The following is a 72,089-nucleotide window of genomic DNA, read 5'->3' as shown; positions in this document are numbered from 1 at the left end:
AAGGAAACCAAAATGAAACATTTATTGCTCACTGAGAACAAAAGAAAAAAGGGTGGTGTGTGTTAAATGAGACACTGAACATTATGCTTTTCTTATGCTGAATCCTTTATCCACAAACTTCTTTAACAAACACAATATCTTATTTGAGCGACATACCTTCAGACACAAAGGAAGATACGTATATTGTAGGTATTTCTTTTTATCTTTAAATATACAGTAAGTGATTTGGGGGCAGCGGAAACAAACTGTAAATACGAAATGGACATATTAGCTATCACCTTTGGCGAACAGCTAACAATTGCCTATTTATACATCCATTAGCAACATTAGTAACATTTATGTCACCTGGCAGAATATTCACTCTCCCTTTAGATCTGTTTTGGTCTCCACCACCTCCTGAGGAAAATATCTGGCTCTTTAGCTTCTAAATGCTACACTGTGTTCACTAGCTAGTCGCTAACTTTGTCTGTGTGCCATTTGGTGCTTGGCGGGTAGCGTACAGTTGTTTTTGAGAGCTTTTTCTTTGAGAACAGCTGCCTGCTGTGGCGGGAAAACAAGTGAAACATGCTGAGAGTTAACCAAAACAGTAAAATTGCAGGGCGTAAAACCAAAACAACGAGCTAAAGACGTTTAAAAGGCTCCATAGAAGCAGGAACTACAGTCAGGGGATAATTATTGGTGGGTTTGTCACTATGAACAACAGCTTTCACATTATACATGTCATTTGATCCATTGTTAATATGAAAAATACTCCTTGTTGCAGTTTTAACACAACATTAAGATTTCATTTAAGATGTGACTGAACAGGAAAATACTGGCATCACAAATGGTATTTAGTGCTTTCATGTTCAGAGTGATAGAACAACTTGCTGCAACACATAAGACACTGTGCCAACTACTATTAAATCTTCACAACATTAAGAGCCTAGTTCATTAGAAATCAAACACTAGAACAGTGAGGAATTTTTGTTTTGTTTGTTGTCTTATTTGTCATTATTGTGCTTAGTGTAAGAGCTGCTCCTGCTTATCATAGGCTCTGTACATAATATCCACACTTCACCAGGCCTAACATTCATGCCATTTGTTGATTTGTTGATTATTGTCATGCTATTGTCAATTTTGTGTGTCTTTTTTGTCTCTATGTAGCGCAGGCTCTGTTTGTATCTGCATATTCTCATTGTTTTTATTGTTGTTTGTATTTCCAATGCTTTTATTCATAACATTTGTGCTTTCAACTATTTGCCTGCCCAGGGACAACAGATGAAAATTAGCCTTTTTGGCTAACTCTTTCAGAAATGTTATTAATATGCACTGTCCCTGTCAAATAAAATAATAAAATACCAAACACACTAGATTAAAACACATCTAACTCACAACTGTGAGAGTTATCGCTTCAATCTGACTGTCAGCAGTCCGTGTTTTTTCAGGTGGGTTTTTGGATGAGTCATCCAGAGGTTCTGCAGGTTCTGCTAGTTTTGTGTTTGGATTACAACAGATACACTAAATTGCTACCAGCATGTGCCATTCATCTGATATGACCTGTGGAGGAATCTTATCAGATGTACCGTATGACAATCCTTACTGAGGAAGGACTAAACATAGTTTTGTGCTTTATCATACATCCCAGTCACACTCTCACTTATTCCCTTCTCCGGTTACTGAGATGTTTTCATGTTACCAACCGTCATCTCAGTGGGCATGATACTGCTGATGCTTTCTCTTTATGTAGTGTTATATAAGAGCTACCATTTTGAGAATTTGGGTAATGTCCTCAGAGGCAAACAAGCATATTTATGACATTCGTTAAATTGAATCTTGATTTCCAAAAATTTAGAGTAATTTAGACAAAACAACCCTGCATACTAGATTTTTTAGTATTTGTGAAATATCCCCAATTTGCCTGATTGTGTTAGGATCAGTCAACATTTCTACCATCTGTCCATTATTATAATTTGAATGGGAAAAGGAAGAATTTAGATAATTTGATAAAATATCAGTAGCCATAATATTTACTACATCATGGCATAAAAAAAAGCCAAAATCGCTGCCCCAGATTGATCATTAGATCCTTTTTTCCACCTTTGCTGACCTGAGAATCCATCAGTTATACTCCTTATTAGGTTTTGGAGATCTCTGTGTTAATCATATAGCTTTTCCTCCACTGGGAGTCCATGTTGGGCTCTCCCTTCTGTCTCTCCAACACTGTCATCAAAAGATATAAATTATATTAACCTTCCTCTGGTGTTCTGATGCTGAGGTTAAGCTGTATTCTTCTTCTTCTTCCCGAGGTGACATATTTTTGTTAAATGCCTGCCAGCTACAGCAAGCTCCACACCACCTGCAAAGACCGCTAACAATCTCGGGGTGATTGTGGACAACAATTTGATGTGTCAGGCCGATATCACAGCTGCACAATTCAGCCATCTCTCCAAAGATCTCTTAAAGAAATATTACATTTTTAGTACAACATCCCCCACTCTCATATCTCCTATCTTGAATATTTTCATTCTCTATTTGTGCTGTTTTCAAATGTACCTAACTTATAGCTTCTCTACATATATATAGGAACTGTTCAGTCAGACTATAACAATTCTCTTCGGTTGCTTTAATTGTTATTATTTGCTCCAAAAAATAACGTAAGTTAAAGTGAACAAATGTAAGAGGATGTCATACAATAATTACAGATATGTGTCAAAAATGCATGACACAGTCTGCTTTTTGGTATCTTGTAGTGCCATCTAGTGACAGTTCCTCTGTGTAAACTGTTGTCATTTGTCTGACCTGAAAGGAAAAAAAGTGGGCCACAGCCACAAAAACACACATCCTACTCCTACAATATACAGAGCCAACAGAGTCTTTTACTGTGAGAATGTCCAGGTGGGAAATGTCAGGCCTGTTCCTGGGAACTGTAACCCTAAAACTGGTCAGGCGTAACCATCTGGATCTCAGAATAATTGCATTAGATTTTCACCAGTGAAACCAGAATGTTTCAAACCGCTCCTGTGATTTAAAGACGGATTGTGTAAGAGTTGATCTGTAAAGTATCAACCCACCAGTTAAATTACCTGAGTCATAGTCGGTGAAAATTCATCAAGCCAACCACTACATCCTGAATGACTCACAGTAAATATATAAAGTTTGCTTCACTGACTTCATTTTAAATATCAAGTCAAGACAATTTCACATATATTGCCTTGAATCCCCAAAATGGCTTTACAAACTGGAAAAAAATCCAAAAAAACAGGGGAAAAGGGGTGAATCCTTCTGCATAGATGGACAGATATGCAATATTAGCTTATGTTATGTACTGTATTAAGTATTATTCAAAATACCTCATATAATATTAGGTAAATATTAAGAATAAGATCATGAGTTTCAGGTAGAGTGTAAAAATGTTTGCTGTGAATATCTTAGTAAAGGAGCTTTCAGGCACTATGAATAATTAAACAATGCAAAATGAGGTGTGAAACCATCATTAAATGTAACATAGCGCTATAGCTTTAAACAAATACATCGAGGAAATAGTGTATTAAGTATCAAAACACAGATGAAACCAGTAATCGTACCTTTCAGCGCGATCGCAACAAGACACTCTGTTGTGCATGTAAAGGAAATAATAGAAAATGCACAGAGGCAGTACAGATGATCACCTTTTCACCTCTTGCTGCTGCACCCACATTGTAACATGTACCAACGCCCAAGGAGTGACTAACTAACTAACACCGTCATCATTCCTCTGCGGTCTGCCAAGTGTCTGATGATTCAAAGCATGGACAATGTCCAGGCAAATGCAGTGAGAGTGAGAGTCAGTGAGCCATTATTGGGATGGATGTGTCACCAAAAGAAAAGAGAAAATGCTCCCATTGAGATAGGATTGAAGGAAAAAACCTAAAATATTCCGCCTTAAAACAAACAAATCAGACAGTGACTTATGAGGGAACATGTTATTTAATTTTGACAAATTAAACTAAGTCACAACAGATAAATGTCTGAAGAAGACTCAATTATACATGAAAATGCATGTAGTAGCATGTGTATGTGTTTAAGTGTGTGTGTGTTTGCTTGAGTTTTGAAAGTCTAAATCTGTTGATCCTACTACTAGAATTATCATGTAATGTTATAATGTTTTTCACAGCAGCTCAAAATTTGCATGATGGACACCCATGCTCTAAATTTGAAGCCACAGAAAATATTTTCTGAGCAGCTGTTGATTGTTTTTTTTTTCTTCTTGGCAGTCTAAAAACCTTGGGATTTCATCATGAAAAAGCTCTAAATATTGGAGGGATTCATCACCCTAATATTCCCCCGCTGGTTCATCTACAGAGCAAAATGCTCCCGCAGCCAGAGGAAACAAAGTAATATGATAACAAGCATGTTGACCATATCTTTAGAAATGCTCTGGACCTGTCTGAAATGTACTCTTAAGACTTCCTTTACCAGCATAAATCAGCTTGATAATGTGACTGCTAAGACAATTAAATTGCAGTCAGAGTCACAGCTTTCTGTATCTGAGTAATCAATGCCTTTTATTAACTGTGGCTGTGCTCTTGTCCAGGTCAGTGGGTTCAAACAGCTATAGCACACATCCCACAGTAGGTGGCACTACACCACATGAAATAAATTCACTTTTCAACACACCTGAGCACCTATAAATAACATCCATGCAATAAATTCTGCTTAAATTGAACTGATGATGGTATATTTTGGTGCTACATGCATTAAACTGCGTAATTATTGTCACATATCATTATTAATATTAACAGCAGTAGTGGGAGTGGTGTGGCTATTTTTATCCTAATAAAATAGGTTTTTGTTTTATTTCATTATCAGTATAATTTTCATTTTTCAGTCTCTACTTAGCTTTAGATCTCAGCCAGTCCATCTGTAATGAGGCCAGACTAGAGACATAATCAAAGTTTCACTGTGAAGTTCTGCTCGTATTTCATCTGGTTTGGATCTTCCATGCACACTCCCACACATATACACATACACACACACACACACACACCCGTGCACAAACACACACATGCATGCATGGAAAAAGAAAAAGATGAAGAGACACAGCAATAAGTGTGTGACCGCTGGTGACAGCAGGCCAGAGCTGCACAGTCATACTGAGATTTTGATCTGCCTTTATCCATTTAAGTCTCTTTATTCCTCGCTGGCCACCAGACTGTGTCTTCCTTCTCCTCGTGTACACACTGCAAAATCCTGATAGCGCTGCATTCAGCTCTAACATAAGAAGTAGAGGATTTCAAAACCTAAATCAATACTGCAAACAGTGTAATAGATGCACAAGGGATGGCAAAAGCAAGTCCTGTCAAATAAATCTGGATGTTACGAAAAACATATTGTGAGATTCTTTTTCCTAGCATGACTCATGTTATATAATATGCCTTAATTATGAATCATTGAAGACATTATGCTGCAGAGGGTGGTCATTTAGAAAGAAAAGAAACTGAGAGGAACAAAATAAAAAAAAAATAAAAAAATGTGTCTCTTTCTGTTCTTTATGATCATTTTGTCTTTTGAATAAAACAGAACAATTAATACTTTCAGGTGTTTTTTTTTTAAAGTGAGCACATTGTGACCAGAACTAGCAGCATGTTATTATTGACTGCTCGTTAGTGATTGACAATAGGTGATGAAAGAAACTGTACTTACATGACACACTTCTGTCTAAGCTGTTAAGTGAGGTTGTAATCTACTACTTTTATCTGAAACTCACTATTTTAGACCACTACTTCAGCGATTAACAATAACAAACCAATCATTCTTTATCATTACAATGATTTATGATGTTAGAGCATGTTGGAGAAAATGAGTCCACCGTAACGATCTGTAAGAGTCCAGATGACAGTAGGATAAATTACATTGCTTTACTGGCACTCCTGCCCTTCCTGCCCTAAAATGAAAAAAGAAAACTTGCCATTATCTCTAAGAAAGGCCACTGATTTCTGTAAAAAGTAAAAAAAAAAAAAAAAGCAGCATTTACAGTATATGGGCTGTGGTGAACAGTGCTTTCTTAAATAAGGTGGAACAGGACATCACAGGTTCAGCTGATGAAATTCAAAACAAGAATCTAGCCAAATTTCAGCCAACAGTTGGTTTAATTTAAGATTAGTGAGTATTTTCACTATTTTCTCTACAGAAATTATAAATAGTAACACATCATTTAAGTAAGACCCACCATTTACGGTTAATATCTAACAGTTAATATGCATGTGGGCAGATTGTGGGCAGCAAAAATGCATGAGGTGAGCCCAAAGTTAAGATGTGACTGCCTGGTTGAATAATTTAGTATGGAGATGAGACATCAATGGCAATTTAAATTATATTAATGTGGGGGAACTTTAAAATGTCTGATTTTAAAGCATATATGATCAATATTTTTATAATAACATTCAATCACATGTCTCTGTATGTAAAAGATGTTGCTCGTAGTGACCAACCCAACGATAATTGTCACTTGACTCAACTCAACTTTATAGCATATTTCCGCTCATTGTTTTGGTTTTATGGGCTGCAGCCTTAATATATTGGCTCACTGGCTCTCACTGCTCTCGTAGCGTTATTTTTGGTCGCAGCAGGCAGCTGTTTTCAGCGGAAACACTCTAAACACCCACTGTACGCTACCTCCCCAGCACCAAAAAGCATACAGACATTAGCAACAGAACTTAGAGGTTAGCTTAAAAAGCCAGATATTTCCCTCAGTAATTGGTGGAGACCAAATCAAAGGGAGAGTAACTATTAGACATTCATTAGTGGACAGAAACGAGACTCCACACGAATTTTAATGTTTCTTCGTGTCTGCTGGATGTATAAAGGCAACTGTTTGCCAACAAGTTAGCTATATCAACTGAAAAGGTGATCATATGTAAGTGTTGCGTTCACAGCTTGTTTCTTCTGCCCCCATGTGGCCAAAAAATCTTATTTAAGCCTTCACCTTCTCGTCTCTGCTCCATCATCAACTTACTAATATTATTATCCCAGAGGGGAAATTTGAGTTGCAGCCAGGTGAAACATAGAACAAGCACACAGACAAAGGTATGTAAAACATGCACACACAAAAAAGTAAATGCATGAAACATGTATATCAAGTGACAAAATTTGTGTGTGTGTTCAAATGCAGTCCCACAAGAGTTCATCAATATCAACAATGACAAAAATCATTATTCTCAGTAACAACAATATAAACTCCAATATACTGTATGGAAATTGTCAGTATAAAATGTAAAGCATGTGTGATTTGAACACTCATCCAGACCGAGGGAGGATTACAGGATTTCCACATACATTAGTCTGAAGAAAAGTCGATGTTACGTTGCTATTAGTGTGGAATCCATCAGGTCCTTTAATTGAGCCTGCGGGCTGCTGTGCTGCCGCCGCCTCATATTGAGCCTGGGGCTCACCAGCACAGACAGTAATGAGCCTGGCTTGTCCCCTGTAGCTAGTGATAAATGACATGGGGCCATAATGCTTCTGCTCTCTCGTGTCTGATTGACAGCACGGTGAAGCAGGACTCGACCCGGTGATACTGTGAGCGTTTGAACACATAATATGCATTGAATCTTCATATAAATGAGAAATATTGCTTTGACAGTGACAAGAAATGTGTGTAGTTAAACTGTTTAAACACTAAGATGTTGTGGAACATCCCTCTGATCATGTGCTGTCTTCCATGTAATTAGCAATCTATCTTTTTAATTGATCAATGACTTTCTCCCTGCGAATGATTGAAGTTATTTTTCATCTGAAGCTTCGTGATGTGTAGGTGTTGTGCGGGTAATTCTTTGTCTTTAGCTAGCATTAGCTCAAATGCTTAAACTACAACATATCAGGAACACTGCAATATACCAAGCTACAAATAGAAAATCAATAAATGCTTTGCATACTTATAATAGCTCTACATACGTGGCGCATCATAGGTCATGTGCAGTACATTTATGCTCTAGTGTGTGCTGAAAAATGTTCCATTGTTCAGCTGATAGAGTTAACTATTTAAGCTCACAATACGATGAATATTAATCTTACAGTCTAATCCAAAATAGTTTAAAATTAGTTACCTCTTGTAGTTGTAATGTTAGAACTACATGGACCGACACTGTAACCACTGCTGTCTAATTAGAGTCAGAGTCAGTTTGACTGATGTGTTACAGCTAAACTCAACATGAACTACTACTACTGTGTGTTGTCAACGAATCAATGCAGCAGTGCCTTCACAATTTTAAGTACAGTATGTATAAATCATACTTGTGAGTGTGTAAAATATAATTGTCCATTATAAATTGTTAAACAGATTTGCTGCATCAAGTAAATTGATATGTGTACAGGTCAATACAATATTGTTTATATCTGTAAAGTTAAAAGTCCATAAATGCACGGTCTGCATACTCTGTCAGTTGTTATTCTAACACCCTCATACCACTCTCATTATTATTAATTGCTTCTATTGATAGATGTTTTTGCCCTGCTTTGGATGGAGATGTCAGCCAATCAGTAAAAGGTTTGCGAGATATCTTGGCAACTATATGGCCATATTGCCATAAACTATGCTGTGGATTTTCATGGTACCAAGAGGCTGAATATTACAGTGTTTTTTTTGTGACTGCCTGACCTTTACTCTAGCCATCATTTGGCCAAATTTTTGAAACCGCAAACAGCTAATGGGGAGATTGCAGTACATGGTTGTCTGGAAACCTCACTGTAATGACAAGTTTCTGCTCCATGCCAAGAAATAGACCCACATATAACCCCCAGTAAAACCACAAAATGTCAGTTTTACACTGTGATTACTGTAGAGATTAAACAAACAAAATATAATGTGTCCATTAGTGAGCTTTTGAGGTGCTTTCAGACAGATTTTGTTCCCTTCAGACTGATGGGCTAGCTAAGGTTACTGTCTCCTAGCTGTAGCTTGATATTCATCATACAGATATGAGTGATATTAATCTTCAAGAGAGCAAATCAGCATATTTCCCCAAAATGTCAAACTATATTTTTAATGGCTCATATAACTGTACTCCAAGGGATGTTCGGGGACTTGGAAATTTTCTTGGATCCATCCGCTGACTTGTGCTTTTAAGGTACCTTTTCGTGGAGTGTTTCTTTGTCTTCTTTGTTAGTGTCTAATTAATAAACTCCCCAACAACAACAACAAGATGGGTGCTACTGTTTTACTTGTATGACCATCAACACATCCACCTCATGTACATCACATCATCAAGGACATCTGATTGGTTATTCACTCGAGTCATGGAATACCACATTCATGGCGCAGGTTTTGACTGACTCACCAAAATTGGTGGACCGTCCAGATACAGGTGTATTTACACTGCAATTAACTGAATCCCTCGACTATGCACAGGTGAACTCCATATTACAAATGATGTGACTTCTTAAACTAAATGGCTGCAGCAGAAATGATTACGGTGTAAATCCTTATGCAAACATCTATTTTGTATTTTATAATTAATTCAGATCTGTGACAGCCCCTTCCTAACCTACCTTAAGTATATTGGTAATGAGTTATTGTTATATATTCTTGTGTCCATAAAGGTATCTGGGAGAATATGGGTGTGGCAGGCAGCTGAATTCAGAGCACCTGTGTCTAATACTGCCATAGGATAAAAGGCCAACTCCCAGTATTGTTCGAGCTCTCTTTCTCACCTTGACTCATCCCAGCAAGCAGCTGCAGGCTTTTGTTTTTCATTTGATTCTAGTTTTGTTTTTACTCCACGACACCATACACTTCATTGTTCACACATTCTCACCTACATTACTCATGCTACTGATTGACACACTCCATATTTGCAATTATTTCTTCAGTTGTTTACTTTATTATAATAAATATCTTTGATTTATTGCCATCCGTTGTGTCCGTTCCCATGTTTGTCATGGCCTAGGAACCGGGTTATGACAGATCACTTTGTAGAGATCAGTCTTTTTCTGTTGATAAGTGTAACAAAAAAAAAAAAACACATTACTTTGATTCAGTGTTTTAAAACAATACAACATGAAAACTGCCATGGGCCTCTTTTTATATGTGCTATATCTGTCAAAAATCCATAACAGGTATATTACAATATAATTGCCATAAAAGCAGATTACACTAAACCACCTATTGCCATTTAATAAGTTTAATAATGCCATTAATAAGAACAAATTTGGGGTAAAAAAGAAAAAAAAAAAAAGCCCACTGACAGGTTTTTATCCTTTCTTTATTGGTAATTCTGCAGTTATAAATTGTTGTAAGTTTCTCATTGTCTAATAATCAATCAAGTATGATGTTATAAATGTATGTTAATAAGTCATTAATGGAAAGTGTGCAGTTTTAAGTGTTAATAAATGGATTTTGGTGCAGATTCTCTGCAGCCCTTTTCTATAAACTGTGGTTATTTAAAGGGAGTTTGAAAAACATGGATACCCAAACATTATAAATGCTTTATATCTGATCTGTTAAGCATCAATCATCATCAAGTATCAATAAAACCATTCATTACTAATCTATAAACCCTCTATATAGGTACCATTATTAAAAAGTGGTACCACTGTCATGAATAATCAAAAAGTGTGTTTGTTTAATCAAAAAGTTGATCAACATTAGTGTAAAAAAAACAACCTCAAAGTGAGTTTATTGATTGCTCACAGTTTGATTTATGAGTCGATTCCAACATAGCCTTAAAGGAAAAAAAAACATCTTACTCACAGGTGGGAACACTAAACAGTCCACTAATGTTATCTTGCATAATTACACTGCTACTAATTGGTAGTTCAGCCGCAGATGCATTCAGCCGGCTGATGATTTTAAAGAGCCTGATACACGCTGTGGGCAACCCACGTACAGAAAAAGAGCTACGTAATCTTTGTGTGTGTGTGTGTGTGTGTGTGTGTGTGTGTGTGTGTGTGTGTGTGTGTGTGTGTCACAGACAGACAGAAAGACAGACAGAGGAGCATCTCTTCTCTCGCATCAGCATCACGGGGTTTAAATCGCTCTTTCTCCATCACTGAGGCGGAGGCGTCTCTCTCTCTCTCTTTCTCTTTCTCTCGCTCTCTTTCTCTCTCTCTCTCTCTCTGTCAGTCTGTCTGGAAGACACTACACATCGTCTTTGGAGTAGTAGTTGTAGTTTGGAGACAATAAACCGGTTGCACTGCTCTTTAGGGGAATCTCCGCTGTCATCCCGGAAGACTCACCACATTGTCGCCTCAAAGGAAGTTGAAGCAAACAGGTGCGTGAATCACAGCTGTATCTCTAGTTCTCTTTCTCCTAAAAAATATGTTAAAATCATTCATTTAAGAATACCAGCTTGTGTATTATTTTATCTTCCTTGTCGCTTTGCAATACAACAGCTCAGTTTCACCTTTTTTTATTGAAATTAATAGTAAATCCATTCATGGTTTCTCAGTTGGGCTGTAGCCAGTTCCTACAGGTGGGATTTTTTTCATCAGCCTCAGAGAGCAGGGCTGCTCGTACCATCTGCACAGATATTGTATTTTTTACATGGCGATACTGGCTTTTTCAAACCTGTCAGAGAAGAAAAAGTAGGGCGGTGGCATCGTTTTGTGTCTATAATACCGAGCGCTTCAAATCCGGGAGTGCCTTTTTCCCTCATTGCGCCTGTTTTCTAACATCTCCGCAGCTGCGTGTGCGTGTAATTTGGGAGCCAATCAAGCAGCCATGGACGCCTTAATGAAGGGCTTCTCTAAAGCCAAGGATGGGGTCGTGGCAGCGGCGGAGAAAACCAAGCAGGGAGTGACTGGAGCAGCTGAGATGACGAAAGATGGGGTTATGTTTGTCGGTGGGTGCTGGGAATTCATCTGATTAATGATCTTTTTTTTATAACAGGATGCTGGTAAAAAAAAAAAAAATGGACAAAAAGCTTAAAAACGTTGTTCATTGTTAAAATATATATATTTTAAAATATTATTATCATTATAATTATTATTATTTTACACAACAATCACCTCTGAGCTTGAATGACACATATAACCTTGACAAGCCATCAGTTTTTAATTTTTTATTTATTTATTTATTTTATTTTACATGCTGACTAACTGAGCTTCACTTGGATTTTCTTTCAGGCACCAAAACGAAGGATGGAGTCACAACAGGTAACAGCATACATGAATGAAGGCTTAAACGCATCTGCTCCATTCCCTCCTCTCCTACACATTTTGCATTCAGCCCTTCTTGTTGACACTCGAGCGAGAGTTTTACTCCAAGTACATAAAAGCAAAAGCGGAAAATGATACCGGATCCTCAGGTGGTCAGTAAGAAAGATGTACTGTGTAAATCTGCAGGTGAGTAAGTGTCATATTTCACCGCCTAACTCAGGAAAACCTGTCGAACTCCCCATGGGCCATGCCTCGCCATCCCTCATACATAACAAGCAGGGAATCCAAGGGAGACCGCCTGCTATAGGCATCCAGGGAAATAGCTGTAAAGTATAGCAATTAGCATTTCATAAACTGGGATTATAAGAGAAATTCGTGATGCTTGAATGTCTTATTAAAGCCTCTAAATGAGGGCGGAAGGAAAGGAGTAAAGCACCAGGATATCGTCTCTCCCAGTGGACCCAAGTGGCTGCACTAGACCTATGATCAGATAATCTGCTTTCAGGAGGTCCGCATAAGCAGAGATGATGACCTATAGCAAAGAGCAGCTGGGTCGTGATTAATTATTATGTGTAACACAGTTGGACTCCATCATGATACAGTGTGGAGGGCAAAGGAAGTGGACCGAGTGGCCTTTATGGCTTCAATCAAACACTTGTTTTAAATGCAGAGAATGTCCATGTTGATGACATTTTTAGCCTTAATTATAACAAGGAAGTCTCACTGGATTTAACATTTTAATTTGCAACTGCAGTTACACAAAGTTTACACATGAAAGTCTCAAGAAACACACATAAAAACCAGATGGACTGATATGCAAAACTACGAATGACAAAGCAATGAGCTGAAACAGTAAAAGGCGGGGTGAAACTCGATGAGGCCTGTTGAAGGCTTTTGAAAGGGAAAATGCCTCCAGGCTGTTCTTCTTGTGGTTTTTCAGTTCACCAAATGACACTAGAGGTGGTGATCCAGTTTTAGTAATGTAGGGTGTTCCAAGTAGAAGCAGCAGAGTATCAGTCTATAGTAATTAGTCTTTATTCAACTCTATAGACCTCAGGTAGCCCACAGTAAGGCAGGAAGTAGATTTCACCACATTTGAAAATACCGTTGCAAAAAAAGGAAGTAGCCAGGTAATGTGACAACAAAAGCTTTAGATCCTATTAAGATTGTTTTTAATTCTCATCCAGATTCATCTTTATTCAAGCAAAAGTGATATTTATTATAGAGAATATGGCATTTTTGAAACAAGAAACATCACAATATGTCCCAGTGTTCCCAATATTTCCAGATGTACTTTTACAAGGAAGTGGGGTTTATGTGATCACCACCATGAGTCTATTTGGGGTTTTTTTGACTGTGATCACCATGTTGAAACCGCATCAATCGCATTAATTAATCATTTTTACTTTGCATATATGTTTTGGAAAGAAAGAACAATTCAGATTTTGGTGACCTTATGGTTGTTTTTAGCACCTCCGTCAGGTCAAACTTTGCTAGAAAAATTCAGTCATTAACCCTTTATGTGTAAAAGTGTAAAAGCTATTAGACTTAGATTTATCTGCCATATATCGCTGATAACTGGAGAGACGTCACTAAAGAGCAGCTCCACTCACATTACATTTCCTTCCAGCTTTGAAATCCAGTATCATGAGATCTGTATCGTGTTAATGTCTCTTTCTACATGCTGATCCTCAGAGGTATTGAGGCTCTATAGAGATACACCCTCCTCAGCTGCTCTTCTTCCATCCCTACAGTTGCAGGTAAAACTGTGTCTGGAGTGTCTCAGGTGGGTGGAGCCATGGTTACCGGGGTTACCGCTGTGGCCCAGAAAACTGTGGAGGGCGCAGGTAATATTGCCGCTGCCACTGGACTGGTCAAGAAGGATCCAGCCAAACAAGTAAGAGAGATACCTGAAAATTGTTTTGTGCTAAGAAATCATATATATTGTATGTTGATGTGTAGGTGTTTGTTTTGACTTGCAGAAGAAATTTTACTTAATTTTCTGTGGTAAAAGCGCCCCCTACATTAATTCTCTCCACAGGCATGAATTTTTCCGACTGACAATGGAGATACTGTTTGATTGGTACCATATCTGTGTGGGCAGTCACTAATAATAGTTTATAATAACACTGACTTAATAGACCCTTTACACAGCAGACATTTTGACTTGTTAAAGCAGGAAAAAGCACAGGTGGAGTCAATAACATCAACGATGGCTGCATTCCATATAGGTGAGCCAGTTTCAGGGTCCTGGTATTGTGCATCCTTACTCACTGACTGGAATGTCGTTAATGATATTATTTACACCACACATTTTTCCTGCTTCGACAGGTCAAAATGTCTGCCATGAAAAGGGCCCATTAGTCATGGTTGAGACTCCTCCCAAGAAAAACAACACTATAGGTCATAATGTCAGTTGGCCAAAACTGACCTATAGTTACGTTTGAGTGACAGATGCCATCTTGCGGCCGTAGTTATTATGACCCGGAGAAGTGGCGCAGTTCAGATGACTTCTGTATAAGCTGACAAATTTCTTCATTCAGAGGTGGCAGGTTGGGTGGATGGTTTGACTTGAAAAAAGTTGACGTTGGACTTTTCTGCAGGAGACTGCTGTTTGTTTCCCGTTTCCAACCATGAGTCGGGACAGTTTTTAAAAATTTTTTAATTACAATCGTCCTTTAACCTTAACCCCATGGTGTTTACTGTTGCCATGACAACGAAGGTTGTCTAACTTTAAGGAAGTAGTAACTTTAACCCACACCACGTTTTTCAAACCTTAACAAAGTGATCATTTTAACCCAAACCATGATCTTTCCCTAAATCTAACCAAGTGGTTTTTGTGCCTAAACCTAACCAGACCTTAACCACAGCGTTTTCGCATCATAAAACATCTTTTTTTTATTGTAACAGTTTTGAAAAGCACAGATAAATTATGTTGTGCTGCCAATTACTGCCAATAGAGGCACTATATTAGAAAATGCTCCAAAGTGACGCTCTGGAGTGTTTGGTCAAACAACGTATTTGGTTGCTTAAATTGGTGGACTTGTTGCATGGTTTGGGTCTTTTAGCACTTCATATGTTATTAGACTAAGTGTTGCTAAATGTTTTGACAGTTTGGTCATTTGCCATCATCCCCAACTTGACCTATGAGAAAGAGACAGCTAACGCTAGCTAGACCCCCTATTTTTTTATAATAATAATTAGAAACAGTTTTTCTATAGCACAATTCATACATAAAATACAACACTATGTGCTTTACATAAACATAAATAATTGTCACATTTAATATAAAACAATAAAAGAAGGATAAATCAGTAAAATAATGTACCTTTTCAAAAACTGCAGTGTTCAGGAGCTGGCAATGACTCAGCAGGTGTAAAGATTACATGGGCAAAAGCGAAAAAGTCTCATGAATCAGTTTCAAGCTAGGCTAACTAGCTTCCTCTAGCTCTCTAGGTTCCACTTTCCAAGTGGAAATTAGAAAGTAAACAAACTTAACAGTACAATGCGTCTTCCAAAACGCTGAATGTTGAAAAGGGACAGACTTCTTCAATTGCTAACAATACATGGCCTCATTGAAAAAAGGGGGGAAAAAATGTCAGTAGGCCTCCAGTCTATAGCGCACAACTAGCCAAGCCATCCAGTAATCTGCTGCCACCCAGAGGCTTGAAGCTTAGACAGTTTCCACAAATATGTCAAACAAAAATATGCACAATAGCTGCAGTGTTAACTATCATAGTAGTATCATAGTATATTATAGTTTCCTCACATAAGAAGTGAGGAGAACTGAAACTTCAAGTTGATTTTACTGCTTTGTGTGACCACACAAATGCTGGATGCTTACACTTTTCCACAAAAATATGGATATAATGTTTATAGATTCAAATTTAAACACATATTTGAAGATTGTAGTTCGCAGCAGAGCACATTCCCTCCATTTCATGCCAGTGGCTGCGAGCCATAACTCTTCACTGTGTCAAAATGGCCTCCTGACCTTGAGTCATTTGTCATCACTTCTCATATCTGCTGGCTGTCTTTCTTGACTGAAATGAAAGCCATTACATATTGTTAGCTTTCCTGCATTGTTCATCAGTCAGTCTGGCCTTCGTTTGTCCAAAGGAGGAGGAGGAGGAGGTGAAGGCAGTTTACAAAAAAGTCAAATATGAAAAATGATTATCTTTCCTCTGTTTAATTTTATTCTTCAATCTCCGAATTTTTCTATTTCACTCTCTCCTTCTCTTTAGCAAGAATGTTGATAGCTGTTCATGTGGATTTTTGTAAAGAGTCAGACTAATTACCAGCAAGGTTATTTCTTTGGTATTTTGGGGGTTTTAGCAATGTAACTTTAGATTACTTTGATTAGATTGGCTACACAATGATTTGAGTATTTTTAGACTTAATATTGTATATTTAGCCTTACAAACAAAGAAAAATTGATAATATCATGTGAATCATGATATAATTTCACATTTCACATGATAAATTCACATGTGTTTTTGAGAAATTTCACATGTGACATGTAAGACAGCACATGTGAAAACATTTATTTCACATATAATATCACATGTGCAACACTGTTTCACATGTGCTGAATACACATGCAGACAAATGTAATCTATCACATGATGAATTCACATACACAGTAGGTACAGTATGCGATTTTTGGACATAAATTCATGAATTTCACATGTGATATTTTTTGTAAGGGTAAATTTGATCTCTTTTAGGCCAATAAAAATATATAAATAAATAAAAGATTGAGTATTTCTCCACCAGAAATGTAAATAGTAATTGACAGAAAACATAACTTAACATTTAACAGTTTAAATAAAACATTAAATTGCATTTGGATAACCTGAACTTCTACAATCCTGGTCACAGTCTAGGATTGTCTGTTCACATTTGGATTCAAAAGCCTTTGAGACCTATTTATACTGCACATTTAATTATTCCACTGTTATTTGAGATAATGCACTTTAATTACACCTTGCCCCCTAAATCTCTACATTTTCACTTTTACTTTACACTAATTCCTAAAAACAAACACGGAAACTCTTCAGCAGGCCCTCACGCTCAAATAATCACTGTTCTTCTTCTGTAGTCAGACCGTAGCAGCTACACTTCCCCATGCTGCCACTGGTTCATATCTGGATTAATAAGGTGTTAAAATCCTTAAGGAAGGACTAAATTTGCTTGTAATTACCCTCCTTGCTCATAACACTGCTGTGAGTAGCAGGAAATGATAAGCCAATCAAATATTTCCCAGGGCAATCCAAACACTTTGTTCAGTGTTTGTTGTGATGCTCAATCTCCCATTCCTTAATTAGCGATGGAACACAGGGGAACCCATAACAATAATTTAGACACCAATAGATAACAGCACACACGCACACACACACATACACACAGCTCTTTAGCTCTTCTTTAATTGGCTGTGATTAGTTAAAAGTACACTGTAAAAAGATAAGATACCAAAGAAATTATCAAGTTGTTTTCCTGCTGATGGCAACAACTGACATATGTTTTTCAGCGTGTTCTTTTTGATTTTCATTGCCGGCAAAAAAAGGCCTCTTACATTTGATTTCATTATCAAAGGATGCATGTGGTATTTCCCACAAACATCCAAGTCAAATCCTTTCATCTTCCTTAGTGGTTGAGTTATTAAGGCAGCTAGATAGCTAATCGTGCGTTTGCCCTGAGGGATAAAACACTGACGGAGCTCCACCTGGAATGTGATCCGACTGATTATGAGCAACCCTGACAAGCCAAACTGGCAGGCAGAACAGACAAACAGATGGACCAACAGCCACAGTAGAGTAGACTGACTGATGGAGATGGAGAGGTGGATGACTGGTTCGTTGGTGGACTTACTGACTGACTGACAGAGGCATAAACAGATTTTTAAAAATCCAGGTATTCCCAGCAAGAGATTGACATGCAGACAGCAGCAGATCGTCCTCATTAAGCCGTCATTCCCAGAGGGCTCAGCCATTAAACGTCATTTATATTGATTTCATTTTTTAAAAATTGATGCCAGGTTGAGAGAGCCCATCAAAAATTGTCTCCTGTGTCTGACACCCAGACACACACACACACACCCACACTAGCAAACACAAGGTGGTGGGATGCTGAGTCTGCCGTTTGATTAATCTCCTCATCTGGCTGTTTCACCAATTCATCAGCTGCTGGTGACTCATATCAGGGCACACAAACGCCAGCAAGGTAGAGGAAGATGAAAATGGACTCAACAAACACATCTTATTGCTCAGATATTTTCAGCGGCATGCAATAAATTCTAGCTGAGGCTGCTGTATTCCCCCTCCCCAGGAGGCGATATCTGCTCAGAAATTGCTATGAAACAATACAGTCATTGTAGGCAAGGTGTTAACTTTGATTTGCTTTGAAGATGAAGGTTTATAGTTGATATTTCAGGTTTGATTTGTTCTAAAAAATAGTGAACTTTTGGCCAAAGTTTGATCTGACCACAGCAAATAGACAAGGTGGTGTTTATTGCTGTTGTCCAAGTATGTATGTGTGTTTGTGTGTGTGTGTGTGTGTGTTTGTGTGTGTATTTACACGAGCACATGTCTCTCTGGCTCGGCTGTGTGAACAGATGGAGGCTTGATGGGTGGTGTTAAATGCAACAGCAGGAGGAGAAGGTGCAATAACTGGTTTAAGGATATGTCAGCTGGCGAGCGCGACACACACACACACACACACACACACACACATACGTGCACACATCTCTGTGACCGCACCCCATTAAGGAAGGTCAGTTCAATGGCACGGTGTAATCAAGGCATCCTTTCAATGAGACAGGAGAGAAGTAACCCCTCCCTTTTCTTCATTAGCGCTTCATAGCTCGTCTCTTTCTCAGCAGCCTTCTCACTCAAAATGACCGCTAATCATTATAAACGTTATGAAACAAGAGTGTAAGTGGCTTTCAGTGTGTGCAGGGACAAGAGTGGGGTGAATTATGTGTGCTGTTTAGATATAAAAACATGTTTTCTTCTGTGGATTCATCAAAAGTTGTCCTTGGATAGACGTGCCTCAACAATCACTCGATCAGTGATTCTTTTTCTTATTTGAAATCTTACTTATTTCAATTTAAAGTGTCCGTGGCTCACCTGGCTTAAAGGAATTGCAATTACAAAGTGGTACAAAAAAGAACAGAAACTGCACATTACAGTCTATTCAATTACATTCTCAAGCTTTCAGTCATAAACGGTCTTATGTATATATACAGTAAATTCCAGTGTTTAGCCCCATTGCAAATATCTTTGTATCCCTTGTATATCAGGGTCAGGGTTTGTTATAATGGCCAAGGATGCATCCATACAAAGGCTTGTGAAATGTTACAAAGAATATATGCACATACACGGAGATGATGAAAACTGTACGCATATGAGGAGGCATAAAGCCAAGGTTAATTTTAAAAAAAGAAAAAATATATAAACAACATCACACTTTCACAGTTGTTTAATATTATGTGTAAATATGTAGTATTGCACATATTTTATCATTTTGTTGGTATAACCACAGCCCTGTTCTTCATATGTGGATAAATAAGTTAGCTTGATTTAATTGTAGATGATTAGACACAAACCTGGATTTGATTTAAATGGATCTGGAGCTGTTGACAGGGCAATCTTGTTAGCTGTATTATGGTGATAAAGGCTGAAGCATGACAACTTCTTTTCAGATGCAGATGACTCTTTTAATTGAGTTTAGTTAGATAGAGCGAAAGGATTATGTTCAGGTAAAAGGTTTTTTATGGGACTTTGTCATTTAAACTCTAAAATGTATGAACATTTGAATCACAAATACAAATTGTACACAGTTGGATTGAGACCGTCTATCTTAGATAAATTTCTGCATGTTTCATATGTTATAGGTAAAATTATAGCAATTACACGATTGATTTCTGAACTAAGTTTGCTGGAATTATTACAAATTAATCACAAAATCTAATCTGCTTTACGAGAGATTTTGGTAGGTTGCATTGCATAATTAGAATATGTTAAAGGTGCAGTGTGTTGTGTTTAGTGGCATCTAGCAGTGAGGTTGCAGATTTCAACAAACTGAATATCCTCCCTCCCCTTCCAAGCATGTTGGAGAACCTAAGGTGGCAGCGAAACTCAAAAAACACGAAATGCGTTCTCTAGAGCCAGTGTTCAGTTTGTCCGTTCTGGGCTACTGTAGAAACATGGTGGTGCAACATGGTGGGCTCCATGGAAGAGGACCCACTCCCTCTGTAGATATAAAGGGCTCATTTTAAGGTAACAAAAACACATAAATTCTTACTTTCAGGTGATTATACACTAATTAAAACATACTTATGAATATTATATTCCATCTCTGTTAAGTCTGTTACACTAGATGCCACTAAATTCTACATGCTGCACCTTTAAAGGTGGTTCTTCAATACATGCAGTAAAATGTGTTGGCTGAAGCCACAGTTCCATGTTTGCCAATCATGAGTATAATCAATCATACTGTATGATTAGCACTCATCTTAAAAAATAAGATCACACTATTATTCAAGGTAACAAATCAAACCTCTAACTGTATTTGAAAAGTGTTTGATTGAGAATTAAAAGGATCATTCTAGCAGGTTAACATCATGTTAGACTGGATTAATAAAGCCTTAATAGGAGCCCAAATGTATCTATGTCCATTGCTTATTTGGCCATTAATCATACATAGATAACATAATGCAAGTTTGATCATATTCAGAGCAAAAAAGAAAAAGTTTTCTTATTTTTTGTTTTCCAGAGTGACGACCCCTCAGCACCACAGAACATGGCAGAGTCACCGGTTGATACTGATACTGCTGATGTCACAGAGGTAAGACTCCTCTAGCAACTGGTGGACGCAAAACCACAGTCAGCAACATGAAGCATAATCTCAGTTTGATTGTTTTAGAGAGAATTATAACCTCAGTGAGAGTAAACAGAACGAATCATCGCAGTTCATGGATAACTATCGTATGTCTTACAACTGAGTCGGACTGGATTTAAGGGGAAATTTCTTCTCATTAGTCTTCCAATCAATTTGATAAATCAGCAGGAACAAAGATCACATAAAGCTGAAGGAGAAATGGGAATATGGGAAATTCATTCCATGTATTTAGATTTTGAAGGTTTGTGTAATATATGACGTTGAGTGGAGACTTTCAATCATAACACTTAATTGATTGCATACATTTCAGTGTGGGTGGTTTCCCCAAACATTGATTGATGATGAATCTTTTACAATATTAGAAGCACATTAAGTCAGCGTTTCATATGTCAAATCCTTCTGAGGACAATTAAAGACTAGCAGATTAGAGAGGTCTGTGGACTATGTGACCAGAGTAATAAATAAACCGTCCGTAATGGGTGTTGTAACATCATCTCAGCGATAAACAGGTGTAATATCATTATGCTGTATGTTGATGTTTTATTCAAGGATAAAATGGATCACATCACAGCAGTCATTTGTATGCAGGACGGTAAATTCACAGCTCACTTCTCATCCCTCTTCTCTCTCACAGGAGGACACCGATGACTAAGCTGATTGAGAGGCTTCACAATCAAAGATCAATGACCGAAAAACATTCCATGTCGCTCTGCCAAGTCCCATCGTGCCTCGTTTTGGTCCTTTATGAAGTCTGTGCCCAACGTCTGTGTGTGTGTCTGTGTGTGTGTGTATGCGTGTGTGTGTTTTTTTCTGTCTGTGCTGTTACGTATGTCCGTGCGGCAGTATCTGTGTAAATGTCGTAGTGAAAGAGAGGTGTCGTGTGATTGTGTGTATTCATGTATGTGTGTGTCTGCGTGTGCCTTTTGCACATCAGTGAAAGGGACCTCAGGTGTGTGTCGTACGTGTGCGACCGGCTGTCATTTACAGTGACTCCCTCCCACTGAGAATGCCACCTGGTCCATGTGTGTGTGTGTGTGTGTGTGAGTGTGTGTATGTGTGTTTTCTGTCAACCGTGTGACTATGTCAATAACTCAAACAAGGAAATATACCACAATTTACCACTTAAAGCACCTAAGTGTCTCTATACAAATGAACAATTTACAGTGATCTGTTTGAAATGGAAGCGTAATGATATTCTCTATTTTTGTCTGTATACTGTCGCTGTTTTTTGCGGTGGACTATAAAGTGCTGAGCTATTTGTGCATTCATATTGTATTTTTTAAGTTATCACTGCTAAAACAAATATATCTCATATTGAATGGACTTTTGAAAACCAAGAGCATGTAAAACAATTCAGCGTGACAGCTGTGATATGGATTTATTTGGATTTAAGTGTTGAATAAAATATGTAAAAAGTGTGTTTGTTGCTTAAGTGTTGTTCATTTATCTGTACTGTATGTTTACATGTGGGGTCAGTGATGTAAAATTATATATAATATAAACAAATAGTGAGTGTTTCGCTCGTCCATCAGATAAAAAGTTATAAATGCTTAGATCAGAGTCCCTGTACGATATTATAAAGATTATACAAATGTGTAAACATTCATCATAAGATATCAATGGGATTCAGAGATCTAATAATGTATCAAAGATAAAAATCTTCACAAATACAGAAGGATTTTTTTCCAGTCAAATAAGAATATATACAAAAACCTTCCATGTAATTACTATTTATGCTCAATTATACACTTTCTAAACATAACATTGCCTTCATATGCAATTTATGATACAATTAAATCATTTGGTGCAAATCTTCAAATTGCTCATCATCTATAAACAGCATCAACAGTAATCACTAATCAGAATGAATTTGGCACCGGATACAATGACTTTTTCTTCCCCGTAACCGATACAAAATATTTTCCTGATTTCATCGTGTATTATCGAGAATTTACCGTGATCCTGTTGTTTATTTTATGTCCTGTGATGTATTTTAATGACACCATTTTTAAAATTGCTAACACATGTTTCTCAATTCTGAGTTTCAATTTTAGTCACTATGGACTAAACTGTGAATCACTTTTCACTGCTTTGAAACAGAATGCATTTAGTGACCTCATCTTTTAACATTGATGAACTTTTTCTCACTCAAACTCAACTACCACCAGTATTTACAGTCCATTTTACACATGCTTAAATACTATCATTATAACTGTTTGAATTTACATTCAAAAGTGTAATATAACACCAAATCACTCTAAATTAAACTGCAATTTCTGCAAAACCTACATTAAAAAAGAAATCGAAAGAGGAATGCATAAACTCCTAATTGGGATGTACAACACGGAGCAGAAGAAAAGTGAAACATAATGCTACCTGTTGTTTGTGTTTTTTTAGGTCATCGTGTAATGAGTGACAAAGTTTTCTTGTTATGAGTCAATGTTCTGGTGAAAGAGATGATCCTGAAATATGAAGTGTTTTGGTTGCATCAGTGCGTTTTGGACGTGAGATCATGCATTTTTGTAAACTGTGTTAAAAGACTGGAAAGTGATCTCAGCATAGAGAAATGTGTGTTAGCATTGTGAAAAACAAAACAAAACTGTAATATTACAAGTTGAACAACTCAAGAGGTTTACATGGTTAAAACAACTAAATTATCACAAGTGTAGATTGAGAAAACATAAACACTGTGATGCATGAACTCAGCTAGATGTCAAGTCATTTATTCCATCTCATTATTTTTACCCTTTATGAGAAAGTAGGACAAATAACAGCCAGCAACAACCTCTGTGTGTGTGTGTGTCAGCTAGTTGGGAAACAATCACAGGGAGACAATGGAGGACAACATGTGCTCATGTGCACCAATAACAGGTTGCTGTTTTAAGGATTTCAATATCTGCCAAGGATTTTAGTGATTTCTGCCAAGGATGTATGATTAGATGATCTGTTATTATTGGTACATTTTCATCAGAGGAAAATATGTCTTCCAGCATTTGGTTTAAAGGGAGTAATAATCCTGCCTGTAGCCAGTGAACCAGTGTGTCATTACAATAAAGCGTGCTGGCCTTGACTGCGTGCTGTACCCAGCTGTCCAGCAGCAGCAGTACACACAGGTATAGTGTGTGTTGTACGATAGAAAGAGGAGGTAAAACATGTACTAACAAATGTCAGTCCTTGCAACCAACTGCTCCAAGATCTTTCCTCTGCGAGACAGTTCTGCTCCATTAACACCGAGAGCACCAAATGCATCAACAACCTATTGCTGATAAATGTCCCAATTTTAATCCCACAGCATCTCACCGCCTGTACTGTGATATTAGTTGTTCACATCCCTCTACAGCTGCAGTACATCTTCCTTGACTTTTTGTACTTGTGAGTTCTGAATCCTTGTCAGCAGGTGTGACACAAGACAAATCCTTGAAAAATGAACCACTTTTGCTAAGTAGGGGTACAGAAATCCTCTCCTCACAACATTTAGTTAAAGCTATATTACTTGCTGATATAGACAGGCCTTTATTAAGCCTGAATCACTTGAAAAATTATTCACATAAAAGTCAGTACTCCCAGGAAAACCGTGTGAGTCATTTAATTTGCTACCCTTTGTTTGTATTGCTTACTAATGAATCCCACAGAGAGGAATCAGCAGTTGTATGCCTCCAAACATTGTTTTCCATCCTCACTAGTTATCATCCATAGCTGTAAACCGCTGTTTCCTGGAACATCCCTGCAGTCTCAAAGTAGTCGATAACTCCTGGTTGGTTTTGTTTATTGAGGCTCCATGCAGAGAGTGACATGAGATTTAGGTTGTGTATATTTTTATTTATTCCATGAATGATAATTTGAAACTATGTGGGAAAACTCCTGATGTAATTTGGAAAAAGATACTTGCATGTGTGGGAGATTTTAACCAGTTAAGTCCCAGCTCAACCAACACCTTCATGGCACTATTGATGGTTTTGACATTAATTTAATTCAATTTATTTAATTTTCTGCAGGAAAAACAGCAGAGCAATGTAAAATATCACCAGCTGTGGGCCCGACTCAGTTAAGAAACTGTTTAACGATTGGTTTCCTGCTGCCCCACAGTGAGGACAAAGGCAACAAAATAGCATAAAAACAAGACAAACAAAGAATAAAAGTTGACAAGTTAGACAAAAAACATTCTTTATATATATAGTCTGAAAAAGATACTTATTTTAAGAGTGAATTCTCACTAAAAAAGAATACAACACTTGGCAAAAAATACCACAAAAAATGGATAAAAGATTGATTATTGAAACGTTAGACATTACAATTTTCATTCAGAAAAAGAAGATATCTGTACAAATGCTTAAATTATAAAAAGGACTGCAGTATACAAACTGTGCACAGAAAAAGAGTCTTGAACCATAGTTATTGTTCACGTATGGGACATGTTTGCCAGTAAAACTGAGAGCAACAACCAACTCTTGGACTGTGTTAGCTGCACCTTTGTGGTGCAGGGAGAGTAAAATCACACATTTTTACTTCAGGGATGAGTATCTTAAGAAGAATCAAAGTTTCATATTATCAAGTTTTGTCTGAGAGGTGAGAGAAAAGTAGCGACTTCCAATGTCACACCCTGGTACAAAAAGACCAAGGAGTAGACTGAATTACCAATGTCACATAATTGTGCCATAGTTCTCTAAAAAAATGTGTATAAACCCTGCACAAGTTTCAATTCTGTCTGAGACGCTCTTTGTGGCCCCATAAAACCCCCGTACTCAAGAACTACACCGGCAGCAAAGAGAAGTAGGACATGTAGGACCTGAATGTCAGGTTTGCAGGACAAATCCAGAAAGTTTAGGCACTACACCAGAGGAATGCTGCTCTACAAGCTGAGCTCAAAGCCCTGCAGAGCCACTACAAGGAAGCCCCTGCAGTCATCAGCAAGGAGGAAGGAGCTGAAATTCAATCAGTGTAAGAAAGGAGCTGCTGATATCAAGTGAGGATACCTTGAAGAGGTTGAGGTAAGGACTTCAATGTATCTCACCAACCTCTATTTTCCATTTTTCAATCTGACTGCCTTGCTTGGCTTCTACAGAAGAAGAGGAGATGATCCTCAGATAATTTTGTCAAGATGTCGACAAGGCCACAATGTGAGACCCATCTGGACATGGCTTAACACATGCAGGAACCGCCAGGACCTCATCAAGCTGAAGCTGGATGCAGAGATTGCCACCTACAGGAAACAACCTGAGGGGGAGGAGAGGAAGTGTGGAATCATCACAGCAGCTGCAACAGGTAAGTAGAGTTAAAAGAAAAATACTTAAGTTAAAAAAAACCCTACAAAATAACCAGTACAATCAGTCTCTCCTTTTCTTCTAACCAACATAAATTGCACTCTTGTTCTGTTGCAGGTGAGTAAATGTCACTCCAGGCTGCAGGGACCTTTAAATCCAAGGTGGTGCTATTTTATTACCCTTTGCATAAGACATCAATAGAATTTATTGCTGTTTCTGTATCCCTGAACAGAATCACATATCTTTTAGCGCTGAAGTCCCAACCAAACTAACTTAAACCAGCTCTTCCTGCCAGACCAGTCAAACTATAACTCCTCTGTACCAACATACAACCCTTGAATGCTTGTTTGTGTTTGAATATCTGTGTTGATAATAAAATTAAACCACTGACATTTGCCTAATTTCTTTATTTCTGAAATAAACCCTTACAGTTGGATTAACCGTTACCCATTACCTGAATATCTAAATATTATTTATGATAATCACTTACTCTCAATACTTTGACATACAATTGTTTTCCCAAAAACAGAACCCAACAAATCCCACAAAAGACCAAAACCAACTACATTATCCTAATTTTAATCTATCCTATATGTGCAGCTAATGCCTGATAAAGCTTATTCCTGTGTGCCATACACCTCCATTGTTGTGCAAACTATTAGTGCTGTAAATACTCTGCAAGCAATTATTAATCTGCAGCTAAAAATAGCCACAACTCCTGTTTGAGTTATGTTTTAAAGCTACAGTGAGCAGCTGTTACAAGAAATTACCTAGCCTTTAAAAAAAGATGCATTTGTGATCAGAAACCAATAGTTGTTGTCTTCTCCTGGGATTTGTTGACGATAAGGAAAATATAAAAAAACTGCCAAGTTTATCCTTTAAGCCACTTGGTAGAAAGTAGGTGGTAATCAACATGACTATTCTAATAAAATACTGATACTAATACTAAAAATAAAATAAAAAACTCTCTCAAGCCTGACTACACCCACTCCACTGAATGCCCTTGGCTAAAAAGTGAATCTGCAACACTTCTCTTACAGACCTTCTCCATATGACCACTACCATCTCCAAATTTAATTCAGTCCAAAATGTATCCCAATTACCATCTTTCCTCCCACATCTCTGTTATCTTTCAACAGTCCTGTGGCTCCTGGCTTCACCCCCTGTAAAGACAGCTACAAGTAACCTTGCTCTTACTTTGCTGAGCTTACCTTGAAAAACATATTGTTAAGAGAAAATAAGAAAATAGAAAGGTAGTGTATTTTTGCACATTTTATTGATGGATTCTGTGGGGAAAAAAATGAGATTGCAAACAAAACATTCACCGCTGTGTAGACTGACACTTCTAACAACATTATCCGACCGTCAAACGCCTACATCAGAGTGTTTGACAACTTGGTGTGTGTCGCTGACAGCTATTTCTAAAACAGTATAAAATGTGTGTTGTGAGGAAGAAGGTTGAATTTATACTGTCTCATGATAAAAAATAAAGTACAAAACAGTTCCTGGTTCCACAAGTTCTTATCCACAGCTGAACTGGAGAAGTCCATTTAACAGGGAACAGATGATGGAGAGAATCGAAGGAGACGTTTCTGTATTTCACTTCCTCTTCTTCCTCTTCAGAGCCTTCCACTCTCCCTCCTGAGTGGCCAAACTGCCGAAGAGCTCCTTCACTTTCCTCTTTCTCTCTGCATCTCTGAAATGCAGAACGTATCAAATGTTAGAGGCTTTTACAAAAACACGAAACATTGTGGTTCGCTTCCACATGGACGCTGCATTTTATCCACACCTGTTCATGACCTCGTTGAGCTTCTCTCTGGCCAGGAAGCGCGAGTCCTTCCTGATCTCCCTCAGAGCTCCCTTGAACTCCTTCTTGTACTTGTGCTTCAATCGCTCCTTCTCTCTCTCTTCTCTGGTGCTGCCGCGCTTCTTTCCGTAGTCCAACCTGACAAAAAAAGATGCTAATTAGACACCGCCAGCAAATAGTTAAAAACAGCCTTTGCGTTCATTGGGACGCCACTTACACTTCAACAATCTTGGGTGTGAGCAGCTTCAGAGGAATGGGCTTCTTCTTCTCAAAAACCAACCGACTGCGGGTCACAGGAGCACTGCTGATGGCCTCTAGAATCTCACTGTGAAGCTCCTGCAGCAAAACAACAAACATTATAATTAAGGAGAAATAGAAAATAAGACCGTGAGGCAGAATATATGCACTCGGAGAGGGTTTTAAGTGTATCAAACCCTCTTTGGCACAAACCTTTAAAGGTTCAGGTAACGTTTGGGCCGAGAGATGTTTTGAAAGCAGCGTTCTGATTGGCTGGAAGATGTGCGTGAAGGATGTGAGGTCTTTGTAGAGAAGGCAGCATCGCTTCACTAGGTCCAGGCAGGTAGACAGACACATCAACCTGTGGAGAAATACAAACACACAGATGAACACCTCAAATGTTATAGTTTGCTATTCGTCCAATGGTTATTAGCCTTCCTACATCTGACTGTCACAGCAAGTATAATGTATGTAAGTATAAGTGGAGTTACATGTAGAGGCATGAAGTATACAAACTATGGAGACTATTTATTTTGTGTATCTAGGGCTTGTTTCACAAAAGGTATTTGCGAGCACTTACACAAAGGATGATGGCAGCATTATGGTTTCATAAATAATGGTTGCTTGCAAATTTCACATAAGAATATCATAACATAAAAGTCCTACAAGGCTCTTGCATGGCTAGTTAGGGAGAAAAAAGAGGAAAGACTGAAAGCTAATAAACATGGATGTAAACAACGCAGGATTTAAAATATTTAAAGAATTGACTTTGCAAATGTTTCATGAGGAAGGAAATGGATTCAAAATATTTGTCAGACCCTACGGATACATACGATGTGTTTTGGTGAGTAACAGTCAATGTAAACATAACTTTTGTTTGTTGTAAGAAAAACTCTACAGGGCACCTTTAACACAAGAGGAAAATATCTCATGTAGCAAATTGCAGGTTGCAAATTTCTATTTTTTTTTTAGTCTTGGATTAACTTTAGTCTTCAGATTATTAGCACAGTATATCAATAGTGATGCAGTGACCAGCTCTGTGCTTTAAAAACAACCAGATGATGAAGATAACAGTGTGTTTTGATTGGCGAGTGTTGCTTCATTGACTCGCACTCTCCCCATATAAATCTAGTTAGCATTTGGACATAGAAAGGTTTGCAGCAGCTGGCCAACATAATCATTTTGCTGCATCCATGTTGTAGAATCCATGACAATTTCATGTTGTTCTGTACCCAGTTATCTATAAAGAACTGAGAACTAATTACTCTTTTAGTTCAAAGTTCTGTGTGCAAATACATATTTATTCCACTCTCATTTTTATGCAGTGTACACTCACTCGCGCCCTTCTCTACTGGACTACTCTGCAGCATCGCTGAGGTAGTAATTACCGAGGCTACGACACTCTTCACACACACAGCTGCTGGTGTGAATGTATCATTGTGAGGCCTGAAGGAAGGCAGAAATTAGAATATGACTGGACATCCAGGTGTGAGGAGCGGGCGTCACATGAAGCGCTGCGTTCATAACAGCGTGGAGGAGATCCAACTGCATCGGACCCTCAAGACCGAGCGTTTTAAAGATGATTTAACTAGGTGGGCATTTAGGGTCGTCGTGAGACTGAGTCTGACTCATTATGAATTAACAGCTGTAAAAAAATAAAAGCTTTGAAATATTATATGACAACTGCAGCTTCCAAAAGAATAGATTAGGTGAATATAAGACACATAAATGATTAAAATGGGGATAATATGTAAGTTTATTCTTTATATTTCTTTCTCTCTAACATAACCACTTCTGAGTCTGAGTCACACTGTGTATGGCATGTTAGGAGCATTAATTTTAGTTGAGTACAAATGAAAATGTATATTCTCGCAAACTGTGTACAATCCTGATCCGCTGAAGCCTGTTTGCAAGCTTTGCTTTGTGCCCACACACCAGCTGCTGTGTGAAACCATGCTGGCGACTCATCAGAATCACATGAGTGTATGTATCAGCTCTGAGCCGCACAGTCTGTACAGGTAAACACCGTATGATGGTTTCTTAGGTTTCAATATGCGTACAGTGGTGGCCATTAATGAAGATGCTTATCACAGGTTGATTCTTTTAAAAGCAAAGCAACTGGTTGAAGGAGAGATCTGTATGAGTGTGTCTGTGTGCTTCCATTTTGTCGTCACAGTTTTATTTTTTGCAAAAGAACAAATTAGCTTGTATTTTATTCACATCAATAAAAGGTTATTAATCAGTCTCAGTTTTCATTTTTGGTGGACTTTTTCTTGTCCAAACTGAACTTTGAAGCTGTGTGAAGAAAAAAACATTTTCTCACACTTTATTTCTCTCCTCCTCTTCCTGCCTTGTCTATAATTGTCTCCAGGCAAAGGTCCACTCTTGTTATTACATGGTATTGTTATATACTTACTTCTGAATGACCAATTAATGCATTCTGAGATCTTTCTTTCTGAACACCAAGTCTCTGAGGGTAAACTGCATATATACATATATATATATGTCTGGGGACACCTGTAGAGGGGTTTGGTTTATTTTTGAAATAATTTTGATACAGTGAACATATAAACCAAGTTTGAAATATCTAAAGCTAGCTAAATGCTCTATGAAGGTGGTAATTCAATAAAGAAATTGACATTGAAAACATAAATGCTCTTGTCATCAAAATCCTTCTTGCTAGCTGCTTGGTTAAGTAACGCTAGCCAGCATTAGCGAATAATCACTATGACAAACTCTTGTAAAATATGCAGATGTGTGTCGCATTTATGGAAAAAGAATAGTACAGGAATTGTTCAGCATTGCTTTCTTGTCAAGACTTGGATGAGAAGATGGATACCACTCTCATGTGCGAAACATGAAGTTACAACAAGGAGACAGTTAGCTTAGCATAGCATAAAGACTGGAAGTAGAGGGGAAACAGCTAGCTGGGCTCTGTCTGAAGGTTAAAAAAATAAAACAAATTGTAAAAACATGACTATTTCTTTACTGAGCTCAATGACTTCATGGAGTCATTAGTGAGTTTTAGAGATGCTGGTAGGTGAATTTTGTTTTGTTTTACAGAGCCAGGCTAGCTGTTTCCCCTTGTCTAAAAGTCTCCTGGCTGTAGCTTCATATTTCATAGACAGATATGAGAAGTATCGATCTTCTCGTCCAACTCTCAGCAAGAAAATTAATTAAAACAATCTTCTAATTCTTCTGAAATGTTCCTTAAACGTTGTACTAGACATCACTGCATTAGAAGTGAAACAAATGGTGATCTAGCGGCGGTTTCACGTGTCCTCTAACATTCATAGTTACACAATAATACAACTGCAGCAAACCTAATGTGAAGAGAAGGGACAGATTTCGAAAACCTGATGTTATTTTAATGACTCAAACATCACTTATAAGAAAGGCGTTACTTCACTTGAGCTGTCAACTAGTCTGGACAGTAAATGTGCAGAATGTAGTTGTGGAGTTTCTAACAGAAATGCTGTTAGTGGCGGATTCAGCTGCTGTCTTCAGACCCATATTATTATAAGGTATGACAAATCATATGTGGCTCTGCAAAACTGCCCAATACAGTACCGTTGTTTCACATTAAATCATGTAACTTTACTGTCTACCTTGTTTTCTAATCAAATTATTTTGGTAGCTTATGGCCAAAAGTTGTTGCTCCGAGGTCAATGATGATAGTCCTGTTGTTAATTGTATAAAAAGTGAAATAATGTAAGATCATTCTATTGTATTGGGGGGGTTTGACCAGCTTCTTTTCGCTCCTACCTGTGGTGATCTCTGTCGAGGTCATTTTTCAGGTCAAGGTGTTGGGTAGCAGACAGTGGCAGGCTCTTCTTGCTCCAGCTCTTGGAGGACTCTGAGTCTGACAACACCAGTAGATCACTGTACTTCCCTGATGCCCTAAAGGGTGGCACCACAGAGGAACCTGCAACAGAATATTAAAGTCTGTAGTCTAGTATTTGTTTCACCTTACGAATGCTGGCACCAATACATGCATGATATGACCTGTGGAAATGTATATGTTGTACAGTTACCTAGAGAGGTCTTGTCCTGTACGGCCAGATGTAGCGTTCCAGCCAGGAAGTTGATGAGCTCAGGCAGGAAGCGCTTTGAAAAAGAGACGTACTCCACTGCCAGACAGCACAGTATTAAACCTGATGTTACATCCTCTAATGATCTCACTGGACACTGCAAATAGTGCACAAAAAACACTAACAATTAGGGAATGATTATGGCAGTGGTGCTAAAACCTGATCATCCATTTCTTCAGTGAAAATGATTTGATGATTTGAATTATTTTTTGGTACTTAAGAGGAAATATCGCCACGTCTTATGTGGATTTCAAATCGGTGTTGATTATAAATGTAGTCAACTGAAGCAATAAATTCCTCAGTGCATGCTATATTGACTGAGAAAGCTGAGTTTTCCTGCTTGTGTAGCTGTGCTGACAGTGCATACATGTACCAGGATGCATTGCGCACGAGCTATTGACGCCCTTCCCCATACCCACTTGAATAAATACGGCTGAATATCCGCATCAGCCGAAACAATGTAAAATGTATCCTCATCCTCTGCACTCATATTTTGGGATGCTGTTAGAAATGTAGCTAGTTTGCAATAAAAGCGAAGAGAACAAGGAAATTTGTTTTTGAGCAGCATCTAAAGCACGTGACCTGGCTACCCAGACACAAAGACTAGAAATCCAAGATGAAATAGCCTAATTTGGATAGCTGGAGATAAGGTTGAAAATTGGAGAAACGGTCCTTTAAGAATAGATTCATTTTAATATAAATGCCATGTCAATATGATTCAGCTGCAGTTCTAAAAAAGAAAACAACAGGACTGTTGTGATGTCAATGAATAATTGAGAATGTTTGTGGTGTATATATGTCAAGCCTCTTCTTATCCGCAGAAAACACAAGAAAGAATGATGACAAATAAGAGGATGAGGGATGGATTCAAACGAAATGAGGAGTCCATTTGTTCAAACAAAATGAGAAGCCCACAATGATTGTGTAACACACTGAAACACACACACACAAAGGCAGGATCAGTCAAAACAGGGAAACACAGACAACAAACGCAGTGAAGGCTGTGTGTACCTTAGTGAGACCTTGGCTGATGTAAAGCAGCGCCGGAGTCGTGACTGGGTGTCTGAAGTCTGAGGTAGGAAACAGCAATGCCGTCACCTTCAGGTAAATAAGCTAAAAACACACAAGAAAGATGCGGTCTTGTTTAATGCCAAGAGCATCTGTAAAACTAAGCAAATTATAAAAGAAACAACATTTCAAGCTGAAGATAGAAGTGACACAGGCCTGTAAATTAACCCACACACACACAAATTTCTACACACCCTGGTGAATATTTTTTATGGCATTCACAGGAAATAATCCATACCATGTCTAGTGCTGGGAAAGCAGCATGCCCTTTGACCTCCAGCACCTCCTCCATGCTATGAGCGGCATCTCCGATGGTGCTCTGCATGGCCTTACAGGCCGCTTCTGGAAACATCTGACATAGAGTGTACAGCTCTCTACAGAACAAACAAATAAGTTTAGTTTCAAGGACTAAATATTCAAATCAGGGGACAAACTTGAGAAAGAAAAGCCATTTTTTTCAACTCACGGTATGAGCTTATCTATGGTGGTGAGTTCAGGTGGACTCCTGGTGGCCAGCTCTCCTACGTACTCCAACAAGAAGCCAAACAGTTTCTGAGAGAAACAGAAATAAGATATTATCAATTTGAACAGAACTAAACACAACCAAAGACAAACGTATGGCACTGATTTACAGAAGTGGTTCTTTATTGTACCTGCAGTTTGAGTTTATTGCCAACAGCCAAACTAGGATGGTTGCATTTCTGAGTCCTGGCCACGATGAGGCGCTGGTTGTCAGGGGTGTGTCCGTGGAGCAAATCTTTGAGATCGTCGTAGCACTCTGGAGCTATGAGAGGAAGACACAGAATATAAGTAAGACAAATATGTCTCTATTTAAAATCAAACACAAGCTCAACTAGAAAAAAGGCACGTTAAGTTTTTTTTAAAGTTCTGATCCTTATATTTCTATATTTGTGTGTCGTTACCAGTAAACGTGTACGGCAGCTCTGCTTTGGCTGCGTCCTGCTGAGCCTTCAACTCCTCTTTGGTCAGACTCTTCTTCACTTTGGCCTTGATCTCTTTCTCTTCCTGTTTTCTCTCCTCATCCTCGCTTTCTTGCTCTGACTCCAGGTCCGAGTGACCATCTTCTTCTTCTTCTTCTTCACTGCCGCCCTCCTCCTCTTCCTCTTCCTCATCCCCTTCCTCCTCCTCCTCCTCTTCTCCATCCCCATCTTCCTCCTCTGCCTCTGATTCCTCCTCACCACTCTCTCCCTCTTCATCATCTTCATCTTCCTCAGAGCCCTCTTCAATGTTCCATTTTCCATCCTAGACGTATAAAAGAAAAGTGAATGAAACGAGTTCTGTGTTCACATAAAAAACTACAAACAATGTGATGAATATTTCTGAGGAAAAAAATCTTTATCACACGGAGCGTATACGCATCGTCTCGTACCTGATAAGACAGGGTCTTCTTGTCGTCCTTGTCCAGGATGAAGCCGTCGTTGAGGTCATCAGCAGACATGTAGGTCTGTCTCTGTGCACTGTCATCTACTTCATCTCCCATCATCCTCCTCAGACGGTCAGCCTGGAGAAACCACAGAGCACAAGAAATCTACTATCGCACAGAGGTTTCAAATATGTTAAAACAAAAATTGAATGTGACAAGATGCCGTCCGCCTCAAGATAAAAAGGCTCAACACCTACAAACAACAGGAGGCAAAGATCCGCGCTGTGAACACACCTCAAGTTTCTGCAGCTTCTCCCTCTCCTCCCTGGCGAGCTCCTCTGGGGTTTTCATCTTCTCCGAAGGCTGAGCCTTCATCTCGAAGCCGAGCTCCCTGACCATCATGTCATATTCTTCCAGCTAGAACACATGGAGAGGAAGCAGAGAGAGATCAGGCTCCGTCACTGATGAAAGAAAGCACCAAATGGAGGAACGACGACATTTCACTGATTGATTGGTCCATCCCTACCTTGGGTTTCTCTTCCTGTTTGTCGGCTTTGGGCGTCTTTTGCACCATCAGAGCCTGGATGCTCTTCCAGTCCTGATCCAGCTTCTCAGTCAGCTCCTGCGCCTCCTCTTTCTGCACCTGTCGTTCCCGCTGAGAAAGAACTCAAAAGTTAATCATCTGGACCACAAGCAACATCTCCTCTAGAACATCATTACAATCGTTTGTCAATAAAAAAACCAAAAGCCTTTATTAGTAAGTAAAAATCCACAAGATAGACACTCACCTTCTCCTGCTTGGACTTCTGGATGAGCTCTTCAATGAGCTCCTGCCGGGACTTGGCCCTCTGGCTTCCCTCCTCCTCCTGCTGCTCCCCTGATGTCTTCTTTCTGAGGAGGCCCCCTCCTCCTCCGAAGTGGGCGGCCGTCAGCTCGGCTAGGTGAGAAAGTGGAATAGTGTCATTTTTATGTACCAGCTCTGTCATCTATAGTATGACTTATAAAACCCTGATATGGGCTGGCATCATAAAACCACAACAAAAAAGCAACCATGTTGAGGGGACACTGCATTTTGATATTATTAAGTAGGGAAGCTCATGAATTATTTTGGATTACAACTACAAGTTTGCAAGATGGCAATGTCTAAATTCAAACTAAGTATCCAAGAATGCAGAAATACTTACACTACTTATAATACTTATTTTACTCACAGCAATGCTGATGGTCAATTTCAGGTTTAAAAATTGCGTCTGCATGCAAAAACATTCAGTAACTCTGATTACACTCACCCGACAAAAGACCTTTCTCTTCTGTTTCATCATCGCTGTTAACAAGGTCATTGAATTTCTCCATTTCAGCCAGTGACTGGCCATAATGAGTCAGCTCCTCCTCCTCGTTCAGGTTGTACACATCCTTCTTATCATGGACGCGCTGGAAGGTAATGCAAATTAAGTAGAAGTTTGAAGTATGTAACATTTCAGAAGCCCAAAGCTACAGAACTGAGTCAAAGTAGGTCCAAACAGGGCTTTAAATGGTGAAATTAACTGATTGTAAGGTTGAAAGGTGAATGTTGGGTGATCTGATGTCCTGTATGTCCGTCCAGGTAATATAAATGCGTTATTACTTCACTCACCTGCCTCTCCATCGCGAACCTCTGTAGAATTTTGTCTTCTGGTGCCATCTTGGTGTCATACTCTCCAAAGCGTCTGTCAATTAATTTGTTGGACTTGTTTTTGTGTTGGTATTCCTTCAGGAGGGTCTCTTTTCTCTACACATAAAACAAAAATCAAGAATTGCATATTACGTTTGTCCACCTCCTCTCGGGCGAACACACACACACACACACACACACACACAACAGGCTACAAACATATTGGTTCTTTATTGGAGAGTTAGTCAAGACTGCTTCACTGACCAATCAATTTGATCTGATAAGCAGCAAAAAATATCATATGTATACATACAAATACATATAAAATACATAAACGAGAAGTAAAATGCAGTTTGCCACTATTTAGCTCGATTTGTAGGTCCTTACAAAGCTCCCAATTCTTCCTGCAGAAACTCCCTCTGCTTCTCTCAGCATGATGCTGCGAGCACCAGCCTTCACAGCACAGATAGTGTTAAATTGATGATGAGTTGTGACCCATGACTGCCAGATACAGTGCTACAGCAGAAAAGTTTTTATTTTTTTTATTTCATAAGACCACAGAATCTTTTGTACTTTATTCTGAGACTCTGTGTTCCTTTTCTTTATTCTGCCCACACTGGCATTTTTCACTTCTCTAGCTTCTATTTGCTGCAGTTCCCCGAGTGTTTGGTCAGTTTTTGATGAAGAACCAGCAGGAGTAAGAATCTGGTTTGTTTTATTGTTTGTTTTTCATATATGTATGCAGGAGGACTCCCAAGAAAGCAGTCTTGATATTGAGGGGATTATAATGGTGTAATAAAGTGAGCTGAATTGGTTAATTAACAGTTTCTTTATCCCTAATGATGAAGCCTACTGTGCCCTTATGAGCACTAAATACTTTAAAACACTTCCAGAGATATACGCCTCCTAATAACTTCTCTGCAATCTGTGTTCTGCAGCCATTAGGACTGAATTTACTGCATGTTTCAGCAACAAAAAACAAAAACTCTTTCTGAAGGTGACAACATGAGACACACGTCTATACTGGCTAAGCGTTTGTCTTCTTACCTTATTGATGGCTTTGGATCGAGACACACCTGGCAGACCCACATCATGCTTTGTTTTTCTCCCCAGAACATCAAATTTCTTCCTGTTGATTTTCACCTCAAAGGGATTGTTCTTGATCTCGGTGGAGGTTTTGGTCTTGCGGACCTTGTCAGCAAGGCTCCTCTTTTTAGGTGCCTTCCCCATCTGTAACAGAGTAGTAGACTGATGAATATTCATCACTGAAGTCTGTTTTTCCAGACTACCTGTATCTGAGATATTGCATAAATCCTGTTATCTTTTGAAACTGTTGTAGGTAAAACAAAATATTTTTTAAACTATTAAATCACATGTATTTATTTGATATTTGGCTGCATCATATTCTGCTCTTCTATTTATGCCGACTTGTATTCTGGTCATTGATTTGTCTATCTATCTAGTTTCATCCTGAGCATCTGGCTAACATTAGTTAGCTTTTCAGGTGTTTTTATAAAGAAAACATTGTTTTTTAAGTGTGACTCTACTACTACAAGCAAAAGTCTCAAATTTAATAAAAAGAAGGTTTATATGAAGAGAGGCAACATTAGGAGCAGACGGGTGAAAAATTAAAGGAAAAACCTGAATAAATGGAGAAACATAACAAGTGCAGATGCTTCCACACAGGTGCATTGCATGGTACAATTTAGAAATTAACATCCGATCATGCTCATGACATCAGTAAGTAGGGTCGGACATTTAATAACCGTGATGCTCGTGCATTAGTGTGATATGTAAGGAAAAAACAGAAGAGCAACTCTTCCTCAGGTGACTGAGAATATGAACACAGGACGTGATCAGATTGTCAGCAAGAACAGTCTGTCGACAATTACATAGAGAGAGATATTATAGTAGGGTTGCAGTGCATAAACCCCTCATTACAAAGATGAATGCACATTTGAGAGTTCAGTGGTGTAAAAACCATAGGCACTAGTTTACAGAGATGTGGAAAAAAGTGATATGGTCAAATGAGTCATCCTTCACCATATTCGTGAGCGAGAGCATATGTGGCGTTACACTGAGAGAACGGTACAGGTCTGAATGCTTGACCCCTACAGTGAGAGGATCTGGTGGCTGTTATGCTGTGGGGGGCATTTTGCTGGCATGGTTTGGGTCCACTTGTCCTCTTAGAGGGAAGAATCACTGCAAATCAATATAAAGTTGTTCTGATTAATCACCTTTATCCTATGATGAAACATTTCTATCCTGATGGGAGTTGTCTCTTTCAGGATGACAATGCTCCCATCCACAGGGCACGAGGGGTCACTAAATGGTTTGATGAGTATGTAAATGATGTGAATCATATGCTATGGCATTCACAGTCACCAGATCTCAACCTAATTGAACACCTATAGGAGATTTTGGACTGATGTGTTAGACAGCGCTCTCCACCACCACCATCATCAAAACACCACATGAGGGAATATCTTTTTGAGGAATGGTGTTCATCCAGGGTGCAAATTAACCTTTTTGTCCACCGGCCAAGTGGATAGTAAATGTCACTGCCACTCAATAGATTATCTTTGTTTTTTTTGGCTGGTGAGTGAAGCAAATCTACCAGCCACTTGCATATTTCACCAGCATTTGTCTGGTGACTGGTGCTAACTTTGTGCCTTGATTTCATCCCTCCAGCAGACTTCAGAGACTGTACAAACAATGCCAAGGTGCATTGAAGCTGTTCTGGCGACCTTAGTAAGACACTTAATGTTGGTTTTTCCTTTAATTGGTCGCCCGTCTGTACCTAGATACACCACTACTCGTTACCAGTTTGTAAACAAACCAACATTAGCGCACACCGGCGGCGTTTACCTTTGTTCCGGGTTGATGAGCCGAGTTATCAAATCCAGGCGGAAGAAAACATGGGAGAGTTACACTCTGCCAACGCTGATTTTAACAAATAACGCTTTATTCTTTTACTGTCCACGTTGTTTCACTGAGGTGCCATTTCCAGCGTGCACAGCCCGGTGTCAAAGTTCAAAACAAAGGAGCACACAGCGCTACTTCCGGTGTGTGTTTTCCTATGGCGCCCCCAGCGCTCAAACCCGGAAGTACACCCGCCATGAGGCCTGCAGGAGAGTAGCCTACAATTGCCAGGACAAATACACGAGGACTAAATTTATCTCAGATGAGCAAAGACTGGAGGACACTGATTGATTTATAGCCTTTAACCTTTTCCACTCCACCCCTATTTTGGAGCAAAAAAACAAAGATTCATTCCAAAATTATTACTGGCTGAACCACAGCAGCCAGCTGCATAAATGAGGTCATTCCAGAAAGGAAACCTCCCAAACTTTCCTGTGAAAGTGTCAAAAACATTCAGGGTGATAAAGATACAGAGCAGAAAGTGTTTGAAGGCAGGAAAAACTGAAACATTTTGTCCGCCTAAGATAAAAATGTCTTTTCAGTCCAAATAACAGCCCGTGTGTTTGTGTGTAAAGGTCAAGGACAGTATGGAGCTGTCAACTAAATACCAGTAAATACCTTCCTCACATTTGAAGAGGATAGCACACATATTTCTACAGAATTTTTGTCATGAAAAGGCCCAAACGGATGTTAAAAAAGAACATTTGGAGGTCAAAGCTAACGCCACACTTAGCATGCAGCTAAACGAAAAAATCATGTTTTATACAAATACATTTTGAAAATTTAATTGAAAATTGTTTTCTCCATGTTTTTGGGGTGACAGGGTGGAAATGCTATGCATGACACAGAAGGTTTTGAAAGAAAAATGTGCCCAAAAATGTTCTAAAAGAAAATCAAAACTTACCAGATTTTTTTTTTAACATAAGGATAATATACACACATTCAGGTAAACAATATCAGCACATACGAAACTTATGGACACACATAAATCATGCTATTTTAACCAAAATATGTTGTTTTTTTAAAAAATTGCTTGACATATTTCCCATGAAGAGGGAAGCATTTATGCTCCTAAAAACAAAAAAGTCTGAGATTTATGCAATATTTATTGAGATTTACCTCACATGAATGTGAGAGACATTTAAAAATATAAAAATTGTGATTTTATTTGACTTCAAGCTAATAAGTACACTTGAATTCATGTCTTCAGCCATTGAAAACAGTATTGGCAGTTTTATATTGACTCGTTTTCCCCATTAACGTGTTGAGAATGACTCCATTACGCGTCTTCATCAGAGTCTAAACCAAACATCAGCCTGTTTGAACTATTAAAGGCTGAAAATCAATCAGTGTGCTTCAGTCTTTTCTCACCTGATGCAGCTACACATTGCTGGAAGATGCACAGAGAACCCCTTTAATTATTTTATGTCTTATATAAGTAACATGAGAGAATAACTATACTTTTCATTATTATTAGACGTCACACAGACCATCTGAAATGAACAAAACACTCCCTAATACATGTTCCTCTACGGTGTTATCTTGAAGGTCCAGAGGTCATGGTCATATCATAGCAGGCAAAACAATGACATTATTCTCTTAAATTTGGCACAGATCATCATTTATTCCCACAATAACTTAATCAAATCAAAGCTGCAGGAATGCAACAACCAAAGACATGATTTCTTTTATTTTTTTACTGTGTTCATGCTCGTCTGTGTAGGTAAAATAGATGTTAGTAAATATAGCAAATATATCAGATTGTTATAATGTATTTGATGCCAAGACATTGGATTGACCAGTTTGATCTATATTTCCTTCCTTTCTATTTCTTCCTCTTTTGGTTTTATTGTTCATTTTCATCTGCACTCTAGTACTGGCCGCTGCAGAATTATTGCACAAGTACTTCTGGTGTGCATTTATACATTGTGTGTAAAATATTAAAAGTTAATACACATTCTTCTTAACTAATGATTCACTGCCCATAACACTTATTTTGTTGCTGACATTTTTTATCCATCTTCATCCTCCACTGAGCAGTTATTCAGGATGATTCAAGACACTAAACCTGAAGAAATACTGAACCTTTTAATATCGTCTCATATGTTATTGTTCCCTGACGAAGGAGATGACTGAAATATGTGTGTTATGAATAATTTAACTGCTATGGCAAATAAAAAAGCTTTCGTGCACCCTGGATTACAGTATATTCCTTCATTACTTGCAGTCAACATAAATGACAACAATCACAAAAAAACAGATTTTAAAGGTAGTGTTTTTTATTCATGGTTGTAAAAGAGGCAGAACCATGAGACAGGTGGAAGTATTAAGTCTGTAGATGGTACAATGATGAGACATTTAATTGGAAGTGGTTCAGACAGAATACAAATCAGCATAGCTGTGAGATTAAAAAAAAAAAAAATCTATGGTTGACTCGGATGAAAACTAAAATGGACTTTAGTATCGTTATCGGCACACTAGAGCTAAAATAAAATATACTTCAAATAAAAAAAGGGGTAGTTACAGTCATTTAAAAAGGACAGTACAAGCTCTAAGCACTCTAACACATGCAGTCCTCCAGGAGTCAGACATTCCCAGCTTGTATGTAACGGCGTACATACACCACCTGTGGTGAACAAAGGCCGAGGTTTACTAAGCATCTTGGATTTGGTGGTTTCCTGTTAGTTTTGCCTTTTAGTTCACCTTGAATTACATGGACTGGTCACCAACCTTTACTAGAAAAACAGGATGAATAAACACAAACTAGGAAGCAATGCACGGAATTGGCCTTAGTATCAATGCCCTGCAACCTGAAGCACAGCTCATCTGCAATCACACATCAGTGACATAAACATTAATAACAACAAAAAAATAATAATTGTTTCTCCAGTGTACATTGTGTCTTTACTGCAACTGGAAACAAACAGGTATTCAGTGATAAAAAGTGGAGTTTTTACACAGGAAAATCCAAGTTGAGAGTGTGGAAATATGACTGATTGATCATGCAGCTCTGTAACAGTGACGATGTCATTTACATGTTCTGCAACAACTGGATCTACTTCTATGATGCACTGTGATTATCTAAAAGTAATGTGTGTGGTATGAGTTCCCAAACAGTGGTTTTTAAAAAAAAAAAACATGAGAGGAGGTTCACAGTGCTCTCTCACAGCAAGTAATCATGGCTCAATCTGCTTTGTGAGAAAAAGCGCAGGAGGTAAAAGAAAAAAAACATAATCTTGAACAAAATGAAATATGTAATCTCACACAATATTCTGTCTTTCACAAATGCAGAGAGAAATCAAGGGGCAAATGCAAAACAAAGCTGAGCTCAAAAAAAAAAATTTGTTTTTATACATTCCTTCATACTAAAGACTTACAGCCAGTAGCAAATACATTATCAACCCTCGGAATAATCGACAAGCACAGCGCTTGATGACGCTTCCCGGGGATGACTCACTCTTTGTTGTGAACCGTACCCAACATCAGAGGCTTAGACAATACCATCTGCAGGTTTGCAGCACCGCAGATAAGATATTTTTCATGAATCTGCTTTGTGAATTATCCAACCAAACATCATAAGATCATCAAAAGAGCTAAAGCACTATTCAACATACCTGAAAGGCCGTGCCAAATGCTTGTGGGTAGAAGATTTTGAGGTTTTAAAAAAAAAAAAAAAGTCAACAAACATCCAGATGTGATTTAGCTCGTATGAGGCGGATTTAATCGACATATTGGATGACGGATACATTAATATGAGCTTTACATGACTGCATTTCCCACGGGTAAATAATTGAGTGAAAATATCCTTCTCCTGGCCTGCTAACATGTAATTACATGGATGCACATCTTCAGAGGTAAAATTAGCACTATGCAATTTGTAGTCGTCTCCGTCAGAATTAACCACCAGTTAAATGAGAGGGTACAAGCTTTTCTTTCTGCATTCACTGTTTTGTAAAAGACACTTTGACATATTTTTTTTTGATACAATCCCAATACATTCTAGTGGTTACAACAGTTTAGTAATACTCTTCTTTTTAAAATTAAAAAAAAAACATGAGGGCGATAAAACCCTAAAGACCTCACATCAAGCGTGTGGGCCTGTAGTAATAGACATGCATAAAAAGGCCAGATGGAGCGGACAAGACAGGATGCATCACTCACTCACAACTAAAAAAAAAGCCTCTAATAATGAAAAAAATCTTTATGCAATCAATCATTTTTACACTGTATATAAAATTGGCACACACTAACGAGGAAAAATAGGTTAATAAGCCAGCGACAAATGATATCAAAAACAACAAAAAGCATAACTGTGTGTAACTGTGGCTTGCTCGAAGGGTGCAATGATAGCAGACGAAAAAAAAAAGCAAAAAAAAAAAAATGAAACGGAGGCAGAGGTCAGCCTTCGGAGACTGATCCAACATTCTCCAAATCTAGGACTCTGTCTTTTTTTTGTTTTTCTTTAGGAAGGAAGGAGTGCGGAACTTCTTTTTCTTTTTGGAGGGTGATTTGCTGGGAGACTCGTCACCCTCCTGGTCGCCAGCGTCAGCAGCTTCCTCCCCCTCGGCTGCGTCTGCGGTGGCAGGGGCAGGGGCGGGGGCGGGGGCGGAGTCTTCGGCAGGAAGTGCTGGAGCGTCGGAGGGGTCGTCGGGTGTTAAATCTGGAAGGGTCTGTCTCAGGGTGGCTGCGTCGCTGTCGTCCTTATAGGTTTGCTCTGGCAAGGATTCTGGTGGTGGTGGGGGAGGGAGGGGAGGGGGAGGAAATGGAGAGTTATTGATCTCAAAGAGTAAACTGATGCATCTGCGCTGCTGAGCTTTCACACCACGGAAGCCGCTACGAATCAACCACTGGATAAGCTGGAAAATCCGTGTGACTTTCTACTTAAAAAGCATCAAACTGTCACAGCAAGAGTTCACACAAGCTGCCATCTTAAGTGAACAACATCTATGAGACTAATGTATTTAAATCAGTTTAAGACATTATTGACTTTGAACTATACAGAGAATATGTGCTCCCCAGTTTAAGAAAGCCTTTGAGGACAAAAATCTAACATTTCAACAAGCAAACTTCCCACTAAAAGCCAAAAGGGCCCTTCAGACACACACACACACACTCTACTAAAATAATACACATCACACCCAAACTCACACCGTCACTCAGATCAAAAACCAAACAAAGATGCTCCGTTTCTCTTACATTACATATAGAAACCTCAAAGTTTCTCTTTTGTTTTTATCTCTGAGAATGACAATAAGCAACAAAAAAATAAAATCCCAATAATTAAAATCAGGATTTTTTTTTTTCTTTCTGACTCCTTTTATTCTCCTTATTTTGACTGGTGCAAGCTGGTACTCTTTATCTTTGTGTTACCTTCAATGAAACAGGGAAATCTTAATGAGTGCAGTTCCCTTGCTCATTTGCACCCTGTGTACAAACAAACAACAAGAAAAAAAAAAGAAAAGTCTACAACAACAAAAAATACAGCAATACTGTACTTTCAGAGGTTTTAATAAGAAAACCACACAAGAAGGATTACATAACGAGTCAGGGGGGATGAAGGTGAATTAATTCAAAACCTGAGAAGCTCTATAAGTTAAAATTATTAACAGGAGTCAGAAAGTCAGAACCAGTGAGCATGAAACCAGTTGCTGGGAGTATAGACACTAGATGATCTTCATACTGAGAGCTAGAAGAGTGTTTGCATTTCTTTTCTAAGTTTCCAAATTACAATAAAGTAGTATACTGTCTGATCATTTCTCTCTCTGTCTTTATGTAGAAGTTGTTCTTGGGATGATATATCAAGGATTTAGTTTCTTTTTTATTTTTTATTTTTCAAATGAATGAATAATCTTTTTCAGATAATCTACCTATAGCAGGAGAGTGAGAGATCATAATCGTAAAAGTGGAACATATTTGTTTGAATACACGAGCAATAAAGCATAAATCTAACCTTTGTGTTTGCCAAAGTATGTTTTCCTGTAAAAAGCATGTAAACAGGGTTATGTTGGAACAAAATACTGGTCTGATATTGAATTTTCCTCATCACATTATACTATAATACTAGGGCAAACAAGTTTTAGCCATATGCTAAGTCTTTTTTGCATGTATGCAGCCATCAAAACCCCTTTGTAGGTTTTCAATTTTAATTAGAGTCAAATTATGAGAATAAAAAGTCAGAAGACACTTTGTAAAGCTTGACAGGCAACAGTAACTAAGGGGCCGGGCTTACTAAACATAAACAGCTTTTTTCATTAGTAAAATAGTCAAATATATTCAGAAATTTCTTATAAGTTTTGCTGTTTTTATTTTATGAAGAAATATCAGTGTTGATTTAGTTTGGCTTTTCTAGAAACTATCTTTTAAATGTTATTTAGGTGACTGTCTCTTCCTGTAAAAATACTCCCAGCGAAAACAGTTAAGAAGCACTGAGTGCTGACGCTGCATCGGCTTCAGTAAACTTCAGGGATCAGTGGCCCAAACAGCATCCAAACCGCTGCGTCAAGCTCACACTCTGCAGCCAGATGCAAACACAACCGCAGTACAGCTTTGTTCAGTTTTTTTAAAAAGTTGCTCACATGCAACAGAGACCTTTTGTCAAGACCTGAGAAAACACTACACACCAGTCGTCATTTCAGATCTCTCATGTCTGTCAGGACAGAGATGAGGCCGAACACACCCACAGATAAAAATGGACACTAAACACCACACAGCCAAGCTTTGTGCTTCAACCGTCTTTCAAGCTAAACCGACAGCGAGTCTCAGCAAAAGCCAACAGCAGGAAGTTTACTTCCGAAGCCACACTTAAATAAAGCACTGATGTACCTGGTAAAGGACTCGTCTGCAAGACAAAACAACATTCAACACGTTTTTCGAAACATTACCTGATTTTTCCCATGAGACAGAAAATATACAGTGTCATATAACATTGATAGAATGTGCATATATGTGCAAGAGAGGTTGGTTAACTGGATAGTGAATCATTAGCAGGAAGAGAAGAAAAGTTATCTAATGTAAAAAGGTTTTGTAGGTTGTGAGGTTTACTTCAGGAACATCCTCCACTGGGCTTACTGTGATTTAAATCCATGATATTACTGCGATAAGTTTGTAAGGAAGATATCAAGATGCCGTCAGTATTCAGGCCAGGATCGTTTTATTTTTTGGAGAGAGGGAGGAGCTCTGAAATAACCCCCAACAACACAACACAGAGAAAGAGATTCAGAGAACCGAGTTAAGACCGACTGAACAGTCACAAAACCCGGGCAAACAGGTTAGTTCAAACCACAAAACAGCTCTAAAACTGAAGCCATGCAGAGAAAAAAAAAAAAGGGGAAACACAAGCATGGAGGTGACGGGTATAGTAATTAAGAGGGTGGTGAGGTCAGGTGGAACAGTACGTACTTACTATGGCAACAGGTACTCTTTTGTATTTCCTTCTCCTGATTGTAATCGCAGCCACAAAGAAGAAAAAAAGCACAAGTAGAAACAAATGTCTATGCAGATCAAACCACAGGCACCGTGTTAAATTATAAAAGGAATTAAAAAATGTGAAAATAGAGAAAAAAAAATAATCAAACACCAGAAGAAAAAAATAAATAAATAAAAAAGAATGGTTGGGAACCATTCTTAGTAGACCCCAAAAAAGATGGAGAATGGAAGCGAAGGGGAAAAGGAGATCTTGTCCAGAGAGACATTTGTTATATAACAACATTTCAGGTATTAGATTACACCGGCATTAAAAGCTACTCATCCCCTTCCTCCCTCATGTTGACTTTAATTAACTCACACAATGAGGAAAACTTGTTGTGTATGACTGGAATAATGCCAATTATCATTTAATTAAAATGTATCAGATTATAACTTCCTGATTCTTTTTTTTTTTTTTTTAAAGAGCCAGAGCTGGTATCATTGTGGATGATACTGCTGACATACTGTAGGTGTAATCCAATAGTAATAAAGACCAAGAGGGAGAAAATAAAAAAGAAAGAACAAAAATAGTCTGCACTGGGGTCCATCAATTCATGCTAAAATACTTATTTTTCAAATATAATAATAATCTATTCAGTATATCTCACTGTTGTGTCTCTGGTATTAAACCTTGAGACTGCAGTAGATTATCTGGCCCTGTAATTTTCCATCTCTCATGGCATAAACCTAATTAAATAATCAAAACCTCTTGGCCTCTTATTACAGAAAACACAGCACGGCAGCACCTGTAGTAGTATTATTAAAAGACCACGACATGAACAGACCCCAAGACAGACAGGCAGATGGACAGGCAGGAGCCTCCGCATTCCCTCTTTAGAGCCTAGAAAAACCAAAACACCCAGCCACAGAGGACTGGGAAAAACCCATGCTGAACCAGGCAGGACAAGGCCAGGCCAGGTAATTCGTCAAGCCAACCTACCTTCCTCTGCTCTGATTGGGGTGCTGGGAGGCGTGGAGGTGGGTTTCTGGCCCGTGGCCTCCTCCTCAGGCTCTTCTAGTTGTTCTGGTTCTGAAAGAAAATCCGCAGAAATAAAAACAGTGAAAAAAAACTATTTACTCAAAATAAATAAGCAATATAAAAAAAAATCAAGGAACCACTTAATAAATGTTAAATCGATCTAAATTATTCAAAATACCTTTAGAAACTTATAAATTCTGACTAAAGCTTTGTCTCAGAGAATCTTGTGCAACATTGCAACACAAAGAAAAGGGAGGAACACAAAGAACCAAACCAGGGAGGAAGCGTTAATGAGGAGAACACTGCAAACCCTTTCAGATAAATCCCAGTAGAGTCAACTTTATTAAAATGTCCCAAAGAGCCAAACAAACCAAAACTACCATTAGTTTTAATCAGAGGCACAGGAGGGAGAGTGGACACCAACAGAGATATATCCAGGACAGGTTAGCAGGAAGAGAAGGAGGACACCATTATTCAAGTCCACACATGGGTTGCTCTGATTGGATGACTGAGCTCAAACATAGTTTCTGCAAAAGGAAGGAAAAAAAAAAAAAAAAAAAAAAAAAAAAAAAATCGCAAAATCGCTTTTAGACTTGAGGAGTGAGCGCGATGGGTTTAAACCTCAAGATGAGCTTGCTTTTAACTCTTAACAACCTCTCTTCTCAGCTCCTCGTCCAATCAAACGGCAGAAAGGTATTTGATCTGCCAGAGCTCTGATGCCTTTAGACAAGACATCAGAGAGATGGGATGGGGAGGAGGGGGAAAAAAAAAAAAAAAAAAATCAAGCAAAGGCTTCAGAGATTGAACTGTGGGTAGGGAGGGTGCTTGGACAAAGTAAAACAACGGCAGCAGACTCAAAACCCCCAGAAAGAGGAGAGAACACAGCAGGCGGGGATTCCCAAAAGTCTCAGTGCAGTGGTATGTAGTGAGACGGGCCAGGGCTGAGCAGGGGGAGGAGGGAAGCGGAAGGCCAGAGTTTAGGCTGGACTCCGCTTCTTCTGGTGTACCTGGAGCCTGATCTCCCTCAGCTGCTTCTACTACCGTCGGCTCCTTGCTGAGGGCTAGCAGCACGGCGCAGTGGAACTCCTTGTGGGGGGAATCTGGTGCTGAAAAACACTCGTCCGCGGTCGAAAAAACTTCGTCTGTAACCGTCCCTGCGGAGCCCTGCTCAGAGGCCGGTGTAGCCGGGGTGGGAGCTGCGAGCGGAGCTTTCTCTAAGGTGGGCGAGTCATTCGCAGACTGTAGAGGTGTGGAGATAGAGGCTCGACCCTCTGGTACCATTTCAGGCTCTGGACAGGACTCACTGGAGGCCGATCCCTCCCTACAATCGTCTTGTCCCTGCACTGTGAATCCGTGTGTTTGGGTGTGTGTGTGGAGAGATAACATCACAGTCCGGCCAAACTGAAGATCATTCATTTCCCCCCCCCCCCCCTTTATTACAAGTATGTTTTAAAAATACTTCCAATTTTATTATAACTATGTTTAAAATAAGTTTCCCATACACATTTCTTGAGGAAGAGTGATTACAGAAGGAGCAAGCTGGGAATTACACAACACAATTCCCTCTTGTCCCTGCGATACAACGTTACCCTGAGAACTCAAACCTGCACTGATGGAAGCGCTACCTGCATTAGTCATTATACAAAACAGTCAAATCATAACCAGAACTCATGACCATGGAAAAAAACTGCAGATTTTTACACCTGAAACTTGGTAAAAGTGATAAAAGTGAGCCACACAGCTGTTCTTTGTCTTAATTGTGACTATTGTTCCATCCCCAGCACAATTTACACAATTCCAGATTCATTTTATCTTCTCAGCTTCGCTCGTCACTTTTACCTTCGGGCCCTTTCTGTTTCTGCTCCACCTCCTTGCGGTATTCGTCCAGCTCCTGGTCGGTGAGTTTGGTGAAGGGGTTTGGACCCTGCTTGCTGACGATGACCTTGGGCTGGTACTCCTTTTCGATGATGGCCTTGGATGCGGTCACTAGCTCCCCCTTCAGGAGACAGACGAGAAAGGAAGAGATGATCAAATATATGTTAGTCACTGCAGGTGGTTACACATTGCTGGCAGAAAATTTGTTGAAAATTAAAGTTAGATTTTTTGAAAGGGATTATCAGATTAGAGGCGGTTAATTTCAATAACTTTTACGCAGCATGAGCAGAAATATCAGCCGTATTAGGTGAATGTAAAACATCAGAGCACATGTTAGAGCTAACAGGCCATTTCATAACACAGGAAGCACGTGTGATGATGCCAAATAATAGGCTACTTCTTATTTATGGTGAATTATTCCATTGAAAAACATTTATTAAATCCAACACTGACAGATTTGAGAAAGAGTCCAACATTACATCACCAGGTACACAGAGAATGGCCGAGGTGAAGCCAAAAAAACTGCAGTAAACTAACAAACAGCAGTAGTTGTATTCTATAAAACAAAAACATTGACTCAGTTTTAACTTTACTTAATCTTTTGTGGACTTTATATTCTTTAAAATACATGCAGTCAACACCACCATCACTGAATAGAATACCTGCACTCTTTACTTCCCACCTCAACTTGAAACAATATATTTTGAGATTGAAAATCTCTCCTGCAGACGGACTCGTAACCTAGCTGGCAGAAAGATACATTAATTTAACTGCATCCAAAGTTCTCAGGCTTTAGAAATGGTTAGGTCACATGACCATACAAACATAAAGGGAGAATTGCCTCATTCTTGCACCACTATTTGCTTTATATATACTGATATGTACAGGTGTAAAGTGCTTATCTGTGGGCTCGGGGGAACAGTTGGGAGGATGATGTGAAGAACAGGTGAGTAATATTTGTGACAGCAGCAAGTAAGTACCTTTCTAATTGATTTAGCAGGACTATAGGACCCCTCGGACACATCGAGGCCATCAATAGTGTCTGTACAGTCAGACAGAGGGGCGTCCTGCAATAGTAAACCCAGTGAGGTGGGGGCACAACCCAGCTCTTGAACACCAGCACATTCAAATTTGCAGTCTGTCAGGCAGGCGTGAATGTGTGCAGACATTCGCAAACATATCAACTTCCACACACGCAGAGGTGGAAAGTACTACGATATTCCCGCTAGATTAGAAATACTATTGCTTTGGTTTTATTACTCAAGTAGAGGTGAAGCTTCTTGTGTTGAAAACTGATCAAGTAAAAGATCAAAAATGACTTTTTTTAACACTACTTTGAGTAAAAGATGTATATGGTCACTGTGAAACTGAGTCTTCCTGGTTGTACAACAACACAACTGCAGGCTAATCTGCAATTCTGCCTTGTTTTAAAAAGTAATTCTTCTCATTTATTTAATCAGAAACTCTGTGAAATCTTGGTAAAAGTAAGGTTACTTATTTCCAGCTGTCTTTGTGATTAGTTGCTTTCCACCTCTGCATCCACACGTACCCTGACAAGAATACAGGAACATTGGAAAAGCATGCAAAGAGAGAGTGTCGTGGAAAGAGACATGGGGTGATGGAAAGCATAGCAGTGATGAGACAAATAGCCAGGACAGGATCATGCATTGTGAGGACAAACTATCCACACAAGGGGGTGCTGAACACTACGGTACAATGTACCGAGTCTTAAAACAACAACACATCAAGGCCTGCTTTGGTCTGCTACCTGATGTGCTGGGTGACGTTTTAAGTAAGCCATTTGATTAACACACTAAAAGAAATAATTAGCAGCTCTGTTTTAATATGCTCATCGTCCTGCTCCTCTGTGTGTCTGGGTTAAATGTTCAGGAAGCTTAGTCTCCAATGTGGAAAAACTGAGCTACCCGGCGTAGGAAGGGCGAACCATGCAAACTGTACTTATTTTTCCTCATGTTTTGCCTTTTTACCTCTTAAAAAGAGGATTAACAGTACATGCACAGGAAAAAAAGGCATAATTATGGTTGATTGTAGTGGGGATTTTGTTGGAACATTTCATGGAACCAAAAAAACCAGCCTGCAAATGACAGATAACAGTCCTAACCGCAACGCAAAACAAATAAAAACCTCAAAGAAATGGAGGTTGGGAAAAAACCAAAAAACAAAAAACCAACAACAACCAATGTATGAATACAGACACAACCTGAGCTGGCAGGTTTGGAGAGCAGAGTGAGGTTACCTCTCCCACATACTACTCACCTGCCAGATTGACAATCTCTGTGGTCAAAGAATAATGTCACAGTTATAAAGTCACCCCATGCTTGGGGACACAACATGGAGGACATGTTTTTTGCTCTCTGTTATTAGTGGTGAAGTTACTCCTTCAGAAACTGATGTCAAATCAGATTCCAATGGGTATAAAATTTTGATGGCAGCCAATTTTCTTCTATTAAAAAAGATCTTTAATTTAACTTTGCGCACAATATTCACACATTGCAGCATTTTGGTTTAGGGGTGACACCAGACCTGGACAGAATATATTATTAAAATATTTTTTTTGGAAATTTGAAATGTATGTAGACTGAATAAAAAATACACCAAACATGTGACTGTTTTCATTCATCTCCAGGTCAGGATGGCTGTAGCAGTGGGGTTTTTATGTGCCGGGTTGTTCACAGACTGACCTGGTTGAAGGAGCGTTCCACCACAGTGCCGGCACACAGAACCTGAGACTGGGGCCCTGCTGTCTTTATGTCCTGCAGGTTCTGCTCCCGGATCTATGAAAAAAACAAACGAAAAACAAACAAACAACATTTTTAGTACAAAAAAAGAATACTAAACATACAATACATCCTGCTTAAGAAGCCTTCAAGTACATTAAGAGCCTTAAGTGGTCTAATAAAAGATAATCCCTGATACCTTATTCCTCATTTCCAGGACTTCTTTCGGGTTGGTGTTCAACGGGATGAACTGATTGGCTGCCGCAGCCTGGCGGAGTCCGTCTTCTTTTGTCCACTGTAAACACCACATAACGTGTTAAGAAAACAAATAAAGCCAAGATATACAAAATGACATAAAAACCCAAGCACAAAAAAAAATAGATTCAGACAAAATACTATGCAGGCTTCACAATACGAGAATCATGCTGAACTGAAATGGACAAAGTGAAATGACTGTAAAAATGTTTTAATGCAAAAAAGTGAACCAATGATGATGAAGCACATTTAGAAAATATGTGCAAGATTCATTTTTACTTTTATAAAAAGACTGAAGAAGTGTTGGTTTACTATGGGACTGTTTTACATCATTAACCTGCATTTCCTCCCTGATGCATTTCTCCAGTAATGTTATCATCTAACTGAATCTAGCATGTTTGATCTGTGCAGTGAAGTGCACAGACGCTGACCAGAGCAGGGACTCAATTCTCTAATCGAAAAGCATTAAGACGGTTTTGATATATGGTAGATTTAGCTTTTTTGTGTGTTTTTTTTTTAATGTGACATAAAATGTCACATGTGTCATAAAAGAGCTGAAATGACATTAAATGAATTAATGAGGAATTTGTCAAAAAATGCAAGAAAACTATTCTATAGATTACATTACTCATTTTACACTAAATAGCTAATGGCTGTCTTCCACTATCATTTTTTTGTTTTTGTTTTTTTACATTCATCCATAAGACTCAATGCTGAACTCTAGAAACTAGATGAACCAGAATTAGGCTGCTGGAGGCAATTAAGCACTTTAATACTAACAAGAAACCACATCTGACACTATGAAAGTTTCAGCAAGAGAAACATAATGTTAATGAACATACTGGAAATGAGAGGGAATTGTGGTTTATGATTTAATAGGCTGCTTGTACGACTGGTTTTAAGAGATAGTTATATGCTCCTTCGGGCGATGATTAGTCAGAAACTGCTAATAAGACAGTGTACTGAAAACCCATTTGTCATCATCATTGATATACCATTAGAATTAAAAAAAAAAAAATCAAAAAACAACAAAATCAACTGAAAACATCACAGAATGAGAATAAAAAAACAACAGAAAACGTGAAGGGGTAAGGGAGGGAGAAGTGAAGGGTGGTGGGTGGCGAGAAGTGAGGGAGTGTGAGGACAATGAGGCTGGCTTACGAAGCGAGAGTGGCAGTGAGGGGTGAGCTGGCATCACCAAAGTCATTTCCCAGGCTGATACACAACAACAAGGACGACAGAGATAAGAGAGAAACACACCCGAGGACATTCGCCCACGTTGGGACAAAAACAAAGCCATTGTCACAACGCTACACACTGAGACAAGAGTGTATCTTTCCAGCAGAGGATGAAACCTTTCATTGTTTAGTTAAATAAAAAATGTTCCTCTTAATGTGACAAACCCATCTCTTTTTTTTTTTTTCCCACAAACACGTTGTTTTTGTAAACCTGGTAATGCTCAGCATGATTGCAGGAACCCATTTCTTGCACCAAACTGAATGAGCAGCGGGTGATTAATAGAAAATCAAATCTTCAGCTTTCATGCAAAATGTTTTTTTTTTTAATCATTTTTGAAACTAAGCATGTAATTCGCTGTGGAAAGCGGAAGCTCATGACTTCATTCCTGTATTTGCTCTGAGCTTGGCTGGTTAGCTGCCAAACTAGGGGGCTAGATGAAGAAGGGTTTCTTGATGGAGGTAGCTGGGTCGGGTTGGTTGAGTATGAGATGAACATGTAAACACGATATACTCACTGAGAAAGAGTCTCACAACACAACATTTCCTACTTTCCCAACAGGAGATAATTGATTTAAAAGTCAGGTCAAATTTGTTCAGTTTTGCTTTTTTTTTTTTTTTTTTTTTTGCTTTTAACAAATCCACTCATGCAGGCGATCACCTTGAGGTGTTCAAAACCAGAAGAAAACTAGAGAGGACAAAAACAAAAAAGGGGAAACGTACAACTGGGAGCAGTTGCAGGTATTTGAGGAAAATAAAAAAAAAAAATCAGAAAAGCAGGCTGCATAACTCTTTGCCGAGGAAAGTTCATACTAAAGATTTCTGTTTTACTTTATTGTTTTTCTTTTAAAATGTCTGTCATGTATCTGGCATTATTCAGGAAATTAAATTTTCTCAATTAAAGCCATGCCACCTCCCTTATTTATGCAAGCAATGTGTTAGAAGATGTATAATAAAGAAGCTCTGTGTGTGAGCAACCCACAAAGCAAACTGACACTAATGAGATTTTAGTTGATATAGCCTCAAATCTCGCTACACTCGCTTTATTTTTCCAACTGACTCATCTTTAAGCGACAAAGTAAGCTAACTAATAAAACCAAGAGTGCGTATTATGGTTAGCAGCAACATCACCGTGTCTTGCCATGTTTACCTGCCCACTTGAGGACTCATGCCACACCCCTGCTGCTCGCTCCTCTGGGAAAAACATCAACACCAACAATGCATTTCACTACTACACATGCAGTGGGGCATGCTGTGGGCAGATGGCCTGGCATCATGAAGCGTTAAGAGACCAGAAGGAAAAAAGGAAAAAAAAACACCCAGCTAAGCTTAAGAGGTAATTAAAAGAGTAGAGGTAACTGCATCAGATAGGTGGGTTAATAGGACATCTTAAATTACAGTGAGTGAACCTAAAAAAAAGCTTAGCAGTGAAAAACAGGATTCTGTTTTTAGCCCTGCAATCACTTATGTAAAAAGAAAAAACAGCTTTGTGCTAAACTTTTACCCCTCGCTGTCCCCTGAGCCTCAAGATGCCGACCACCTACCCGTTTCCACCAACAAGGTAGCTGTAAAATCTATACTATGAACAATAAGGTAGGCACAGACCAAGCAGTTGGTTATACAGCTTGGCACGCAGACACCGGACGAGAGAGACTGCAGCAAGGGTTTGACGTGATCGTGTGTTATGTTCGTCCACACCTTAGGCTTCGACTTGGGGCTGCTGCCGTCGGGCCCGTCCTCGTAGGGCTCGTCGGGCCGGCCGCCGGCATTGAGCCAGCGGGTCTTGTCACGCTGGCCGCGCTGGAAGCTGTGTTTCAGCGGGGAGCGAGCACCTGAGTCGCTGTCCTCCCCGTAGGAGTAACCACCGTGGGAGGAGGGAGCGTTCTCCACGTCACTGTACTTTTTAGCTTTGTCTCGCAATGCCGGGCAGCGGTAAGGATAGCCCGTCCTGTAGCCCTGGAAGACATGAGGACAAGGAGATAGAACGACAGCAGGGTTTAGAAAATGATTAATACAGTAACTATCAAAGTTTAAAGTGAGACTATTTACCTTTTAAAAGAAGAAATAACACATTCTTTTTCTTAAAAATGTTATTTATAAGCAATAAAACATACATTTGCTCAATGCAATCTTATCTACTTGTGTTACTCTTACACAAAAGTTATTCAGCAGATTAATTGTGGATGTCATCAAACAAGAGATGTAATAATATATTCTCAGAACCTCCCACCTCTCCACTCTGCTGCAAAAAGTTTAAAGTTTTTCCCTTTTTCTTTGTAGTTACCAAGTTGTCGAGCATTCTCATGAGAGCCTCAAACTCCTGCTCCCCGACTTGCCACTTGGGGTGTGTAGAGGACCCGTCGCCGGCTGGCTCAGGGACCCGTGGGCGAGACTTGTATTTCGCCGGGTCCAGCATCACCAGATTATCTGGCCCTCCAGCGCTGGCCAGTGTTCGCACCTGGCAGAAATGTTGTGGGAATACAGACAGACAAAAACACAGACAGATCCAGAGTACAGAAGGGAAAAAAAAAAAAAAAGTGGACATGAGGACATACAAAGACACACAAACATCCAATAAAATAAACATGTACATGAAGAAATATGAACATATATAGAGAAGTGGAGAGACAAGGGACAAAGACAATTGTTATGAAAAATACAGACAAACATATGATACCAAATATCACAAAAACAAATGACAAACTCATACTCAAAGATATAGAAGTTATTTTACATAAATAAATGCCCTGGTGCTAGTCGCTATTGCCAACTCATATTACAAAGTGAATGTCCTTTAGAGAGCTTAACGTGTGTCCTACCTGGATCTCACAGGCAGTGACCAGGTTGTGGATGTAATAGAAAGCTTCCTCCACTGTTTCACCTACAGACACCAAGCCATGGTTCCTTAGGATGAGCACCTGGAGGATAGGGAAAAATAACAACAGAAAAATGTCTGTTGTTGCTCCAATTCTTCATGTTTTCTCACACACACACACAAACACACACACACACACACACACACACACAGTGCCGTTACCTTGCTGTTAGGCCCCAGGTTCCTCTGTATGACAGCGGTTTCTTCATCATCCACCAGTATGCCGTGGTAGTCATGGTAGGCCACCTCACCCAGAGACAGCGCCTCAGGTGAGATGGGCAGCAGGCCGCATTTCATGGCCGACACCTGCGTCCATAAAAAAACAAAAAAACCCAAGGTGACGTAACATATAACTTACTATGATGTGTCCATTTCTGTTTGTGTATTGGGTATAATTACTACGTGTGCACTGTCACTTACCGCAGCACCCGCAGATGTGTGTACATGCACAATACACTTGACGTCAGGCCGTGCGGCGTAGATGGCAGAGTGTAGAGTGAAGCCGGCCTGGTTGACCCCGAGGTTGGTGCTTCCTCGGTCCACTACTTCACCTTGAAGGTTTATCTTCACCTGCAAAGGTGGGGCAGACGACAACAGGTTTAATAATCATGATATCAGCTATGCATCTCAATCAGACTACAAGCGGTTCATTTTTGTCAAACACCTCTGTATTTTATTACATAAGAAATTAACTAATGGATCTAAAGAGGAATTAAGAAAAAATCTCATCATTTACTGATAGAAAATTAGGAAAAAAAACAAAAGTAAAGACATGCAGCATCAACAGAGATCAGCACTGATTCTCACCAGACTGGACGCAGTGACTTCACTGTACAGGAGACCAAAAGGGACAATAAGGAAACGCTCCTGGTCTGAGTTCACCCTGACCTAAAAGGACCAGATGACAGTCACATTAGATGATACTGTTCATAGAAAATGGTTCACATTTAGCTGAACTGATCAATCAATGAAGAACGTTGGCCAGAACAAAGCTGGTAAAGATAAATGGACAACAACTTTGTTAATTTAATTTAACTTAAGTCACCTCGATCTGTTGTATTATAAAGATTGAAATTTATCTTACTGTGAGATGGTTGTAGATGAGCTGGGACCATCCGAACAAGTCGGTGAGGCGATAGAAAGCGGCCAGCTTGCAGCGAAGCAGCTTCTCGCCCTTGTCGTATGAGATAGAGTCTGAGCCACGCAAGTCATTCACTGGAGTCACCATACCCAGACCTGAAAGGTGAAGATGGGGTCAGATAGAGTTGACGTACAGTGAAGAGTTGACGGGGTTGATGGTGAGGAGCAAAGGACATTAGAACAGGCAAAAATGGATAAAATACATCGCTCTGTACAGAAGAAAAGACCCATTTGTGATTTCCTTGCCCGCAGGGCAGGAGAGAAAAAAAAAAAAAATCAGATGGATTCTTCTTACTGAAATCAAACTGGACTCTTTGTCCAGAAATGAATTCTGGCATGCAGTGTGTTAGTCATTGTGAGCAGAGACATAGCCGGGCTATGGAGGTCAAAAAGTCACACACACTCATTCACTTCTCTGCTTACTCATATTGAGCGCTGCCATGCCTCCTTGTGGTGCAGCGGGATACATGGAAGGCATGCTGGTGGTCATGAAATCAGCGATCTGCTGCAGAGCCAACAGGCTTGTAGGCGTCTTCCCCTTCTTCAGCTGATCCTGGATCATCGTCTCCAGCTCATCGCAGAACGCCTGCCGGACATCGACGCAGACACACAGACAGAAGGAGACGAAAAGATCATAAGATCAAAAAGACGAAACACATAGAGGCACGGTGACGTAAAAAGAAAACAGGTAGGGACACTAACACAAACAGAGTAGGCTGGCTTGAGATTAAGATGAGCAATTTGGGAATTAAAGCAACATTTTGTCTTCCTTTCAGTCAGATATTTTAAATGTTTTTTTCTTGTTGTGTTCTTTATTGATTTCACCATGATATTAAAATGAATTTGCAGGAACTTGAACCTTTCTTGAGACAGATAATCCATCACATGTCTGCTTCTACTGTTGTTAAGTGGAGATTCACTTGTAAAGTCTGAACTGGATTACAACAAAGCGATCATACAACCCTGACAAACACCGTTGTGACACCTTCACTGAGTTTCACATGTCAGCCAATAAAACAAGGATACATAAAGTTGAGACTGAGAAAGGTCACAGAAAAAAAAGGAAGCTCATATAAGCACCATTCTGGGCTCATTTTCAGGACTTTTCATACACACAATAAGCCTTTAAAAAAAAAAAAAACAGTGCTGCATTCAGCTGGTCACACACACACACACACACACACACTGTTTATGGGGGAATAAACTAGATCCATCATGTGATATTGAGAAGGCTGCTGACTTTACACTAACTGAGTCTATTCATGTTTTAAAACGCCTACTGTGGTCGTGTGCATTGATCAACTGTGACCATATCATTTTGTCAGTTCATGTAGTTGTATGTGCCAGTAAATCTAGACATGTATTTTGTGATTTATGATGTTTCTGTTCCACTAACCGGGCTCTGTAGTATCATGGAGACCCTTTTCCTCTGCTCCATCATGTTGAAGTCCTGCCGCAGGTCGGGAGCCATGTTTCTCTCCCTCTGGTACTCCGGACTGCTTTCATCCACCCGGTCGAAGTACCGCTCCTTGTGGGGGGCTGTGGTGGGAGGGGGAGCCGTCACCACTCCGGCACCTGACTCGCCGTTCATCCTGGTTTGGCCTCCTGTAGATGTGCATAGCAAATATAATTATATTGCTATAAAGTGGCCAATAATATAATGTTTATTGACAGAAATTTCTAATTTAAGCAGCAGTGAATATCAGGTGTTTTTCAAATGATAGCATATTTTCTAGCAAAAGAAACATTAGCCCCTATGGCTCATTGGCCCAGAGGTTGACACAATAAAAATGTTTGTGTGAAACTCAGGGCCATGATCTGTGTGTTTATATGACATGTCAACACATGAGCTCACAAACAGATGGGTCAGAAAAAGGATAAAGCTATTTCAACTGGCTCTAAACGTAGATTGATCAAAAATATTTGGCACCATTCGTAACGGTCAAAGCTTAATGTGTTGAGAGTCCAGATGTTAAACAACAACAACATATCAGTGTTGTTTTTGTAAAATTATGGATGGCTTGTTTCTTAAAAGGTGGGGAGGACTTCCATATATTTCTGAGAGGAGAAAGAAATAAGAGTGAGAATGTGTATGAGGTGCCGACAGAGGGACATATAAAGTTTTCCCCAGGTAAATGAGGAAATGAACGCTGCCTGTCATTAGACCTGAAAGCCAATCACAGTCAACACTCTACCCCACTTCCTGTCATGGCCACTGGACTCCTCTTCCTAGCTCAGAGAGGTTTTAATTGATTTTCACAATGTGTTTCCTGGCATCACAACACCACTCAACTGTCAAAAATAGGCAAATGAAAGTCAAACAAAAACTGGAAATACAGCCACAGGTCTATTTACCATTCAGCTTAAAAAAATATTTGATTAGAGGTGAACAAACTTCACCAAGAAGTCCTTAATTATCTCTCAGGAATCTCTAAAGCATTGTGGAAGTAACTATTCTTGTATACTGTATGCTTGATAAACTATGCTCTCTTAACAAGCCCCCCCAAAATAAGAAATTGACAACAACAGGGAGGGGATTTCAAGACATAAAGAGAACAGAGAGACAGGTTTCCAATAGATCCACCTCCATCCAGCTGGCTGGGTGTATGCGGGGATAAAGAGCCTCCGCCTGACAGTCACAGCACAGACTACTCAAGCTCTGCCTCTGAAGGACACAGACAGACTTAAAAGCATAGGGAAGTGTGTGTGTGTCTGTGTGTGTAAGCATGCATGGGTAATGGGGGGTGCTCTGGCAGAAACTGATGCAGCCCATTAGTCTGCATCAATACAAATGTTCAGCCAAATCTACCATGACAACTGCAGACCAAACCCAAAGCATCCAGTACCACACTGAGCACCGACAGACCCTCTCTCTGTTTCTGCCCACTTTTATTGGTGTTCTGAGATTTTCCACAACATCAAACCCATCATTTTCACTAATCTCAGGTCACCTGTTTCAATCAAGGTTTTTGTGTTTTCATGCTGTTTGGCTAATTCCAGCCCAACAACGTTTTTGTCCAATTTAAGTTCATGAACACATTAAATAAAAAGAATTTAAATTATCTCAACATAACATTGTACATTGTAGATTGCTGCCCCGCAAAAGGCAGAAAGCAATAACACTTGTAATGTCTTTTTCAACTGGTCATTTTACAAAAAAAAAATCTTTGACACAGATACAGATAAGACCTAAAAACTGCACTCTACCTTCAAGAATAACTTCAGAGAATATGTGGGGAAAAAACACGGTATAAACAAATCTAGCCTATTCTTTCTTTCAGCTTCCCATCAACCATTTCTTAATAATTACCTTGAAACCAATATAATACATTAATTTAAAATGTAATACATTTAAATATAATTAATTCCACTGGACTCAATAGGTGAGGCAGCAGTTAGCTATGACTACTCTGCTATGCTAGGCTAGTTACCTTTTAGCCGGACTAGCCAAGCTCTTAATTTGCCATGACCGGATTTAACTTTAAATCTTTATGTAATTTATGTGGGAAAACAAAGTAAATTACCAAGACATTATTTCATCATCATTTATACATTTAAATTACACAAAACAGCTAGGGGGAACAAGTAAGAAAAGCAACTTTAGCTTTACCCAAGGCTAGCCGTCGCTATCTCATCAGCTAGCTTTAACTGCTAAAGCTAGCTTTCTTGTTTTGGCAGTTTTGTTTGGTTTTAGCTGTTTTGTAGTACTGCAAATTTAAAAATTCTTTTAAATTATACATTTATACACACATAATAAATGACAAAATATTTTAAAAATGTATGATAATAATTATACATAGAAAATGTATGTTAAAACAAATGTGAACAAGTTGCATTCTGGCCTACTAAATTTTAGTATGTGACTTACTTAGCGTTACTGCGCTAACTATGTTACATTCTCAACATTATTAATTTAATAACATTATTCACTAATCTTACAAATATTGAGGCAAATATTTAAAGCAAAAACTTAATGAATACTTCCACCTTCCACGTGTAAAGAAACTCAGAAATGCGTCCAGAGAGGAGGTAGCTGGGGTTGACGTCCTCGCCTTTCTAACAAAAAACATTCACTCCTCATTATAAATCAAATCCTTCCACACTTTTCTCCTTGGTGTCTCCTCTCTGCCGTTTTCCTTCAATACTATCTTAAAACTACTACTATCTTAAAAAGAAAAAACGAATAAAAAGAGGAAAGCGAACAGCATTCTCTCTCTACAATCATTCAGGATGGAAAACTCAGTAGAGTCTGTCGTGCTCGTGTGATTAGGACATCAGTTATTGACACAAGAATAAAGACATCAGCAATTAGTTCTGGTGCCAAATACACTCATTAGGGATAAAAGAGTGTGTCCCAGTCGCTGGCATGCTATTAATACAACTGTATCTTTTGTACAGCAAAAATATGCACAGAATCAGATTGGTTTGATGCGGGAAATTAAGCAACAAAAGTGAGATCCCCATCAAAACCTGTCAGTTAAACCACTTCAAAAATCTCTGCAACCCTTCCAAGATGGACTTGTGTCAACCTGGTTTACAGGAAGATGGTCTTAACGTTTCTCGACTGACAGTCAGATTCCCTTCGGTCTGATTTTCTTGTTGCAGTGTTTGCTGCTTGTTGTTCATGTTGGTGTTCATCGCTAGTGGCAACGAGACAAACCAACATGTCTGCTGACAAAGGGACAACTGAAAAAAAAAAAAGACAAATCAAATCAAGGACAAAGCCCTGAGAGTTTAACATCCATGCAGTCCTTTCTACTGACCTTTTCTGCTTAGAGCGGAGAATACTACATTGTTCAGAGAACAGTCTGAGAACAGAATAAAGTCATCAGTATTTTAACTAATGTATCCATTTCTGCTACAAATTAAACCCCACAATGCCACAGAGCCCTCATCTGATGACATTTAAAAGAAAATTTTGTCACACACTGTAAATACAGACTGCAAACTGGTATTTTATCATTTATTCCAGTCTAATGCCAGTCTTTGCTTAGAAATGAGAATATCAATTGTAACATTAACTTACAGCCAACACACTTTATTTCACAATGTAAAAACACTTTGGGCTTCACACACTTTCCCTCAATGTCCTAAAAAGACCATAATAACTTAAGAAATGCTTTTCTTGTATGTAATTTTTGTTTGAACTATTATTATCTAATGATGAGCCAATTCATTTTAGCTGTTTGATTATTAAATAGCCTCTAGGTTTACATAGTATGATAGACCATTACAGCTGCTATTGCTGCTGAAACCATCTTTAAAAATTGAGCTACACTGACCTACTGAAGTTTCATCAAGAGCGCAGGATTTTATGTAAGCCCTAAAAATGGGAATTAAAGTTTTATTTGAATGCAAATCTTGCTTGCTCACAGTGGCCCATCTCTGAGCGCTGAGGCACTGCGGGAACTAACAGAGCTGTTGTGTAACAGGATCCTTTCAATCGTCTCCAGGCTGCCATCGGTCCAGACAGTGTCCAACACTGCAGTGCACACTAACACAAGATCTGCCAACACCTGCAACCATAGACTGAACGAGCCAGGAGTATCCATTGAGAGGTATCTCTAAAACTACATGAAGGGTGAAAGAAAAAGGAGGAGCAGCAGGAGGAAACCAGATGAAACGCAGACATCACCTCTGTAACCTTCGTATATTCTCCTCTGTCAGTATTATCAACTTCATGCTGGAGTAAAGTAAAACTGGCGGAGGTTAAAGGGAATATAGATCATGTTGCGCAACATTACTAAAAGGAGTTCAACCGGGCCTCTTCCCCCGCCATCTCCGGGAGAAGTTTTTAAGTAAATTAATTTCCTGCTGCCGCAAATCTTAACTCAATCACTTCAGCTGTGCAATACTAGACACCGTTCCAGCAGGCACATCTCTAGTCCATCTATAAACTATGCTAAAACAAATAATCAAATCACAAAGCTCTTTATCTCTTGTGGACAAAGTAGCAATAACATTGGCCTTAGATGCAGGAAGCATTTCTCTTTCAACACAGAATGCTGTCATCTCACAACCACGGGCGCCCCCGCCTCGCCAGACCCCATGTTTCTCATCTCTCCTCAGAAATGTAGGTGCAGGGGCTCGGTGAGCCTCCGCTCCTGTTAAAGAGTGCAATCGCTATGGAAACCAAACACATTACCATGGAAACACAAGGACGGTCTTTAGAGATTACTGTTATGTAAGAAACAGCTGTAGGCCAACATCACACGGCAAGCCAGTCAGTGTCACAATGCGCACATCTTCAAGCTAACGTGTTACTCGTCTCACATTAGCTTCAAAACATCTCAGGGACTCGGCGGCTTCTTCGGTGACAGTAGGTCAGAAGTGAATGTGCATTTCTACAGATACAATATCCACTGGATTAAAAATGGCATGTTTGTTCTCAAGATTAAACCAAGTTGGGGATCAAATGCTTAATCTTAACCTGAAACGTACATAATCTGGTTATAATCACAACACAATGACTCTGATGTGCTGAGAAACTTAAAATAAAAAACTTAAACAAATGCACTTGTTCTGTATCAAGATGTTAACAGAAAACTCCACTCCGGAAATGTCGCCATGCATCAGAAGCACCTGTCATCTTGTATCACAGGAAGGGTGGAGTTGCTGCCACAGTTGATACAAATCAGGACAATAAGAAAGTGTTCATCGTCCACTTTAACTTTCTTTAAGAGACTGAATGTTTGAGCATAATGTGGTGATAGCACAAGCGGTTACATCTTGTGATGGCCCGTCTCCCTAATGGCAGACTCACGCTCTTAACCACACCCGTTGGATGATCTGTATTGGAAAGTACATTGTCCTCAGTAAGTGCAACCATGGGTGTGCCTGAAGCTGTAGCTCATACATCAAACTGATTGTCAGTATCTGGTCCTGGTACTGTACCGTCTGTCCTAACCAGCACTCTGTACTCTGAAGAAAAAGTATTTAAAAAAGGGGTTTAAAGGGTCCAGCTTCTCCAAAGCTGCAAGAGAAACATGTTAAATGAGTGTTGATGTTAAAAAAAAAAAAATTAAATCCCTTTTCAAACACAGCCAATATTTGTGGGTGTGACCAGTGCCCATAAAAAGATCACAGATTAGGGGGAATTCAAGAGAAATCTGAATCATCAGTTTTCTTTCATTAAACCCAGGAGACACACAATGACAAGTTAAAACCAGCCTGAAGGAGAAACCAGTCAGAAAAATGCAGACTTTGAGCATGTGAGCAGAGAAACCTGCTATAGGCTAGCTTTGGTACAGCTAGTATCAGACTTTCTCTCTATTATCTTTGACAAGATGAACTCATTTGAGCTCTTTTCTTCAGGCCTGCTAGGAAATACCAAAACAGTGAAGGTCACACTTGTGTACCGATGGCCACTGACAAGCAGAACATGTGACTGCTTATGCACATTAAAAGCTAATGTCGGTGCCTCCTTTTGCTCTCTGGATGTGGAAAACCCTTGGAATATATGCGTCCGAGGGTTTGCTCGTCTCTTAGCAACGAGAAAAGGTTGTGATGATGAATCAAGCCTCCTGCTTTTGTGTGAGAAATAAGAGAGATTTTGTTTTACTGTAAGAGTATATTTGAAAACATACAAATGCTTCAAAAGTAATCGAAAGGAATCAGCAGCTGACAACAACAGCCCTGTATATCTAGCAGACAATACTTCAAACCTTATCTTTACTACATGTGCTCATTAAGCAGGTTGTAAACTTGGTGGCCACAGACAGCCAGTTAAATGGCTTAACTTAGATCAAAAGGCTGCATTTACAAGAAACTATTGGCTTTTAAGTCAGGCACAGCCTAAAGGTCACTTTCAGTAAACAGATATATGCATCTCCTTTTTCAAATTCACAATCAAGACATCCCTGATTATAAGAAAGACGTTTGGAGTCTTCTATCTATCAGTCAATCTATTTCACCAATCTATGAGGCTTTATTCCTATATGGAACAAAATGTGTGACATTGTAAGGGAATATTCTTATTCATACCAACATTCATACTAGAAAGTGGAAATGGGTGCTATGGACAGAATCTTCTATGACAATATATACATTTCTATATTGTGAGATCAATACATAGATTCTGGAAAAAAATCAATTATGAAACTGCTTATGGATAAAAACAGCACCAAGAGTCAAGAGTCACGCTAGCAGCTCTGTGAGGTTATACTTATGCACAAAGCTTTGAGCTAAATGCACACAATGACATGGCTCACATATTGATGTTTAACAGGTTTATGTTCACCATGTTAGTTTAACGCCTTAGCATAACATTTGCTAATTAGCGCTAAACACAAAGTAGAACTGAGGCTGATGGGAATGACATTAATTCTGTACATATTATGTGATCATAAACTAAAGTACTGGATAAAATAAAGTTTTGACCTGATGGTTGCACTGGTAGATACAAAAGTTCATCTAAATCCATTTAATAGCTGTTGTTGTTGTTGCTGCTGGAACTGTATTTCCATCTAGACCAATGACCAAAGCCCCGTTCCTAACCACACAGGAATGTCCAGATTTGGTTATTCCAGTGAAGTAAATACCTGACAAATAAAAGTTACTTCACCACATTCATGCAAAAAAAATCACACAAATCAAATATGGTCATAAAGCAGTCCTGCTCAGTGATTTGCAATATTGCCCACAATGGCCTGATACACCCAGATAGGTACCTCAGTACTAACAGTATGGCAAAATATCTGACAGCAGACACATTTTTGTGGTATATATATATATATATGGTCATATTACTCAAACGCACTAGAAAAGTCTATTGTCTCTTAAACTCTTGATCTGTGTGCCTACCAGGATGATGTCCATCTGTGCACCCAAAAAGGAAAATGAACAGGAAGCTGCTGTGTTAAAAACAGGTGATTGTGAAACAAACAGATGTGTTGAACTCGCTATGACACCACACAATACAGATGTTTCCAGCCTTGACAAAGGCTGCTATGAGGCAATGATGAGTTAAAAAAAAAAAGAAAAAAGGTAGAGATACTATATGAAGAGGAGCACCAGGCTCTCTGCTCTCCCTCAGTGCCTCGCTCTTTGTAAACTTTAAAAAAAACGCACCCGGGAGGAGATTGTACAGATTTCAATTTGATCATCTCTCTTTTGAGATGGCGGAAGCTTGCAGTGAAAACATCTTTTCAGCATGACTAAGCTCTCACCAAACGGAAAGCATTCTGTAAAAGATCCATTTAGTTCGGTCCAAAAATATGACAATCAAGCAATCACCAGTGAAAAGATCATTATGTGTGTATTGAAAAAAAAAAAGCTGGCCTCAAACATTCACTGTAACAGTTTCAATGTATGTGTGTGTGTGTGTGTGTCCAGTTTGTGTTTCAAGCAGTTTTTAGACATTCAAGAGAGGCACTCAGACAAGGCTCTTTATATCTCTGAGCTGGATGCCTGTCATTACTGGTGACAACTGCTCTTTAGTGTGTGTGTGTGTGTGTGTGTGTGTCATGTGCATGTATGTGTGAGACCCTAACTACTGCAATGGTAGGAATGCATTAGGTGTCATTTTAGCGTTGCTCCAAGTATGGTCTCGTGCCTTAGACAGTAACTGCGCCCCACACACAGAGAAGCTACAACATGAGCTAATTTCAGACAAATACAGTGTTAAGCAAAAAGAGGGGATAGCAATACACGTGTTAGGTTCACTGACCTCATTGCTACTCAAACAAAACCTCATCACTCAAGGAAAGAAAATTGGGTCTCGTGTCATTTTAATATCCTAGATTCTTTTCCAACATCAAACATGTACAATTACTCTTGATTTCAGACTTTTCCCTCCTAAATTATTTGGGTTCATCCCACATTTTGGCGCGTATTCAATCAACCAAGCAGGTCTTATTTAGCAATAAAATGTCTTCTTCCTACCAGAGTTTGTAGCAAGCATGGTATCTAGCTGTCCTCTCTTAAATTACTCCGTGTCTAGACAGCAAACGTAGCGTGAGCAGCACGTGAGCAGAGCAGCAGCAGCAGCGAGTGCTCCGTCTGTGTGTCTATACTGGAGGCGTTCAGGCGCAGTGTTGAGCGTGGGTCACCCGTGTGTTGGAAGAGCTCAGAGCCCGATACACGACTGTAATGATGTGAATAAAACAGAGGATGGAAGCATAAATCAATGCTTCAGGTGGTGGTTACGCCCGTGAGACGCGGCGAGCTCGCACGGAGCCGGTGCAGACAGCTGCATAGATTAAAATGAGAGCGTATCTGTCGCGTGTGACGTTCGCTGGGAAAAACACGTCTGACACGCTTGCTGCTGTCTAGACACGGGGTCATGGTAAAAAGGAGTAACTGGTGAATCAATTTCAAAAGACATTTTATTGGCAAATGTTCTGTTGGGGTCATGTTGAAATGAGAGGAGGAAACACTATAGCAGAGGAAGAAAGAACAGCCAGCATCAACGCTGATGTTGGAATTACATTAGAAAGTCCTTTGGTGATATTTCACCATGACCCATGAATATGTTGAATATGTGAGTCACTTACATGCTGTGCACAAGTGAATGCAACCGCAGCTCATTATTTCACCTCACACTCATTTTAACTATTCAAAAAACTGGTCGATATCACCGTGCGAGTGTTTGTTTCCTCTTTGAAGTCAAATGGCGCCTTCATCATTGTGCCAGCTCTGACATCACATCATCATCCACTCACTCACTATATTACATTACATTTAGTCTCTATCCATTATCCACTGTGTAATTATATCCAAGAGTGCAGCTTCCATGTTTTTATGCTTAGTCAGCTGATGCTAACCCTCTGAGAAAACAGTGGCACACATCAAAAGAACTAGGATCAAAAATTTAAAACAAATATGAGTTTTCATATCATCGCTGCTTTGGAAAATAACGTCCAGCTTCACCATCGATGGGACTACTGTATGCACAGGAAACATTATTATCTGTCGCTGACCGCCGAGGCCAGGCGAGATGCTATGTTGTGTTAGTGTGCAGAGTACAGTGGCTCGGGTTTATCTGGCTGTCGCATGTCTTATGGGACAGAGAGGCGGGAGATTGCTCTCTGACACAACACACCCCTCCCTGTACATGTTTCCCCTGTGTCACACTCTACCCTGTGCTATCAAGTGTACATCCTGTAATAGCATTCTGCTGGCTAAATATTAGACCCAAACATGCTGTACATCGATATGATCCTTTGTGACCTCCGTGGTGTGAATGAAAGTTCAAGGATGACTGTTTTTACATCTCTAAACTTTAAAAAAAAAAAAAAAAAAAAGCCTCCTGAAACCCTGCTAAGTGATCACATATGGAGAGGAAGGAAGGAAAGAGAGAAATAGAGAGATTGGACTTGAAATGAGGAACACATTTTCAGCTGCACTGCAGTCAAGGGTGTGGGCGTGGGGAGTGGGAGTAAAACAAACACAGATCTCTGTATCTAGAGTGAGTGTGTATTCATGTGTGTAGTAGCGGTGTAGTGTGTGTCGAGGGTGGCAACATGGAGCCAGACTGACAGAGCTGAGCTTCGTCCTTGGGGAGTTTCACTCATTCTAACAGAATTACCAAATCCAGGGTGTTACCGTCCCCTAACACATACACACACACACACACACACACGCATACACGCACTGAAAATGTATCTCGGCAGTTTGGCTTTGCTAATCCACATACAGTATGAGGGGGAAGGGACTTCACAGTGTACTTTAGAAAGGAGACAGCAACAGATTAGTGGTTATGTTGTTCAGTTTGGACCCAAAAACAAACAGCTGTCAAACAGCAAAGCATAGTAAACAATTAAAAAGACTTACGCGCTATGACACAAACTCACTGGGTATTATCACCTCTCGATCTTCTTTCTGATGCTATTAGTAGAGCTGGACAATTACAGCTGCATCTAACAATTATTTTCATTATTGCTTGATCTGTCTGTTGTTTTTTCTTTACTTTTAGTCTATAATTAGCGGGGAAAAATTGTGAAAAATGGGCATTTCAAGCTCCCAGAACCCAAGGTGACATTATTTGTCCTGTCTGGCCTACAGTCCAAAACCTAAAGATAATCAATTTATAATAATATAAAATGGTGAAAAGCAGCAAAATTCTCAAATTTGAGAAGCTTGAACCAGCAAATACTATTTTTCTCTGATGACGGACTCAAAAGATTAACTGATGAATAAATACCATCATGTAGCTTTATTGCATTTATGACTTTCGCTTTATCAATACACAGTGTATTAATATGCACTATCATTGCATACTTTATATTTAGAGATGTGGTCCAAAGCTTATCTCAGTTTCTAGTTTAAAATGTTGGTTTGATGCATTTTATTTAGGATCGATAGGAGTTGGCTGCTTTAACAACACGATATGGAATTTAATAACGTAAATCTGATGCAGTGAGACATGGTGTTTCCTCTCATACTGTGAAAGTACAGGTTGGCAAGTGAAGTGAAAAAAGTGCTTACAATTCAAATGTGATGTGCACAGTTATTATTATCATTATTATTATTATTATGCAGGACGTAGCGTCATATGACAAAAAGGAAACTGCTCCATCACCACACAACTGAATACAGCTAACAAACTGTCCTACACACAACAAACACACCCAGACTAGAAACAGACCCGGTGTTACATCGTGTTTGGTGACCCATCAGATTCTGTGATCTGCAGTGATGGAAGAAGTACTCAGATCCTTCACTTAAGTGAAAGTAGGGCTGGGCGATATATCAATATCGTGATATGAGACTAGATATTGTTATATTGTGATATGGCATAATTGTTATCTCTTCCTGGTTTTAAAGGCTGCATTACAGTAAAGTGATGTAACTTTCTGAACTCACCAGACTGTTCTAGCTGTTCTATTATTTGTCTTTATCCACTTAGGTCATTATATCCACATTACTGATGATTATTTATCAAAAATCTCATTGGGTAAATATTTTGTGAAAGCACTCATCCCTACAATATTGTTGTAATATCGATATTGAGGTATTTGGTCAGAAATATTGTGATATTTGCCCAGCCCTAAGTAAAAGTATCTGATATATTAAATACATTTGAGAAAGTACATCATTAATACTGATGAGTCAATGCATACGCAGCATTTCTGCAACATTGGTACTTTAACTTTAGTACTTTAAGTAAATTTAGCTGGTAATACTTCTACACTTTTACTTAAGTATGATTTTAAATGCAGGATTTTTACATGGTGATATTGATAGGCTACTTTTACTTAAGGACCTGAGTACTTCTTCCAACACTGCAGGTCACAGAAATTGATGGGTCACCAAATACAGTGTAACATCGGTGCAGAACAACTACGAGAGGAAAACCTAGGCAGCACAAAAGCCCATATTTAAGAGCTACAGTAAGTGTGCGCCATGTGAAATGCAAAATAACGCAAACACAGGCCTGCTCGGGAAGCTGGCTAATGATACTCGGGGCAAAAACACACATTCAGTGTGGCCCAAGGCTGTTGTTTTTTTCCCACACAGGAAAGCGTCCGAGCGAGAGGTGAATTCATTAAACCGTATTGAAACACACAAACAGTCGTTTACAGTATGAAAACGTGCCTCTCTGCAGACTCAACCGACCAGAGGCAACGTATTAGCAAAACAGTGAGAGCTCGCCACACCGAAACACAAGGAGACGACTGAGGCACAAACATATTAACACATGGACCGTGTCGCACCGGACAGACGCTGCAGGTGAAAATGCAAACCGTGTCGATTATTTTGGAGCTTACCCTCTGTTTGTTGAAGTGATGAGATATAAACAGTGGTCGGTGAAAGCGGGGCGGCGATTTTCACTATTTTTATCCCCCACCCTGGTGACTTCAGAGTGGGTTTATCGTCCCTGCGTCGCTCCGCCCATCCACCGTCATCCAATTTGGGTGCGCCGAATTTTTTTTTTTCTAGGATAGCGAAGTCATGACCCGCCCTTCTCTGCCTCTGATTGGCTAATACTCGTTGCCTTCGTTGGTTGGATTGGTTAGATTTAGGCACGAGGCGTGAGATTACGGAGCCGTATATAAGAGTAAGCCAATCAGAGGCAGAGTAAGGCGGGTCATGACTTCGACATCCTAGGGAAAAAATATCGCCTTGGGTGCGGTAAACGAGTAATCTGCAG

The 72,089-nt window shown here is 39.2% G+C and overlaps 3 protein-coding genes across 12 annotated transcripts; 1 reads left to right on the top strand and 2 right to left on the bottom strand.

Annotated features, from left to right (window-relative positions):
• The first annotated feature begins 10,659 nt into the window (after positions 1-10,659).
• LOC122968582 (alpha-synuclein-like) lies at positions 10,660-22,433 on the top strand. Its single transcript, XM_044333934.1, has 6 exons — positions 10,660-11,228; positions 11,640-11,798; positions 12,082-12,111; positions 13,869-14,011; positions 20,890-20,961; positions 21,650-22,433. Exons 2-6 carry the CDS (start codon positions 11,678-11,680, stop codon positions 21,665-21,667), a joined length of 384 nt encoding a protein of 127 aa, XP_044189869.1. The 5' UTR covers positions 10,660-11,228; positions 11,640-11,677; the 3' UTR covers positions 21,668-22,433.
• A 5,102-nt stretch (positions 22,434-27,535) lies between these two features.
• Positions 27,536-39,600, bottom strand: nop14 (NOP14 nucleolar protein homolog (yeast)). Its single transcript, XM_044334296.1, has 19 exons — positions 39,383-39,600; positions 37,562-37,744; positions 36,497-36,631; positions 36,153-36,294; positions 35,652-35,800; positions 35,390-35,518; positions 35,158-35,280; positions 34,870-35,001; positions 34,403-34,742; positions 34,133-34,263; positions 33,946-34,031; positions 33,718-33,853; positions 33,423-33,524; positions 32,355-32,508; positions 32,086-32,245; positions 28,534-28,681; positions 28,301-28,419; positions 28,066-28,221; positions 27,536-27,972 (listed from the first exon to the last, which is right to left on the bottom strand). Exons 2-19 carry the CDS (start codon positions 37,742-37,744, stop codon positions 27,876-27,878), a joined length of 2,622 nt encoding a protein of 873 aa, XP_044190231.1. The 5' UTR covers positions 39,383-39,600; the 3' UTR covers positions 27,536-27,875.
• A 2,093-nt stretch (positions 39,601-41,693) lies between these two features.
• On the bottom strand, positions 41,694-71,832 carry add1 (adducin 1 (alpha)). 10 transcript variants are annotated; one of them, XM_044333231.1, is made up of 17 exons: positions 62,527-62,647; positions 59,394-59,602; positions 58,421-58,583; positions 57,942-58,093; positions 57,665-57,745; positions 57,278-57,427; positions 57,020-57,163; positions 56,802-56,900; positions 56,267-56,440; positions 55,588-55,938; positions 52,692-52,787; positions 52,457-52,549; positions 50,735-50,821; positions 49,719-49,875; positions 48,887-49,222; positions 47,841-47,930; positions 41,694-44,162 (listed from the first exon to the last, which is right to left on the bottom strand). In XM_044333231.1, the coding sequence occupies exons 1-17, from the start codon at positions 62,633-62,635 to the stop codon at positions 43,870-43,872; spliced, it is 2,784 nt and encodes a 927-aa protein (XP_044189166.1). In that variant the 5' UTR covers positions 62,636-62,647; the 3' UTR covers positions 41,694-43,869. The 10 variants fall into 10 exon arrangements, with proteins under 10 accessions (XP_044189166.1, XP_044189161.1, XP_044189163.1 ...); XM_044333229.1 differs by lacking the exon at positions 48,887-49,222 and adding an exon at positions 46,839-46,872 and having other exon boundaries at positions 44,065-44,162; positions 62,527-62,641; XM_044333230.1 differs by lacking the exon at positions 48,887-49,222 and adding an exon at positions 46,835-46,872 and having other exon boundaries at positions 44,073-44,162; positions 62,527-62,641.
• Between the last annotated feature and the right edge of the window lie 257 nt (positions 71,833-72,089).

The sequence above is a fragment of the Thunnus albacares genome, chromosome 18, assembly GCF_914725855.1.
Source record: "Thunnus albacares chromosome 18, fThuAlb1.1, whole genome shotgun sequence".
NCBI lineage: Eukaryota > Metazoa > Chordata > Actinopteri > Scombriformes > Scombridae > Thunnus > Thunnus albacares.
Note: the sequence above shows the minus strand (reverse complement) of the source record. Positions and strands in the feature narration are given on the sequence as shown.

Bases quoted from the DNA above. Each gene is read 5' to 3' on its own strand.
- LOC122968582 (XM_044333934.1), top strand. From the start codon at position 11,678: ATGGACGCCTTAATGAAGGGCTTCTCTAAAGCCAAGGATGGGGTCGTG. The intron at 11,799-12,081 runs GTGGGTGCTGGG...ATTTTCTTTCAG, and splicing joins AGATGGGGTTATGTTTGTCG to GCACCAAAACGAAGGATGGA. The intron at 14,012-20,889 runs GTAAGAGAGATA...TTTGTTTTCCAG, and splicing joins AGAAGGATCCAGCCAAACAA to AGTGACGACCCCTCAGCACC.
- nop14 (XM_044334296.1), bottom strand. From the start codon at position 37,744: ATGGGGAAGGCACCTAAAAAGAGGAGCCTTGCTGACAAGGTCCGCAAG. The intron at 36,632-37,561 runs GTAAGAAGACAA...TTTTATGTGTAG, and splicing joins GATCCAAAGCCATCAATAAG to AGAAAAGAGACCCTCCTGAA. The intron at 27,973-28,065 runs GTGTGGATAAAA...TCTGCATTTCAG, and splicing joins CTCAACGAGGTCATGAACAG to AGATGCAGAGAGAAAGAGGA.
- add1 (XM_044333231.1), bottom strand. From the start codon at position 62,635: ATGAACACCAACATGAACAACAAGCAGCAAACACTGCAACAAGAAAAT. The intron at 57,428-57,664 runs GTGAGAATCAGT...CCACCTTTGCAG, and splicing joins AAGTCACTGCGTCCAGTCTG to GTGAAGATAAACCTTCAAGG. The intron at 55,939-56,266 runs GTAACTACAAAG...CATGTCTTCCAG, and splicing joins TGAGAATGCTCGACAACTTG to GGCTACAGGACGGGCTATCC.